The 72,089-nt window shown below is 37.5% G+C and overlaps 1 protein-coding gene and 2 long non-coding RNA genes across 4 annotated transcripts; 1 reads left to right on the forward strand and 2 right to left on the reverse strand.

Annotated features, from left to right (window-relative positions):
- Positions 1 to 11,991: 11,991 nt before the first annotated feature.
- LOC147506487 (uncharacterized) lies at positions 11,992 to 14,285 on the reverse strand. The gene is made up of 5 exons (XR_015193785.1): positions 13,963 to 14,285; positions 13,514 to 13,572; positions 13,279 to 13,373; positions 13,124 to 13,175; positions 11,992 to 12,365 (listed from the first exon to the last, which is right to left on the reverse strand). It is a non-coding gene; the product is annotated as an uncharacterized LOC147506487 (long non-coding RNA).
- Positions 14,286 to 19,990: 5,705 nt separating this feature from the next.
- LOC147506488 (wall-associated receptor kinase 1-like) lies at positions 19,991 to 27,898 on the reverse strand. Of its 2 annotated transcripts, XM_086558633.1 has the most exons (3): positions 26,960 to 27,898; positions 21,690 to 21,860; positions 19,991 to 21,361 (listed from the first exon to the last, which is right to left on the reverse strand). In XM_086558633.1, exons 1-3 carry the CDS (start codon positions 27,849 to 27,851, stop codon positions 20,160 to 20,162), a joined length of 2,265 nt encoding a protein of 754 aa, XP_086414759.1. In that variant the 5' UTR covers positions 27,852 to 27,898; the 3' UTR covers positions 19,991 to 20,159. The 2 variants fall into 2 exon arrangements, with proteins under 2 accessions (XP_086414759.1, XP_086414760.1); XM_086558634.1 differs by lacking the exon at positions 21,690 to 21,860.
- Positions 27,899 to 41,561: 13,663 nt separating this feature from the next.
- LOC147506489 (uncharacterized) lies at positions 41,562 to 42,367 on the forward strand. The gene is made up of 3 exons (XR_015220815.1): positions 41,562 to 41,617; positions 41,726 to 41,978; positions 42,081 to 42,367. It is a non-coding gene; the product is annotated as an uncharacterized LOC147506489 (long non-coding RNA).
- Positions 42,368 to 72,089: the final 29,722 nt, after the last annotated feature.

Below are 72,089 nucleotides of genomic sequence, written 5' to 3' on the forward strand. Positions count from 1 at the left end.
GGCATTGATCAGCTCCCAAATGTGCGTTTTATTACCTTTACAATACTGCATTACAACCCTTCTTACGTTTAATGAAAAGACAACTCATAACTTTTATTGCATTTTTCAGGTTACAGAGAAATTCATACCACTTATCAAAAAAGCTATGTCTTAGCACCAAAAGGAGCATTAATCACGCTTATTATGAAGACCAGAAGCTACTATGAAAAAGTGCTGAAAAAGTCAAAGTCAAAGATCAAAGCCCTCAACTCATAAGACCAGAGATGGAGGTCCTTAGCATAAAATATGGCATTCTCCAAAACCTATCTTGATCAAGAAGAAATCAAAAAGCAAAAGCATAAAGTAAAGGGTGAGGTGTCTCAAATGTAATGGAGAAGGGCAAATCAGTCAAAAGCATAAAGTAGGGGTATATAAACTAAAAGTTAGGGAGAGAGAATGCACTTAGACTTAATCTAGTGTCATGTAGGATTTATTTTTCTAGTCTTTTTTTCATTCAAGTCCTTTTACTTTCTTGTCTTCATTTTAATCTTATTATTTGCTTTCTTATTCAATCAATCAATCTTCTTTTTGTTGTTCTTTGTTCCAATCTTTCATTTCAATCCTTTCTTTCAATATTTGTCTTATTTCAATCTTTAAAACAACTTAAGCTTTCAATGTTCTTCATAACTAGCAAACCAATACAAGACCTAAACTAAGAGTCTACCTTCCTTTCTTCAACTCCCAACATTCAAACTCTAAACAATCTATGGTGAACAACATCAGGCACTGTTGGGGAAAATAATGCCAATCGATCCCCACTAAGATAGCTTGTATATGGACACTCTAAACTCCAATCAAAATCTAAGTTTTCACTACAACCAACAACCTCTATTCTAAACAATGGAATTAACTATCACAAAACAAATAATAGCAATGTAAAGTGAAAGCATAACACAATGAGACAAGATTTACCATGGTTCGGCCAATTATACCTATGTCCACAAGAGCCAAACTTTTTATAAGTATGGGAAGGAATATCACAATCACTCCTCATAAGTATCTCCAACTTACTAGATCTCTTTTCACTTATTTATCTCCTTACAAGTTTTTCCTATTTGCAAGGGTTTCATCTCAATTTTGGATGCACTCAAAATTGTTTTCTCTCAAAAACTTATGTTGCTAAAAAACCTAACTAATTTGGTTTTATAGTATTCTGAAATTTCGACGAGCTGCAAAATTCCGGTTCCATTCGACATGTCAATGTCGAGATATCGTCTTCCATTTGACGCGGTGGCGTTGAGCTACTTCTTTTCAGTTCAATGTGCTCAGATCGTTCGAACTCAATTCCAGAAGCATTAGCTTCAAACGATGGCATGGGGTCATCCAATAACACACCAGTTTGATGCCACTAGGTCGTACCAGCACAATGGTGAGGGACCCCAACAATCTCTCCCTCCCGAACCATGAGGGGGGTTACTCCACATATTCCTAAATCAACATGAGGACTGTGCCACCAATCCGGCGGTAGCACAACAAACATCAAACTTGCCTTTCGACAAAACTTTGGTCATCATATCCGACCCATTCTTGTTGGTATAGATCTTCTCAATGCACAATTGCTTCTTTTTGAGAACTTCTCTAATCTAATGATAATGCACATGTATATGTGCTTGGATCTAGAATGGAAACTCGGATTACTGCTCAAATGGATGGTGTTCTGACTGTCACAAAAAACTACGAACTGTTTCTGCTTTAACCCTAGTTCATTGAAGAACTTCTTCATCCATAGCATCTCTTTGCAGCACTCAATGGCTGCAATATACTCGGCTTATGTAGTAGAGAAAGCAACACATTTTTGCAACTTAGATTGCCAAGAAACTGCTCCCCCTGTAAATATAAACAGATAACCGAAAGTGGACTTCACCGAGTCAACATCACCTGCCATGTCTCCCACCAAAATACAAACATGCTTTAGAAGTGCCCTTTAGATATCTCAATATCCACTTAACACCTTCCCAATGCTTTTTACCAGGATTTGATAGAAATCGGCTTACAACACCAGTGATGAAAGCAATATCCGGTATTGTACATATCATTGCATACATCAAGCTGCCCACTGTGGATGCATAAGTAATCTTTTACATTTTTTCTTCTCATGCTCACCCTTTGGACACTTAGCTTTGGTCATGAGGAATTGGCCACCAAGCGGACAACTTACCAATTTCGTTTGGTCCATGTTAAATCTCTTCAACACCTTCTCAATATAGCTTTCTTGAGAAAGCCACAATTTCCCACTCTTTCTGTCATGAGTGATCCGCATACCAAGTATTTGCTTTGCTTGACTCAAATCTTTCATCTCAAAGGACTTACTCAAGTCTTTCTTCAACTTGGATATCTTGTTGATGTTTTGGCCAACAATCAATATATCATCCACAAAAAATAAGAACACTATGAAATCCCCATCTGGAAACTTCTGAACAAATACACAGTGATCAGAAGTAGACTTTTTGTAGCCATGTTTCACCATAAAGGACTCAAACTTCATGTACCACTGTCTCAGTGACTGCTTCAAACAATATAAACTCTTTCTCAGTTTAGATACCAAATGCTCCTTGTCTTTGACCTAAAAACCCTCTGTCTGGTCCATGTAGACATCTTCCTCAAGATCGATCACCATGAAGAAAAGTTATCTTGACATCCAGTTCCTCAACCTCTAAGTTCATATTTGTGACCAAACCCAATACCACCCTGATAGAAGTCATCTTAACAACAAGAGGGAAAATTTCATCAAAGTCAATACATTTCCTTTGACCAAATCCCTTCACAACAAGGCGAGCTTTGTGCCTTGGATGTAAATTGTTATCTTCATGCTTGACTTTCAAAACCTACTTGTTCTTGAGAACTTTTCTTCTTTTCGGTTTCTCAACTAAGTCATAAGTGTGATTCTTATAACAATAACCCATATTATCTTGCATATCCTTCAACCACTTCTCTTTGTTTGTACCTTCTAGGGATTCTTGATTGTATATAGGTTCTTCACCATCGGATAGTAAAACATACGTATGTGGTGGGTACCTGGTTGAAACTTGTCTTTCTCTCTCGTATCTTCTCACCTCATCTTCTTATTACTCAGGTGGATGCACTTCTTCTTGTTCGGGTGGTGGTTCATGCACATCTTCTGTATCTTCCATCTCAATAGGTTTAATCCCATCATGAATAATAGGATTATCATCATGAGCCTCAAACCCATGGTTTTCTGCATTATCAATTCCTTCTACAACTCGTTCCACAGTAAGAACTCTGGTTCTAAATCAACAAGATCATCAACGAAAGCTTCTAGCTTTTCACCATTCTCAAAGTCTTCTATTATTTGGTCTTCCAAGAAAGCCACATCTCAACTTCGAATTACCTTCTTATTAATCGGATCATAAAGTTTGTAACCAAACTTTTCATCCCCATAACCTAGAAAAATACATTGCTTGGCTTTTTCATCAAGCTTGGATCTCTCATTCTTGGGAATATGAATAAATGCTCTGCACCAAAATACCCTTAAGTATCCATAATCAACATCTCTGCCTGACCACACTCTCTCTGGATGATCACTATTTAGAGACTTCGAAGGTGATAGGTTGATCACATGTATGACTGTGCGCATTTCTTCTATCCAATAACTTCTTGGTAACTTAGAATAAGACAACATGCATCTCATCCTCTATACAATGGCATGGTTTATCCTCTTGGCTATACCATTGTGTTGCGGTATCTTGGGTACTGTTTGCTCATGACGAATCCCATTACTCTTGCAATATTCTTCAAATGGCCCAAAGTACTCTCCTCCATTATCTGAATGAATATACGTCAAAGGCTTCCCGATCTCTCTTTCCACCATGCTATGTAAATTTTTGAACACACCAAGAACCTCATCTTTGGTCTTCAAAATATATTCTAATATATTTCTTGACGTATCATTAATGAAAGTCAAAAAGTACAAAGCTCCCCTGTGGGACTTCACTTTTATGGGATCATAAATCCGAGTGTACTAGCTCAACAACATTCTCCGATCCTTTTAGTGAAAGGGGAATCTTTTTAAAGATACTCTATGTTGCTTTCCAACTAAATAATTAGTACATCTATTTAAATACTTACCTTTGATATTTGGCAAAACCTTTTGCTTAACAAGAACTTCCATGCCTTTCGCTCCTATATGATATAATATCTTATGCCACAGTTCGGTGGAAGCTTTTTCATGTGTTGTATTTAACTCTGTTTTACATAAACTAGCTTGTGTCTTGTAAAGTGAACAACATTTCTTTCCTTTGGCTACAACAAAGGAACATTTACTTAGTTTCCATACTCCATTACCAAACGAGCTCTCGAAATCATCATCATCTAACTTCCCAACGAAAATTATTATGCTTATTAGTCGAATATCCAGGACATGTCTTACATCCTTAAGTGTCAAGGTATAGCCAGCATTAGTTTCTACATGAATATCACCAATGTCTGTAATCTTCGAGACTCCAATGCTACCCATCTTTACCTCACAAAAATCACCACATTTGTAGGTAGTGAAAAAACTCATGTGTGGTGTGACGTGATAGGATGATCCGGTATATATCACCCACTTTGTATCCTGGCATGAGGTACTAATATAACGTACACTCACCACAATTTGACACAATTCCCACTAGATTATTGTCTACTAATACGGTAGTATCTCGGCTTGTGCATCCATTCCTCTTTACCATGTCTTCATGTACACAATTATTCTTCTCATCCCTCTTTAGTGTTCTACACTCATATTTGAAGTGACCCTTGGTGGCATAATAGTAATATTGTCTCTCTTTCTTAGGAGTTCTAGATTCACCGGCCCTTAGATTTGCTTCTGTCATCACCTCTAGAATGAGGTGGTTTTCTACTCCTGCCTCTCCCCGGCTTTTCTGTGACAAAGATCTTTGAGTGAGATGAGCTACTTCGTGAACCCCTTCTTGTCTCCTCATTCAACAATGCACCGGTAACCATTTCCATTGAAACAATTCCATTATTAGCAGCTCCGCCAAGAGAAACTGCCAAAGTCTCCCAACTATCGGGTAGAGTGTTCAATAGTAACAATGCATCAACTTCGTCACCCATATCAATCTTTATCAAATGCAACTGATTGATGGTATTTTGTACTTCATTAAAATGCTCAGACATTGAAGAACTTTCTTTATACTTCGAGTTAGCAAACTTCTTAATGAGTAACACTTTGTTTCCGGCAGTCTTCCTCTCATAGAGGTCTTCAAGTTTCTAAGATGAAAGTGGTAGTCTCTTGGGATACATAGTGGAATACACTATCGTCAATCCACTGCTGAATATACCCAATAGTTTTTCTATCAAGCTTACTCCACTCGGCCACAGATACTACATCCGGTTTTACTCATCCATTCTCAATGGGTTGTGCCAAGTCCTTGCAATAAAGCAAGTCTTCCATCTTGGCTTTCCAAATAATGTAGTTACTTCTATTTAGACTAGTCATGCAAGTGTTTATAGAATGGTCAATCTTCAACAAACTATTTCAACTCAAACCTCTTCTTAGGAATTTAATCAAACACCTTTCAAGCAAAGTTTGGAACAACAACCTTTGTGATTGATCTAACCATGACTCTGATACCACTTGTTTGGGGAAAACGATATCAATCGATCCCTACTAAGATAGCTTGTATATGGACACTCTAAACTCCAATCGAAATCTAAGATTTCACTACAACCAACAACCTCTATTCTAAGCAATGGAATTAATTATAACAAAACAATCAATAACAATGTAAAGTAAAAGCATAACGCAATGAGACAAGATTTATCGTGGTTCACTGGTTCGACCAATTATGCCTACGTCTGCAAGATCCAATCCTTTTATAAGTATGGGAAGGAAGATTACAATCACTCCTCATAAGTATGTCCAACTTACTATATCTCTCTTCACTTATCTCTCTCCTTACTAGTTTTTTTTTCTCTTTGCAAGGGTTTCCTCTCAATTTTAGTAGCACTAAAAATTGGATTCTCTCAAAAACTTATGTTGCTTCAAAACCTAACTTTGGTTTTATAGTATTATGAAATTTCGACGAGTTGTGAAATTCCGATTCCATTCGACATGCCAATGTTGAGATATCGGCTTCCATTCGACGCGAGGGGTCGACCTACTTCCTTTCAGTTTGATGTGCTCAGATCGTTCGAACTCAATTCCATAAGCATTAGCTTCAAACGATGTCATGGGGAACACACCAGTTCAATGCCACCAGGTCGTACCAGCACAATGGTGAGGGACCCCAACAGGCACTTGATTATAACTTGGACTCAACTACTTAAAATACTCTTAAAAACTAGGACCTAATTAACTGCTACAGATGACTTATTGTAGATAATAAAGAATAATTACAAAGTGATATAGATAGCCACATATCACTATGCTTCCTTCCATCTTGTTTATAACTAGTATATAGCTCATGCCCACGACACTATTTCAAATTAGGCCTAAAAGAACCCCAACCAACCAAATGATAAAAGCTCATCCCACAAAGCAACCATTGTTGACCAAATCAACAATGATCCAGTACTCTTTTAAATTAACATTTTAAATTGCACATACCCTATAAGACTTTGGATATGCCATGCATGTCATAATTTATAACTTATGAGAAGGATTTGTAGCTGCTGGATGGGGCCCTGCGGCCCCCACACCAAGCCTTTTTGTTAGATAGATCTTAACTTGGTCAAAGTTTAATAACATGATATATTCCTATTATTTAGAACTCTTAGTTTGCTAGCTAGTTGTATTGATCTCCTCCCATATTCTAGGAGATATACTTGTAAATTTGTAACAACCTTGCTTATATATATGAAACGTGAACACTCTCAACAATTCGTGAGTGTCAAAACTCAGTCTCTTAACCTTCTTATTATTTACATGGTATAAAAAGCCTAAAACATCCTAATCTTTCTATTTTTTTTCAACAATAATGATTTCACCAACACCAATAGATACTCTCTCAACTGTTATCTCCGAGACTCACTCTGATGATCTTTTTTTCACACATCATTCTGATAACCCAACTACTATTCTTGTTTCACCGCCTTTAACTGGTGATAACTATTCTTCATGACTACGAGCTATCACTATGGCCCTTCGTGCCAAAAACAAATTAGGGTTTGTTGATGACACCATCAAACAACCTCTTCCAACATCTCCAAAGGACCTGCATCAATGGGAACGCTGCAATGATCTCATTAGCTCGTGGATCTTTAACTCTGTTTCCGCTGAAATTCGTGGTAGCATCTTGTATGCCAATACTGCAAACGATACTGGGGTTGATCTTGCTGAACGGTTTTCTCAAACCAATGCACCTAAGATCTACCAATTAAAGTAGTCCATCTCTTCTCTCAAACAAGATGATTTGTCGGTTTCGACTTATTTTACGAAATTGAAATCTTTATGGGATGAATTAAACTCATTCACTATTTCGCAGCCACATAATGTACCTGCGGCAATGGTAAGGCTATGGCTGAAATTTTTCAACAAGATCGAGCTATGGAATTCCTACAAGCTTTACATGACCGGTATGCCGCTATTCGGAGCTAAATTTTGCTTATGGAACCATTTCCTACCGCAACAAAAATGTACTCTCTTGTCCACCAAGAAGAAAAGCAGCAAGAGATATATTCGTTTCAATCTTGCAGGACTGAAGTCGCAGCTCTATATACCAGCACTAAATCTAGTGGCTATGTTCGACCTACTCACCATGTACCTTGGGCTATCAATTCCAATAGTCAGCCGCGTTTTCATTGTGATCATTGTGGTCGTGATAATCATACCATTGATCGATGTTTACAAACTTCATGGATATCCTCCAAAGAAGTCAGATACTTCAGGTAGCAAACCGAACAATGGAGGACCTACACCATCTTCGCATATCACTCAAGAGTAATACCATAAGCTTCTTGTTATGATGGCAACAGGTAACATCCATTCAAGTGCTAACCTTGCAGGTATGGCTCTTTCTATTCTCCCAAATTCCATTTGGATTATTGACACTAGTGCCACCAATCACATTTGTTCTTCTTTGACATTATTTGCATCTTACAAATCATGTCCTAAGCCCTCCTTTGTTCAACTCCCTGATGGTTCAGATGCGCAGATTTCTCATATTGGCTCTATTCTTCTTTCACTAAATCTCACTTTACATAATGTGTTTCATATCCCATCTTTTAAATACAACTTATTATCTATCAGTCAACTCACCAAAACTGAAAATTGTGATGTCACTTTTTTTACCTAACTCTTGTTCATTTGACCTATCAACGAGGAAGATGATTGGACAGGGGAGCAACCATGATGGTCTTTATTTTTACAACGCGTCACCAGTGGCTCTAGTAGTTGTTGTGCCTCCTACTCTTGATCTTTGGCATTGGCGTTTAGGCCAAATTCCTTTTCGTTCCTTAGAACACCTAGTTAAGCAATTTCCTATAATTTCATGTTCAAATAATCATGTTTGTGATGTTTTTCCTCAAGCGAAACAAACACGTTTACCATTTTCTTCTAGTTCCATTACTACATTGCATGATTTTGAGTTAATACATTGTGATATTTGGGGTCTTTTTTCGCAACCTTCTTTAAATGGTTCTCGTTATTTTTTAACTATTGCGGATGATTATACTAGATGCACTTGGATTTATCTTATGCATGTTAAGTCTCAAACTCAAAGCTTGTTGAAATCTTTTTTTGCCATGGTCAAAACACAATTTTTATCCAAAGTACGTTCATTCTCTTCTTCATAGCCATGGCACACATTTTTTTAAAGCAATTCAAAAAGTTCAATCAGATAATGGTTAAGAATTTTTGTCTAAGGATATGCAATCTTTCTTTTCTTTAAATGGCATTATTCATCAAAGAAGTTGTGTTGGGACTCCCCAACAAAATGGTGTTGTAGAGCACAAACACCGTCATATTTTAGAAGTAGCTAGCGCTCGGGCATTACGCTTTCAAGCTCACTTACCTTTAACTTTTTGGGGTGAATGTGTTGTCACAACAGTTTACCTTATAAATAAAATGCCTACCCCTCTTCTATCGGGTAAATCCCTATATGAAATCTTACTTACATCACCACTGATTTATAGTCATTTACGTGTTTTTGGCAGCTTATATTATGCCCATAATGCTAATATTAAACACAAATTTGATCAACATGCTAAACCTGGTATTTTTGTTGGTTATCCTTATGCATGAAAAGGGTGCCGAGTTTATGATCTTGCAACTCAAACTGTATACGCTTCTCGTGATTTTATTTTTTATGAAGGCATTTTTCCTTTTAAAGATTTGTCTAAACTCTAGTCTACTTCTTCTTATGTTACACCATTTTTAGCTGATTTCATTATGAATCCATTATGAATGAACATGGCATCTTACCTTCTAGTCGTCCATCTTCTCAGGTTGATCACACTCACAGCCAATGCGCAAACTCTGACCCAATTGTTTCTTCGGCTACTCTAGGTTCCATATCTCATTCCGCCCATCCTCCACAAGTTATACCCGACACCCATGTTGTTGAATCCGTTTATTCCAATATTGATTCACTTCCTGCCACTCAATCAACTGATGCACCAGTCCTTTCCAAGCCTCAGAGAAACTGTCACCCACCTCCAAAGCCCCTAATTGAAGGCTATGTTTGGCCTAAAGCTTCTACTGTTACTCATGGATGTTCCACTTCTACATCACCTTCTGCGTTGTCAGGTACACCCTACCCTCTCCATCATTATCTTACATATTCTAATTTCTCTCCAGCACATAAATGTTTTCTTTCTACCATTACTTCTACAGAGGTGCCTCGGACATTTTCTGAGGTGGTACAAGTGCCCCATTGGCGGGAAGCTATGGAGAAAGAAATTATGGCACTTGAACAGAACCATACATGGAGTCTTGTATCTCTTCCTTCTCACAAGAAACCTATTAAGTGCAAATGGGTGTTCACAATCAAGTACAAATCTGATGGCACTATCGAACGCTACAAAGCACGCTTAGTTGCTAAAGGTTTTACCCAATTCAAGTTGAAGGTCTAGACTACCACGACACTTTTGCTCCGGTCGCCAAGCTTGTGACTGTTCGTACTCTTATTTCTCTTGCTGCTATCAAAGGGTGGTCTCTCCACCAAATGGATGTTAATAATGCTTTTTTACAAGGTGATTCAAATGAAGAGATTTAAATGACTCTTCCTTCAGGATTTGCTCGACAGGGGGAGAGGCGAGTCTGTCATCTTCATAAGTCTATTTATAGTTTAAAACAAGCCTCGCGTCAGTGGTTTGCTAAACTTTCTTCTGTTCTTTTGAGTGCTGGCTTCTCTCAGTCTAAAGCAGATTACTATTTATTCATTCTAAGGGAAGGTACTTCTATGACATTTGTCTTGATATATGTCGATGATATTATTGTTTCAGGCAACAATGATATGGCTATTATGCGTGTCAAGAAATTTTTAGCATCCAAAGTTTCTATCAAAGACCTTGGCAAGCTTAAATACTTCTTGGGGATTGAAGTGGCTCGCTCTAAAAGAGACATTTTTTTTATCACAACAGAAATATGTTCTTGATAGTCTACATGATACTGGTCTTATTGGTGGTCGTATCTCTCCCTTTCCCATGGAGCAACATCTTCGTTTATCTCCTGTTGATGGTACTTTGTTAACAGACACTACCTCTTATCGGCGTTTGGTGGGTCGCCTTGTCTATCTCACAGTGACAAGACCAGATATTAACTATGTAGTTCATGTCTTAAGCCAATTTATGCATTCTCTACGAAGTGCTCACTTAGATGTTGCTCATCGTTTGGTTCGTTATTTGAAGGGTTCCATTGGCAAAGGCATTTTTTTCTCATCTTCTAGCACATTGGATATGAGTGTTTTTTGTGATTTTGACTGGGCTGGTTGTCCTCAAATGCGCCGCTCGACGACTGGTTACTGTATTTTCTTGGGATCTAATTTGATCTCTTGGAAAACAAAGAAACAAAACACTATTTCAAGGTCTTCTGCTGAAGCTGAATATAAGGCCATGGCTACTTTAGCTTCTGAATTACAATGGATGCGTTTTTTATTTCAAGATTTTGGTATTCTGAGTAATACTCCCTATCTCTTCTATTATGACAATCAAGCTACTTTACATATTGCTAATAATCCAGTTTTTCATGAACAGACTAAGCATATAGAGATTGATTGTCATTTTTTTGTGAGAAGATCATGTCCAAGCTTCTTCTTCCACAATTTGTTTCTTCATCTTCTCAATTGGCTGATGTCTTCACTAAACCATTGGGAAAAGATGTTTTTCAAAATTTGATTTCCGAGCTGGGCGTTCTTCACATCCACGCTCCACCTTGAGGGGGAGTAATAACGAGATAGATTCCTATTATTCATAACTCTTAGTTTGCTAGCTAGTTGTATTGATCTCCTCCCATATTCTAGGAGATATACTTGTAAATCTGTAACAACCTTGCTTATATATATATATGAAACGTGAACACTCTCAACAATTGGTGAGAGTCAAAACTCAGTCTCTTAGCCTTCTTATTACTAGCAAATTTGCACACGCGTTGCGCTTGTAACATGGCCATTTGAGAGTAAAGATTGTGAAATGTATGACCCTTCATACCAACGTACTTGGCAAAATTGTAGTAGATAGTACCAACAGGTTTCCTGGAAAGTAAAAAAGATTTACACAGGTGCTTAGTAGAAGTTACCATATTTGCAATTTAGCCATTTGGATATTGTGTCTTCTTCTAGCTTAGGACGTTGTTAAAGCCTCAACTACTTTCTTTCTCAATATTATAGCATGGCATGGACTGTAAAGCCCAATTGAGGTAAAGTAGTTTAATACTCTGCATTACCTAACATTCTACCCATATTTAGATTATGGCTAGATGGGGCGTTGGTAATTAGTGTCCAATGTGTTGCAGACTCATCCTAAATTAATTTACAAACTAATTGTTCAAACTAATTTCGAAAAGGATAAATTAAATAAGAGCGTTAAACAAATGGAACAACATTTGCACTAATAGTCATGATTTCAATTTTGAAGGATTTAGGATACAGTCCAAATCCAAAGCCACACCAAAGAGAATACATGGGCCTTCTAATAGAAGTCGGAACACATGCACATAAAATCTGACAACAATGGTAGCTTAAGACTTTCATTTTTTTTAGGAAGGAGACAATTGTTCCATACTGCCATGTTGAACATGGATAATGGATCCCACTAATCATCATTGCCAAACAAATATAAAAAAAATGCTATTGGTTTTCTCTTGTTACCACTATCGCCATTCTTCACTAACCATATGTTTCTTCTATGAAATGTGTTGGCATGATCATCTATAACAACAAAAAACAATAACATATGTTAATTTCAAGAAAACCCAATAAAAGTATCTACAACAATAACATAAACAAAATAATGCAAAACAATATGTAACCGACAGAGGAACACCAATCAAAATGTTGAGTTGGACCATTGCAGCCTACATTCACTTTCATTACTCTTCAACCATTCGGGAGGATGAATTTGTTCCATTACCAAGTATGAAGCATTATAAGAAAGTAACAACAAACCAATACCTTTACACTCACCAACTTTTCTAAACAAAAACTTAATTTCCAACTACACTCTACACAATTATTCGTTTCTAACCTAAGCATTGCACTATTAATGGCTTACTATAAATATGACTTCTTTGCCAAATAAAACCCTCACTTTCTTTGCTAATCACTACATAAGAACTCGTAAATACTTAATATACAGTTATAATCTACCAATCTCATGGACTATAAGTTAGGTCCTTCATGTACCAACTGTATCAAGTATAACCAAACTTTAACACTTGGGATTGTAAGAAAAGTTGAGTTTATAGTGGTAAAACTAATAACAAGACGTGGTATTTTCACTAAAGGACTAAAATATGGGGAAAGAGGGATTTCTCCCTTCCTTCATCTTCTATATGTATGCCAAATTCTCCATTCCTAACTCCCCAGGACTCCAAAGTCGTGCATATTTTTGCAACCCCTTTCAATTGTTAGACGAAAAAAATATTACCATCAAGTAAGAAACATATCAATTTGGAAGTGGAACTTACGCGAACTACTCAAAGAATGAATGTGCCCGGAATCTCAAGCAAAATGGCTATCCTGCACATATATAGAAAACCCCTTCAGCTTTTGCAAGCCATAAACCATAACAAACTCAATTAGCCAAATAACCATAACAAACTCAATTAGCAAAATCACAAACCGCCATTGCTCGTGTTGTGATCGAACATGTCTATGCACTAGTCGCTCTACCCTCTTGCTTAGTATTTGTACAAGTTTTTTCAAAGAGCAAAAGTCCTGGCATGGAAACAAAAAAAAAACTTTAGAATTGCAAAATAGCTCGAATTGACAACTTGCTAAACACGTTAAAACTTTAAAAGTCCTAGAATAAGATAAAAATCCAATCAATTTTATGCCGCATTCAAGAGACTACTAACCTTTCATCACAAATTAGGGGAGTTATAGATAGTCTTGTTCATGGCGTTAACACTCTTCACTGAAATACATACACACACAAATGTTACAAAGAGTTTTTAAAACTAAATCGAAACCCAAAAACTCTTCAAATGAAAAGAAAAGAATGAGAATAGTAGTTGCATTGTTAATAAGAAATAATAAAAGGAATCAATGGAAAATGCATGCTATTTTCTTTAATTTTTACCTATACCCAAAAAATAATAAAAAAATGATGCCGAATCGAACTTGAATCCACCCATTCGCCTAAACAATCATTAATTGCTAATCATGAAACAACAGTCATGAAGAAGGATATACCATTATCGATGAAAAATGTAGACCCTTAATTGAACAATAAATTTAGAACAATATGAAATTTCGCAATTTTTATTTCAAAGTAAATGATTCAAAATCTAGATATGAAACTTACAATAAAGGGGTAGATATAAGAGAAATTGGAACAAACATCGTAGAGATCTCAAATATTGATTAAGAGAGTGTGAGAGAAAAAGCGCGCACTGTTTCAAGTGAATTTTAAGTTTTCTTTGTTTGTCTTTTGGGAATGCGCCCTGCGGAAAAGGTATTTTGTCTTTCCAGAGCCTTGCATTTTCGGGGCATATAATTTTTTATCCAAACTTGTTAAACCAAAAAACGGTTATTTTGGGGAGTTCGCTTTCTTATTAGAATAGATTTAGAAAGTTCTCGCTATTTTTGAGATTCATTCTTCCATCAAGGTCTCTCTGTCTCTCTCAACCAAAGAAATTTGGAAGTTGACAATCAGCATAGCTGAGGATGAAGTACAAGTAATAGTTGCAAAAGTATGAAATACAAGCAATAGTGTCATTGCAGGGCGTAAATTGATTATTGATATACTGTTGTGAATAAACAACTGCGGAAACAACGTTATCCACTACAAATAGATCAACCCTACACAAGATTTGATCTTTCTCTCTAAACAAGACTTCAACACCCTCCAAGTAATATCCCAACACTTCTCAATGTCAATTAAACAAGCATATAAAGTAAAACAATTAATGTAAAAGAGAACACACCACAAGACAAGAATATATCGTGGTTCAGCAATTTGCCTACGTCCACACTGGCGAGTTCCAAGCTTTACTAGATGTCCAGAGTATCAGAGTACAAGAGCTCTCAATTCACTCACAAAGAATGAACACTCAACTCACAAAGAATGTCTCTCTTACAATCTCTCTCTTTCTTGGTTTTGGTTAGGTTAAATTTTTACGGAAAAAACTTATATTTATACTATTTCCGAAAACTTCCAAAAATAAGCGTCTTTGTCGAATATTAGCCGGGCCGCGCTTTGGCCAGGCAAAAGTCGAGCGCGTGCGCACCTAACAACCTGGAAGTCGCCAAAGAGAGGAGCGCGTGCGCGCCCTTGTCCAGGCATACTAAGAGCGCTAACACCAAAGAGAGAAAAATGTCTTCTCCACCTCAGTGAGGTTTTAACACATAAAACCGAGCCGAACACATCCAACAAGAAGTACTAGTCCTGGAACTCGCTATCAACTACCCCGAAGGGCCATGCCCACAAAGGGCTCTTTCAAACATGTAGGATTTGGAGCAAGTCCAAACAGTGTTGGAACTTAACTTTGGTGACAACCTTCATCAGCATGCCAGCAGGATTGTCATGGGTGTCCACTTTCTCAAGTGCTACATCACCATCCTCAACGACATCCCGTACCAAGTGATAATGGACATCAATATGCTTGGTCCGAGCATGATGAACCTGGTTCTTCGCCAAATGAATAGCACTTTGACTATCACAATACAAAGCAACACTGTTCTGCTCAATACCCATATCATCCAGAAGACCTCGAAGCCATAGTTCCTCTTTCACTGCCATATACTCTGTCTCAATAGTAGATAGAGCAACTGTAGCCTGTAGCATAGACCTCCAACTAACCGGTGCACCATGCATCATAAACACATAACCAGTAGTCGATCGTCGTCTATCTAGATCACCTGCATAATCTGAATCCACATAACCACTAACATAACAAATGCCTCCATCATAAGCTAATCCCATATCCAAGGTACCCTTCAAGTACCTCAATACCCATTTCAATGCTTCCCAATGCTGCTTCCCAGGATTTGCCATATACCTGCTTACAACACTAACTTTATGAAATGTCTCATGTGTGCACACCACCATAGCATACATCAAACCGCCCATCTTCAGCAAGATAGCATAAGGAACATGAGCCATATGCTTTTGTTTCTCCAATCAACTAGGGAGAGAACTTAGTGAAAGCCTAAAAATACCCCCACCAAAGGAGTAGAAACCGACTTTGCATTCTCCATACCAAAACGAAATTACTTTTCTCAAGGTATTTCTTCCGAGATACAACTATCCGCCGTTCCTTCCTATCTCGTCAATCTCCATGCCCAATATCTTCTTGGCTCCACCTAAGTCTTTCATCTCAAACTCAGAGCTAAGTTGAGATTTCAACTTGTCTATCTCCACCATGCTTTTGGAAAAAATAAGCATGTCATCCACATAAAGCAAGAGATAGATGATGTCATTACCACGAAACCTACGAAAGTAAACACAACAGTCATACTTACTTCGGGTGTACTCATGTTGCATCATGAACGTGTCAAAGTGCTTATACCATTGCCTTGGCAATTGCTTTAAACTATACAGTGACCGATTCAACTTGCACACATGATCTTCTTTCTTAGCAACAACAAAATCCTCAAGTTGTCTCATATAGATCTCTTCCTCCAAGTCCCTATGCAAGAAAGCAGTTTTAACATCAAGTTGCTCTAACTCCAAGTCGAAGTGAGCAACTAAACTCAATAACACACGAATGGAAGTATGTTTGACCACCTGGGAAAATACCTCATTGTAGTCGACTCCTTCCTTCTGTGAGAAATCATTTGCTACCACTCTTGCCTTGTACCCAGTACTGTCAGAATCAGGAAGGACCTCTTTCTTTCTGAACACCCATTTACTGTCGATAGTCCTTTTGCCCTTTAGCAATAAAACTAGGTCCCATGTGTGATTTTTATCAAGAGATTCCATCTCTTCTTGCATAGCTACCAACCATTCTCTGTAATGAGCATCTCTAATAGCTTCCTTAAAACTATATGGCTCATTATATTCAATATTCAATGCATATGCCACTAAATCCACCTGACCATAGTGTTTCACCGGCTTGTCGTGCTCATACTTGTGCACTTCTTTAACTTGTCTCTTTGGCCTAGGGTCAGCCACTACAAGTTGTGGATGCTCATGCTCTTCTTCCTGTTGTTGCGTGGTTCCATGATCTCGTACCTCGTCATGAACCAATCAGTCATCTGCTGCATCAAACAACTCAAGCTCAGTAGCTTGAACTTCTATAGACTCACCATTCTCCCCAGCTTTTTCCAGCTTACTAAAAGATAATACGAAAGTCTCATCAAAGGTAACATCTCTGCTGACCAAGTCTTCTAAACACCACAATATGTATCCCTTTATCCCATTTGCGAAGCCTAAGAATATGGCCTTCTTAGCTCTAGTATCTAGCTTGTTTTCCCTCACATGGTAGTAAACAGTCGATCCAAACACTTGCAAAATACATACTATAATCAGCTGGGTTAGCTGACCACATCTCATAAGGCGTCTTGCAATCTATAGCTGGAACTAGTGACCTATTGTATAGGTAACACGCCATAGACACTGCATCTACCCAATACTCTTTGCCTGGGGACCGCATTAGACAACAAACATCTCGCTTATTTCAAACAAGGTTCTATTCATCCTCTCTCGCCATTCCATTTCACAGGCGCCCTCCCCGATGCCTAGTGTCGGCAATTTCGCATTGACACAAAACTCTTTGAAAAGGCCCATAGGTATACTCAGTACAATTGTTAGACCGTAGCGTCTTCACCTTCCTATCTGTGTGATTCTCAACCCTTGCCTTCCACTTCTTAAATATCTCAAACACTTTATCTTTCATTTTCATCATATACACCCACACATAGCGAGTATGATCATCAATGAATGAGACATAATAACGGTTACCTCCTTTTGAAGCCACTCAAGAGGGTCCCCACACATCCGTATGCGCATAATCAAGGATGCCTGCCATTTTGTGCTTGTTAGAATTGAACTTGACTTGACACTGCTTCCCATAGACACAGTGTTCACAGAATCCCATGCTTGGCTTATTCAAGTCCTTCAAGAACCCTCGCTTGCACAATTCAGCCAAACCCTTTTCACTCATATGCCATAAACGCATATGCCACATCTTAGTGCACTCTGAATCATCACTACATGCAACCACTGCTACATCGCCTATCACCGTACTACCTATCAAAGTATACAAGGTTCCATATTTTTCACCCTTCATAACAACTAAAGATCCATTAATAATCTTTAGGACTCCACCTTCCCCCACAAACTTGTGGCCTTTAGAATACAAAGTACCAAGAGAAATAAGGTTTTTCTTTAGCTAAGGAACATGCCTCACATCGGTTAAAGTCCTCACTACACCATCATGCATCTTGACTCGTATAGTTCCAATTCCTACCGTCTTACAAGCAACGTTATTACCCATCAAAACAGAACCACCATTAATGCTCTCATAAGAAGTAAACCACTTTCTATTTGGGCACATATGGTAGGAACATCCGGAATCAAGAATCCACCTTTCGGCCATATAGTCTTGTGTGGACACACAGAGACTCACATCGTCCTCTTCAGAGCCTGAAGCAAAATTTGCCTCAATTTTAGCCTTACCTTTCTTCTTACCATTGTACTTGTTATCTTTCTTCGGGTAAAAACAATTACTTGTGTAATGTCCCTTTTCATCGCAATTATAGCACTTCACATGTGTCAAAGGCTTCTTTGACTTGGACCTAGACTTCTCATTGCTTGTAGAAGTCTTTTCATACGACCTTCCTCTTGCCACTAGCCCCTGACCTGCATCAATGTTATTCTCAACTCGTGTCTTCTTCATCAAATCATAAGAAAGAAGCACACTTTGAACTTCATCAAGATCAACATCTTCTCTGTTCATAAATGTAGTCATTAGATGCTCATAGCTTTCAGGCAAAGAGAATATTAAACACGTCGCTTGATCCTCATCATCCATCTGCATACCAACATTCAAATAATCTGCTAGGCGTCGATGGAACTCACTAACGTGCTCTTGCATCGTTAAACCATCCACCATCATGTAATGATAAAGATGCTTCTTAAGGTATATTTTGTTCGTCATGCTCTTAGTCATATACATAGATTCTAGCTTGAGCCAAATATCGTCAGCGGTATTTTCTCCCATCACACTATACATGACCTCATTAGCAAGACACAACCGGATTGATGAGCAAGCCTGTAGATCGAACTCTTCCCAATTATCATCACTGATAGTCGCCGCCTTTGATGTAATCCCCTTTAAAGCCTTGTGCAAACCTCATTGGATGAGGATGTCCCTTACTTGGACTCTCCAAATCCCAAAGTTATTCTTCCCATTAAACTTCTCTACTTTAAACTTAGGATTTGACATCTTAGGAGCCATTTTTCAAGTCATACACAATAACCCAAAAAAACAATTTCACTTCGGAATTTTATCGAACACCTTGTCTACACAAACTTTGAGCACTATGGTTTTTTACCAAAACTCAAAATCCTAGGTCGTATACTTCGCTCTGATACCAATTGTTGTGAATAAACAACTGCGAAAACAACGTTATCCACTACAAATAGATCAATCCTACACAAGGTTTGATCTTTCTCTCTAGACAAGACTTCAACACCCTCCAAGTAATATCCCAACACTTCTCAATGTCAACTAAACAAACATATAAAGTAAAACAATTAATGTAAAAGAGAAAACACCACAAGACAAAGATATATCGTGGTTCGGCAATTTTCCTACGTCCACACTGGCGAGTTCCAAGCTTTACTAGATGTCCAGAGTATCAGATTACAAGAGCTCTCAATTCACTTACAAAGAATGAACACTCAACTCACAAAAAATTGCTCTCTTACAATCTCTCTCTTTCTTGGTTTTGGTTAAGTTAAGTTTTTACAGAAAAAACTTATATTTATATCTTGTTTCAAAACTTCCAAAACAAATAAGTCGTCTTGAAAATACGGTGGGCATGTGCACGCTTTGGCCGACAAAGTCGAGCGATGCTTGCGCTTAACAACCCGAAGTTGCCAAAGAGAAGAGCGTCGCGGCGCCGCCTTTGTCCAGCATACCGAGGCTGCGCGTGCCTAACACCAAATATAAAAAAACGTCTTTTTTCTCTACATATACAAACATAAATTCATGGAAGGCTTCTACTATCATATTATTATGGTTCGTGGCTTTGTGTATGGCAGCAGGGCCTCAAGTAGCAAATGCAGTATTACCCAAGGATCAAACAACTTTAGGTTAATAGTGCACTTAACACCATGTCGATAAAGACAAAATCTGAATGAATTTTAAGTAACATAATCATAGTTTTTTTGAAATTCCCAGAATAATCTTTATTCACAAGGAAAAAGGATCTCACATATTGATTCAATAACTGTGCCATTACAAAAATGTTTAAATACTTACAACTGCACATTATTAAATAAACACATTGCAGTGATGAGCTTGAATCAACAAATGAATGCACATTAAAACATCACCGAGGACCATCCAACATTGACATCGTCATTTCTTTCTCTATACTATAAACAAAAGCACTATCACTGTAAGACTCCAACGGAATATCATACAGGTCCCCTTCTTGAGATGCAAAGCCTATAATGTTTTCATTGCTTTGTCGCGCCCCCGAGTGTTTCTCAAAACCTCTTAACTTTTCTAGCTCTGCTGCCACTTCCTTCATTGAGGGCCTTTCTTCACCCTTCAGATTCAAGCATCTCTTGGCAAGTTCAGCTACTGCATGAACATGCTCTGTTTTACCTTCATTAACTATTCCAACTTCAAGAATTTGAAATAAATGGTTTTCTTTCATTGACGCAGTGAAATAAGTAGCTAAGTTTCTTTGTTCTTGCGGTCTTTCGAATGAAAGGGGCTTCTCTCCTGTTAAGAGTTCCGCAAGAACTACACCAAAACTGTAAACATCACTTTTTTCCGTCAGCTGACTTGTATGAAAATACTCGGGGTCCAGATATCCCATTGTCCCCTGGACTAATGTGCTTATTTGAGTTTGATCCAAAGGATTTAACCTCGAAGCTCCAAAATCAGCGACTTTTGATGTGTAACTGTTATCCAATAATATGTTTGTAGACTTCACATCTCTGTGTATGACAGGTATTGAAGTTGCAGAGTGCAGATATGCAAGTGCGCCTGCAGTTTCGGCTGCAACCCTTAAACGGACTTCCCACGAAATGGAGGTTCGGGTACTAATATTTTCATGTATATGATGGAAGAGGGTCCCATTAGGCACAAACTCATAAACTAATAACGGAACTTCAGTTTCTAAACAACATCCCAAAAGCTTCACAACATTTCTATGGTTAATCTGGGTAAGAATAACTACCTCATTGATAAACTGCCCAAGTTGGCTCTCATCAATTATCTTGGACTTTTTTATGGCCACTATTCTTTGATCAGGTAAAGTACCTTTATAAACTGTGCCAGAGCCTCCTTGCCCAAGGATTCTCTGTTCACTGTAGTTGTTCGTTGCCAATTTTAAATCTTCTGCTGTAAAGATCTTCCTTGATTCTACACCACCTTCATGTGAAAAAAGCTGTTGTTGTAAAAGTAAACCACCATTCTTCTGAAAGAACTTTTCTCTGAGTTTGAAGTTCTTTCTTTTATTTACGGTTAGGTGTAACCAAGAGCCACCGACAAGTACAAACAAGAACCCAAATCCAATGCCTGATTTCATAATCAAATTTGTGAGTCTATAAGAGTAAAAAACAACGAGTTTTAGCTAGAAGGATAGAGTTTGGCAATTAGGAGTGGTTTGTGTTTTAAAAGAAAACAACAGAGATTTCTGGGTTTTATTCAAACAAAGTGGTAAGTATATGTCAATTCTCTAAATGAGCTAACTGTTGCAACAATTAACGTGGTCTACGAACAGGAAAGTGCAATGAAGTTCGAATTGATCCCAAAAGAGTGATACCAAGAAAGTTTGTTGCTAAAGATAAAGTGACTCTTTGTATGGAAGTACACGCCAACAGACTAACAGATAGAAGATGATTACCTAGCATAACTGGTAGTACTGGAAATATCTTATTTTTCTTAGTGCAACCATTCCCATTTTTCCTCCCATCTCCGTTAAAGTCTTTTGGGCAAGAGCACTGGTAACCTCCTATTGTATTGGTGCACGTGTGGTTACAGGGGGGGTTGTTCAGATCTTCGCACTCATTCACATCTACACAACCACAATTATAAACACATAAGTTAGCAGTTTTTGGCTTTCAGCATGTATTATTGCCCTGTATCTAATCTTGAAAGCTTAGAACTTAACCACGCACTATAAAATATCCTGATTCACATCCAAACATAGCCATAATAAACACAGAGAAGAATCAGTTTGGAAGAGTATTAAATCGACAACATAGAAGGTCATGAGATACCCAAAATATATGGACTTAACGTAACATTAAACACAAAGACTTGGTGCGCCAAAGGCCAAAGTACTTAGATGTCTCAACAAATGCCTGAGGTAACATGAACTCCAAGAATATATGGAGCATTGAAAGTAGATAATATATAAAATATTGAAACTTTTGAAGAATACATTTAAGCTTAAATTAATATGTTATATACTAAACAAGAAAGAAATCTGCATTACAGACTCCATCTGATCACAGTAAAAGCAAAAAAAAAAAGTTTCCCCGATAGAATCTCTTTAAAAGAGCAAAAGTGGCTAGGATATTGTGCATTTGTCCGCTGTGCGTTATATTAGAATCATGTTTACCAAAACTAAGTTATATTAGAATTCTGTCTTTCTTTATGTTTTAGGTAGAGATTAGGTAAGCTGGGTTGGGCAGAAATCTACTAGTTTTATTTGGCCTATCTTCAGGAAATAAGATTTTATTGATGTCTAACTCTTTCGTACACCAGACCTTGTCTATGTATAGTAACTAAATGAGGACCGATTCCATCTAACACGTCTTGTACAGCAATTACAATGCACCTCTTCAAGATGATTTGAACATTTGTCTCAAATCATCTTGAAGAGTATGAAATTCATTATACCAAATGTTATCTATTTATTTGATCTGTTGAGATTTATATTTTCATATAGAGCATCTTAAAGCTTCACACCCTCCTATAATGGGGATGGTTAAAGTGTTAAACCAACTCCAAAACTGATGACTCCAATCTAACGCCATATCTTCACCGTCAGATCCCGTCTACTCCAACGAATACTATATAATCTATATACCCGTCACATAACAAAGGTCAATTTGGGTATATAATAAAAATTTATTAACAAGGACACAAATAGTGTTGTAGGAGTTGTTGTTAGGACCTGGGCACACCCGCCAGGCCTGGGCCTCCACGCCCATGGGATAACTAGTACCGATATTGTCCCCCACTTAACCACCCATTGGGCTTGGGCCACATCTTGGTCATGGGTGTGGGGTTTTATCTTAAAAGGCCTCGGTACTAGTTAGTGAGCTTCCCACTTTATCAACCCATGATGAACTCCTTTCTTGTTCAATGTGGGACTATTTCTTTTTTCGGTCCACACACTCTAACAGTTGTATAGTAGGGTTGTACATATATATGGATGTCGAAAAAACAGTGAGGGACTAAAACACTTATTTCGAAATTTAGTTATTTCTCATTTGATTCAGACCAGATTGTACTTGCAACGATCAAACTAAAAAAACCTTGCACAAATCAAAACTCAAAATCAAACACCAAGACTTCATCTATAAAGTATAATCAATTTTATGCAAAACACTTGGATTTTCTCACTTCAAAGTTTAGTCCAAAAATCCAGCATTCCCCTAAGATAAGGTGAGGCCATATCACATAAAAAATTTCCAATTTCTTAGGGAACTTCATCACTTTGAAAATTGAAATTTTGATTCAAAGAGAAGCAAAATAAATTTATAAAATTCATGCATATACTGAATTTCGAAAGAGAGAGAGCAGGATGAGAGAGAAGCCGTTCCGAGACTGGAGAAGACAAATGAAGAGAAGAGGATGAGTCGTGGGTTTTCATTTTTGTTTTGTTAAAAGAATATTTCGTTTGACAGAAATGCCCCCACCTCTTGTTAAGCAAGAAGATGGAACAGATCTCATTGGTTGGATTGTGTAAGATCCGACGTTTTATAAATGGCGTTAGATTGGAGTTGCTAGTTTTGGAGTTCGTTTAACTAATAGATTGTGTACTAAACTACTAATAGATTTAGATACTACATAAGTAAATCATCCTATGGAGTATGCCAAATTAGTATAGGTTTAATCATACTACATTTTTCTTTTTCGATAATGTATCATACTTCAAACGCATCAATTTTTTAAAGTCTTGAAATCTGTCTCTTGAGATCGATAGTTAGTATGGCTTCTTTCAGATTCTAATTGTAAATGATAATTGTAATTATATAGGAGAGACTCATCTATTTATTTTTTTTAAACAAAATAGGAGATAATTATGTTATTTAAGTGATATTAGGGAGGTTCTTTTAAATTATCAATAATAAAATAGGGCTTGTTTTAATTTCAATGTGGGAAATGAGAGTAATTATTTAATTTAAGTGACATTAGAGAGGTATTTCTAAATTATTAATAAAAAAAAGGATCTTATTCAAATTATATTAATAAAAGTAGGGCTTATTCTAAATTTAATGAGGGAGGTGTTTCTAAATTAAGTAAATAAGGAGATCTTAAATTGCCTATTCGATATTAGGAAGGATATTCCAAAAGACTCGGCTATCATACAGTGTAAATATTAGTATAGGCATAAACTGGCTTGATTTATTGTGAAATATCTCAAAATATATCGTTTTTTAAGCTAACCGGCAATCCAGCATCATTCTTTTACGATTTATGCCAGGAGGAACTCATACCGGTTAAAAATTACTAATTTTTTTTTATAAAATTGATATTTTGTCGAAAACCAAACGGTGAATTGCTTGATCAGACGTTGAATAAATAATCATTCCATTATATCCCGTTGAAAGTGTAGAGATGTTTTAATCCCATTTTGGACGTGGTCTCTACACAAAAAAGTAGTTTTGACAAAAACACAGTTATGTTTATACCCTTCGTCCTCTTTCTCCTTATTTTCTCTCATGAACCCGCTTTCTTTATCTATCATATTTTGGACGTGGTCTCCACATAAAAAGTAGTTTTGACAAAAACACAGTTACGTTTATACCCTTCGTCCTCTCTCTCCTTATTTTCTCTCACGAACCCTTTTTCTCACCGCTTTCTCTATGCGTGTTATTGTTTTAAGGCAAAGAAGATGACTGATAAGAACATCCAGACCCCTAGCCCCAGCCCTTTGATAATAAATATAGATTTGTAGTGTGGGCTAATACATTTCTAATGGTAATCTAGATGAGATTGGTTACTATGAACTTGATTTGTAGATTATTTGTCATTTAATATTTGTGTTTGGCGTGATGATAAGTATTTATGTGTTTCGATGAGCTATTCCTCCACCTATACATTATTATTCAATATAATGTCTTAATTCTTTATTATGTTGTTTCTATGTTCATTTTCAAAATAAATTTCTACAACAGTAATGAATATTAAAAAGACTAAGGAAAGGGAGCCCTCAAATAGTTAGAATGAGACGAATTTAACAGCACCACACACATAATGTCGTACAAGTGAGATACAATGTCTTACTATGATCATATTTAGTTCAATTAATTGTATCATTTTAATAACACCATATAATGTCGTACATGTGAGATACAATGTCTTACTATGATCATATTTAGTTCAGTTAAACATGTCATTTAACAGCACCATATAATGTCGTACATGTGATATACAATGTCTTAGTATGATCATATTTAGTTCGGTTAAACGTGTATTTTCAGGTTATCAAAATACGAATTATTCGAGAATTAAAACCAACTTTTGGTGGAAAAGTCATGTAGATATGAGAACATTTGATGAGTACTGAATTATTGGAAAGAGACCTGAAACAGTAGTTGTAATAGAGATGAAAACCATATTAAGCGTGTATTTTTAGGTTATCCAAATACGAATTTAACAGCACTACGTACATAATATCATACAAGTGAGCTACAATGTCTTACTATGATCATATTTAGTTCAGTTAAACGTGTATTTTCAGGTTATCCAAATACGAATGTTACAACACTACATAATGTTGTACATATGAGATACAATGTCTTCATATTATATATAAATATTGTGGAAGTGTATTAGGGGTATTTCATACTATCATCAAGTGGAAGCCACGTCCGAAAGTGGAATAATTAAATCTTCTCTGACACATCCAAATACTAATGTTACAACACTACATAATGTCGTACATATGAGATACAATGTCTTCATATATAAATATTGTGAAAGAATATTATCAGTATTTCATACTATCATCAAGTAGGGCCACGTTCAAAAATAGAATAAATCTTCTCTGACACATTTAACTGCCTATTTTTTCATACTCTTTAAGTCAAATGTCCCATTCAAGAATTTACCCAAAGCCAAAGGTAGCCCAAATATTCAATCATATAAAAATCTCGAAGGGATTTGGTAATTTCTTACTCTTATTCTCAGCCACATGATGAACAAATCTAGTGGTCCCTATTTTGCTTAGGTGGCAATCTGAGTAAGACAAAAGAATGTTGCTTGGCTTGAGGCCAGGATAACAGATTTTTTTTGCTCACAGCTCTAACTCCTACAGTACTCACTGGGTCAACACGTGTCCAACAAAAATTAAAAGCAGTAAACTAAACAAAACAAAACAAAAAAGAGTCTCTCCTCTCTTTCTCTCTCATCCCAACGTTTCTCCCTCCTCTCTCCACTGTTTATCTACCCACCAGTCCACCACAAGTCTTACTTCACAATTGTTCTTTCCCCCCAACTGCTCATTGTTTCTTCTGAAAAGTTCGGATTAAAATCAGTCTTTTTAGCCCAAGACAAAGATATTAAATATTAATTCCAATCATATACCATTTGATTTCCTTTATCATTAAAATTTAACAATCCTAAGAGCGCAAAATCACCTAATTAACTTGATTCTGAAAACTGGTGGTAATAAACTTGCTGAAAAGATGTCGTTGTCGTTGTAGAAATAGCATTGTTGGGTCCTCGTCATTTCTTGTAGATTTAACTCTTCTATATCGAAAAATCAAAGTTACAACTTACAACACCCATCTCTATCAAACCTAACCTTGGAAGACCAAGGTACAACATTTTGAATACGCATATACTCTAAATTCATCACCGTAGAAGGTTAAATTATTGTGAAATCTAGCTAGTTCTAAAAAGTAATGTTTGACATTTGTTATATTATTCACATACCTTGACAGCCTTGTTCGAGATAAGGGTTTCCGTCATTACCGTTGTTGCAGCTGCAAATATATCCAGTACCATCAACAGAATCATTGCAGTGGCTGTTGTCTTTGCAAGCAAAAGTTGTGGGGTCCTTTTTAGCGTCAGTGCATGTTCGATTTCCTACAGCATAATTAAGTACTATGGGAACATCCACAAGGGAAGAAATGTTCGAAAAATCTGATTTCTTGAATTTGTACGCTTCTTGCTCTGCCAAGAAGGTAAAGCTACAAGGATCAAACGACCAGACTTGAGTGTGATTTTTCAAGGATGTTGTGGCTGCTGTGAACTTGTTTAATCCCTTAGGAATGGTTGTCTCGCAACATCCAATGCCAGAACATACCCCTTCCGTTACATCCTCTGTTCTTCTACAAAGTGATATACACCCACCCGAGTAGTTAAAATCTGCACTCCCTCCATGTCCCATCGTGCCGTCAACTAACCCCAACGTGTCGCATCCGATGACAATGATCTTGTTTTTGATAGAGGAAAAGGTGTATGGTGTATTGAGCAAAGTAAGAGAAGAAGTCGCTGGTGGTCTGGCAACATCCAAAGCACCAGATTGAAGATAACAACGACTAGCTATGAACGGAGACTTAACACGAATTTCAGTTTGTGAGAATTGCACTACCTCAAGATTACTATAAAAAGGTCTGGGCGGATTGAATGTGGTATTGCACGTTATGTTGGCCCATTTAGCTATAGAACACTTTTCTCCTATGCCGAATGGGTAGGGAATGGTTATGTTCCCACAGGTAGGTTGGCATCCAGGCTTCGATTCACTCCTATCAAGTGCCGTAGCACAGGTGAACATGAGCAAGAAGAGGAAGGAGAGGAAGAAACCTGTAGGCATGGTTTTCATTTAAGCAATGGTTCCTATTGTTGTTGCTACTACTCTAGCCTGGGTTCTTAAAGAGTACCAATAAAGCGTACTGGACTGAGATACAATTCGTCCTCTAGGTTAGGAGTGTAAAAAAAAAACCGTTTATCCAAAAACAGACCTGTCTTGCCCCGCTGCCGTTTTTACACGGACGCAACTAGTTGACCCGCGCTGTTTCAAAACTCTAACTCTAATATTTTTGTATATATATATATTAACATTTGTAGAAATTTAAGAGATATGAATACAAATTTATGAGTTCAACATCAATTTCAAATGTTCAAGTTTGAACATTAGGCAAATATTAAGAGTTCAGATTCAACTTTCGAATTTTAGAGAAGATATTTTAGAGAAGATGAGTCATTCATCTTTGTATTAATTTCGAATTATTTTACTTTATATTTTATTGTTTTGTATTATAGATCATACTATCTTCATTTTATCATGTTATGGAAGATAATCAATTTACAAATAGTAAATCACAATAAAAAAGTTTCAAATTTTCAGATATGATTTTCGGTTCAAGTTCTAGTTTTTCACTTTTGTTTATTTTCCATTGATTGTTTCCATTTTTTTTTCTCTATATTGTCAATTGGAAAAATACTAGTTGCTGTTATGAAATCCGTGGGCTTATATGGATGCCCACCATTAATCTGTGTTTATCCTGATAACTCTCTATCTGGTGTTTATCCTGATAACTCTCTATTTAGGTTTTATCCTGATAATCCTTTATCTTGGAAAGGAAGTTATCTAGTTGTATATAAAGGTAACCTCCTCCCATTTAGACTCACCTCAATAAATAAGAATTCTCTCTATCTCATTATCTCAATAATTTAATACATGTTAAGTTAGTGTGGTGTTTTCTCCAAGTCGGTTTAATTCTAACAGTTGCAAAATTATAAAGTTTGTTTTTTTTTTGGTGTGAAATTGGATTAAAATGGTAGTTTCCACCCGACCCGAATGACTTGCCCCTTAAGTTGACCCAACAGGTCGAATGACAACCCATCCCGCCCTTTGAGAACCAATAGATTTGTATCCCCTAGACCCGCTCCAATCTGACCCATCACTGTTTGACCTGTGGTTGACCCGATCCGCCCTTTATTGGGCCCATATTACTCTAGGTACACGATTAAAATTAAACAAAAAAAGTATGCATTTATTTCTTTGTTAGAAACAGGGGCAGCTCTGACCCATAGTAAATATAGGCAATGGCCTAGGCCCCCCCACTTGTGGGCAAAAATAAGGGTCCGAACTGGACCATGCCCACTCCTACGAATAAAGTAACGCATTTATTTCTTTGTTAGAAATTGTCCCATAGTCAATATAGGCAATGGCCTAGGCCCCCCACTTGTGGCCAAAATATAAGGGCCCGAACTGGACCATGCCCACTCCCACGAAGAAAGTAACGCATTTATTTCTTTGGCCTAGACAGAGGTAACTTGTGCCTAGACTAATTCAACTAGACATTGTGATTGTTTATACTCGTTCGATACGACTAGACCTTTCTCCATAGTGTATATATAGATATGCAACTAAATTTCGTTAATTCTTTTTATGTTTTTATATGGGATAATTCTTTTTCAAGAAATTGGTCCCAAGACTCATTTTCGAGTGAAAATAACTCTCACAACCAATTTTTTTTTTTATCACTCTCTGTCTCTCTAAGACAATTTTTGGGTAAAAATAACTTTAAAAACCAATTTTCGAGTCTGAGAGATGATTATGAGAAAGATATCACAGATTGGGTCAATAAGGACACACTGGTGATCATAGTACAAAATATTAGGATATGTCAACATGTCGATCCCTGATTTATGGATATGTATGTATCGTGGATATATCATTCTCTTTGGAGATATTTGACATTGTTTCATATGCAAATATCGTGAATATATCTGAAATATCAATAAATATCGTGGATATTGTGGATCTTTATTGATATATCATGATATATATTTTATATTTATTTGAAATATAATAGTAAATATTAAATAAAATTGTTACCTACACAATATATCGCCAAATATCCCAAAATATTGCTAAATATCTCTAAATATCGCAAATATCATCGAAATATCATGGATATTTGCAGCCTTATATATCTCTAAACATATCGTGATATTAATATATCTTTTGTTGAAATCTCGATATTTATCGCAATATATCATGATATTTTGTACTATGCCGGTGATTACCAGTGAGGAAACAACACAAATTGAGCCTAGTGAATTGATAAGGGATACCAATACTAAAGAACAACCTGTGGGTGTCGCTGAAATCACTAGCTAGTATGGCTTCTCCTACATCTCAAGTTAATTAGTGAGGTTCATGATGGTTCTCTTATATATATATGGTTGTTATTCCAACTTAAGTTGAAGTGGTTGCTAGCACCAATGTTGATACTGCTAGAGCTTTAGTTGTTGAGGTTGTAGTTGGTACACATATAGATGTGACATCAGCTAAAGATACTCATAAAGATGTTGACTTGGATGTTGTGGTTCAAGTGGATACTACTTTAGTACAAGTGGATGTTGTTGTAGTTACAAATGCTTCCCAGAACCTCTTGATTGGTGAGCAAGGCTTGTGCTCCCATGAACCAGCAGATGAGATATAAAGTACAACCTATCTCTCCACCTGGTACAAGGTCGAGAGTTCAGAGGGAAACTCAAGCTGATGAGGAATGGACTACGGTTAGGTCTAAGAAAACTAGAAAAGAACCCTCTCCAAGTGTGGTCAAGGGCACTTAGCCAGTGAAATTAGTCCTACCTTAGCTATGATTAAGCAAGCTTCCAAGGCAAGATGTAAAGGTAAAAATCTTGATGGATACATTAAGGAGATTTCGGACGATACTCTTGGTTTAACATACGTTTGCAGTGAATGTGAGACTTTTTTCTATAACTTTGAGTATGCACAGAGACATCTAAGGAATGATCATCCGGTCTTAAGATATAAACTTTTGTTTGGTGGCAGACATTAGATGATTTTATATTGTTAATTCTTTGTATGTGCACCCGAGTGGGCTATGTTCATGAGTTTCTCATGACTGTAAGCCTTATAGCTTAGTATTGTTGTAGTGATGATTCTCCCTCTAGTGATCATACTCTTAGGGAGGTATGTATGTAACACTTTGAAGTTTAATCAACAGGTAGGGGGTCTGCCTCAACCCCATAACTTTTTTTAAAAAAAACCCCATAAGGATAAATAACTCGAATTTTAAATAAATATTTTTTGATTTTACCCTTTATGTCGTTTTATTATGAACAGTGAGTGTTCATACCTTATGTTGATGTATGAACAATGATTGCTCATATCCAAATAGGTGAACGTGCCTCATACAATATATTAATGTATGAACAATAATTGTTCATAGCTCATGTTGAGGTATAAACAATGATTGTTCATACTTCAATAGGTGTTCTTACTGATCATACATTTTGTTAAGGTATGAACATTGATTGTTCATAGCTCATGTTGAGGTATAAATAATGATTGCTCATAGTCCAATAGGTGTTCTTACTGGTCATACATTATGTTAAGGTATGAACATTGATTGTTCATACCCCATATTCATACCTCAAATAAGTATGAACAATGAGTGTTCATAGCTCATGTTAAGGTATGAACAATAATTGTTCATACTCCAATAAGTGTTATTATTGATCATACATATGTTGAAGTATTGTTCATACTCCAATAGGTGTTCTTACTGATCATACATTATGTTGAGGTATGAACATTGATTGTTTATACCCCAAATAAGTATGAACAATGATTGTCTATATGAGCAATGAGTGCTAATAACTCATGTTAAGGTATGAACAACCCAAATAGGTATGAACAATGATTGTTTACACTCCAATAAGTGTTATTACTGATCATATATTATGTTGAGATATAAACAATGATTGTTTGTATGAATAGTGATTGTTTATAACTTATGTTGAGGTAGGTAAAACCCCATATTTTTGGGCCGTGGGCTTAAGGGGGTTTGTGGGATGAAAAATAGAAGACGAGAGAAGTCTCGGGCAATGCCGGCTCATCTATTAGTCGACTTAGGCGGCTGCCTAAGGCCTCAAATTTAGAAGGCCTCCGAATTTTCTTATTTCTCCTTACATGCATTTGATATTACCCTATTTTTTGAAGAAAAAAAAAATACAAAAAAGGACACTAGGAGTCAATTTGGTTTCTCCCCCACCCACTAAAGTTCGGGAGTGAATTGGTTTTAAGAAAATTTATTTCAATAGTACACTACAACATTTGCATCTCGAAGTCACATGACAAATCCAATGGTTACAAGTGCGTACTTATCTTAATTTTTGTGTGATAGTCCTCACATAGTTAGATATCTAAATTGGAAAGAATCAAAGAGAATAGAAAACCCCACATTATATGCTAGAATCTCCATATTCTATGGCGCCTCTCCCACTTCTTCTCCACTTAATTAAAGACATATTAGCCGATTTTCTCAAGGTCTCTCTCTCTCTCTCACATACTACCCTTTCATGTTTCACCCATTTTCATTATTTTACTCATTAAGTTCTTAACTATTTGTCCATTAATCATCTCTTATTCGCAAATTGGTATATATTATTTATTTATTTCGAAGGAAATCAATCTATTCTTCACTTTTGTATGTGAAATTGAGGTTTCATTTTTAATATGAATCTTATATTATAATCTATTATTTGTTTTTTTTTTCGTTAATTTTGTAATGAGTTTAGAAGAAAAAAAAAAGTCCTCACTTGGCTCACCGCCTAAGGCCACATCTAGGCTTGAGCCGGCCCTGGTCTCGGGAGCTCCCTCTCTCTCTCTTTCTCCCTCTTTGGGGGTTTCGCTGTCTCTCTCTCTAAAAGATGTGGGCAACAAGAAAAAGGAGAGACAGTAAAGATATTGCAAAGGAAATAACTATTTCAATTGGATTCTCGATCGACAAATTTCAATTTTAACGTGGAGTATTGGTGGGATTTTTCTAAACTAGAACATGCATACTTTATAGAAGCTTGAGGAATGTGGGTTTTTATTGGAGGACGAAATTTGCTTGGGAGCTTGCTTACTTGGGAATTTATTTGCAAATTCCAAGGCAAGTGACCTACCCTCTCCTTTTTATGTCCAATTACGATATTGTGATTCCTTTGGCATACATATCCTATTGTTTTATCATGCATGTTCTAAAACTTTGTTATTAGATTTTTTGACAAGGAGCTTGGCATATATATATATGGATACATGTAATCTACAGAACAAATTCTATGGAGTACGACTGAGGCTTGATCTTGTGGGTGTTTGATGGTTTAATGTGTAGGTGCTATTTCATGTGATAGTGGAGTTGAGTATGCATGGTTAATTACTTTGCTCCTGTTTTTCTTAGGAGAGTGTATGTGTTGCTGTTAGACAACATTATGGCTATGGGATTCATTTTATAAGTATGTATAAATGTTTACGGTATCACGGTGTCCACCATTACACCCTTTATGCTCCGACATTGATAGACTGGCATATAAGTAAGTTTAAAGATGCATTGCGTGCTACTTATCAACTTCGTTGTGCCTGTCCGCCAATTTTATTACTTGATATCGTTTGATTTTAGATTTTTGCTAACTATTTTGTGGGTTTGAGATGAGTACACCTACTTCCTCCTTTTTTTTTTTTTGAAATAATTAGGGGTTCAGATACCCCAAACTTTTATTTATATCAGGTTCTCAAATACAACTTTCATTTCTTATCCCTCGTGATCAATACATGCATTTTTTGATCCATAGGGGGAATAAAGAGCAAAAAACCATTACACTCTTCTCTGTTCATTTTCGATAGGTAATCAACTACTTGGTTACCCTCCTGGAAGACATGGACAATGGATAATTGATCAAACTTCAAACTCTCAGCTTGAATTTGGACAACCAGGTTCCTACAGTACCACGATGGCTTCCCTTTTTTGGTTAAGATCTTGACCCCCTGCATAGAGTCTGATTGCACTTGAAGATGTTTAATGTTCAGCTGTGCCGCACCTTCCCACCCTTTTAAAACAGCGAGTAGCTCCTGATAGATCACTGACAACCTCTTAGTTATTCCACTGTACGCCATTATCACTTCCCTATAACTATCCCTCAAGAATCCTCCATAGCTTGCCACCCCTTCTTGCACCGACTCATCAGCGTTCAGAACCACTGTACCCACCTCTGGCTTTTCCTATTTAACCCATCTTCCTCTTTGTCTTTGACTCTTACCTCGATTCCCAACTTTGCCAACAACAATTTGGTTCCCACATCTTCCTAGACTAATTCCAGTGTTTTCCCCATGTAAATCTTCATACTATTTAGGACCTTTTGACTTACCTCGTCAGCTGCTTTAACTCGGTCTTTCTTTAACCTCCAATTTTGCTCAGTCCAAATGGCTTGCACTGCTGCACAAATGAATGCTCTAATCACTTCTGACACCATAGTATTCGATCTGCTTAATCGCATTAAGTAATACCATTCATCATGGGATGCTCTAACAGTGACTGGTAGTCCCATAGCCCTCTTGAACTCTTCCCAGACTAATTTAGAGTAGGAACAATCGAAAAACAGATGGGAAGAACTTTCCTCATGGTTGCCACACAAACAACATTTTGTAGTTCTTATGACCTTCTTCGCCATCAGTCGATTCTGTGTTGGAAGAGCTCCGAAAAACAATTGCCAAACTGTGAATGAATGCTTTGGAACTGAGTACTTCCCCCATACTATCTTGAACCATTTGACTTTACTCCTCACATTCTTTAGGACCGAATATGCTGATGATGTAGAGAATTCTCCTGAGCTGCTAGGTGTCCATGTAACCTGGTCCTCTGTGATGTAGGCATTAATCTCCATTTTCATAATCCATTCCTTTACCTCACACTCCTGTAGATCAGTGATAATCCTTGACCAGCCACCATCAGCTATCACTACTGACACCTTTGCATCTTCTGGGACTGCATGTGCTAGTAGTGCTCTGGCTTGACCATTGAGAATAAGTGGGCCTGAACACCATGGGTCATGCCAGAAGCTAGTACCATTGCCATTTGCAATACAATATCTAATGAACTTCCATGATATTTCTCTGTGTTTCATTATACCTCTCCACACCCATGAACAGTCCCTCGGGGCTTTCATGGTCCAAAAATGTTTTTGCTTGATATGATGTTGCCATGACCATTTAACCCATAGACAGTCTGATTTCTGCGCAAGTTTAAAAACTAGGCCACAGTATGCTGCTTTATTCCAAACTCTAGGGTCAACGAGGTCAAGCCCTCCGTGTTCTTTATCTAGTCAGAGGGTCGCACTACTTGTATGATGCATCTTCTTTTCCATGCTTGGCCCTGCCCATATAAACGTGTTGCATAACTTAGCCACCTTTTCTATCACATTCTTAGGAAGGACAAAAATTTGAGCCCAATAGGTTTGAAAAGAAGATAGGACTGATTTCACCAATTGCACTCTTCCAGCTCTGTTGAGATCTTTATTCTTCTAGTTAGATATTCTAGCAGAAATCTTCTCTATCAGCGGCAAACATTCTCTGATGCCAAGTCTGCGTTGCGGTGGGGGGACCTAAAAATAGGTAATAGGTGGAGTGACCACTGAGATATTCAAAACTGCTGCCAACTCTAACCTTTCTGCTTCATTCATGCTGCCTGTGAGAAGTGTAGTCTTATCATTGCTGAATTGAAGCCCTGTTGCATCTGAGAAGATTTCAGAGTATCTCTTATGGCATTCATAGATTCAATATTGCCTTTACAAAAGAGTAGCACATCATTCGCAAAACAGAGGTGTGATATGGCTAGCTTCCTGCACTTTGAGTGAGCACTAATTCTGTTCATCTGCAAATCTTGGTGGAGAAGTGAACTCAAGATCTCCATGACAAGTACAAACAAATACGGAGAGACTGGATCACCCTACCGAAGTCCTCTTTTTCCTTCAAAATAGCCTTCAGGCATCCCATTCACCATAACTGAATATGTAGGAAACTTGAATCTGCACAAAATGGCTTCAACAGCTTGCCAAGAAACATAATCGTACGCCTTCTTAATATCAAGTTTGATTGCACATCTCTTCTGGCCATGCTTTCTCGAATACCCCCTTAATAGCTCATGAGCTAAGAGAAGATTGTCTTGAATAGACCTCCCTGGTATAAAATCTGATTGGGAACTTGAGATTAGCTCAGAGATGCAAGTCTTCATCCTGTTGGTTATTACTTTCGACACACAAGCTATGGGTCGAAAAGAGCCAACTGAAGATGCATTTTTCATTTATGGGATGAGACAGATTTTTTCCTCCAATAATTTTCCTGTGTATGAATATATATTGGATAGCTTTGATAAAATATGTTCCAATAGTATCCCGACTTTCTTTAAAAAAACAAGCATTATAACCGTCAGGGCCTGGTGATTTATTATCCTCCATATCGAATAAGGCTTCCTTGATTTCTAATAGAGTAATAGGGGAGATAAGAGAGATGCTTGTATTTTGATCAATCTCCTTTACTATGAGATTATTTAGAAACCTAGAGTCACAATATGCTTCGAAGGACACCCCCAAAAGTTCATAATAGAATTGGAGAAAAGCAGCAGCTACTTGATCCTTCCCTTCTCTTTTTGTGCCTTGTGCATATGTTATAACCCCTACAAAGTTTCGAGTTTTTTTCTCCTTCAGCGCATTGAAACAATATGCACTACACTTATCTCCGAAGCATAACCAATCGATATCCATTTTATGAAAAATATCTGCTTCCTCCATTTTAATCAAGCTACATAGCTTTTCTCGCAACTCAAACTCTTGAGCACTAAGGAAACAATCCAACGGATTCCGATGTAACAAATCTTGCACTGACTGGAGTTACATTCTTGCTTCTTCAACCATCATCTGAATGTCATTACTCAAGGATCTTGCCCAACCTTTCAACACTGGCATTAGACTTTTCAGCTTTCTTGTCAACATGAATGGTGGGCTACCATGGTCTGGTATATCCCAACACTCCTTGAGAGAAGCCTGGAAATCTTTGTGAAGCAACCAAAAATTACAAAACCTGAAAGGTGGGTGGCTTTTACCAGAACAAATGAAAGACATAACCAATGGGCAGTGATCTGATATTCCCTGGGTTAAAACTTCCACACTTGTGGCCAAGGTTAGAGATGTCCAGGCAGCATTGACTAAGCATCTATCCAACTTTGACCATTTTCTCATCCTCCTTTTATATTAAATAAAGTATGCAATAATTGGTTAATTGATATATACTAATGAATTTTGTGAGATATGATACTATTCTAAATTAAATACATGTTAGCTATATGAGGTGGTACGGTCCTTATACTTGTAGTGCTTGATATAGTGTGGTTACTGCATTTGCTTGTCCATATTTGCATTCTTTTATTCAATGGTGGATGAGCTTAGTGATTCACGGTATTTTTACGCCATCCTTCGTATGTTCTTTTAAGTGATTAGTTGGATGGTGGGAACTTGGTTTTGAAACCAAGCTAGCTAATCTTTCTTGCTCTGATATGTGACTAGTACTATTGAACTGTTGAGTTCTAGTGTTGAACTGTCGTGTTCTAGTATTGAATTTTCGAGTTCTAGTGATGAAGTGATGAACTGTCGAGTTTTACTATTGAACTGTCAAGCTCTAAAGAAAGAACTACGTATGGCTTGATCCCTGAAAGAGTAGGCAGCCACCTGGCACAACCGCTTCCATAGGTAGATACCCACCCAGTAAAGTTCTTTGTTTTTGATGTTTGATCATTGTTTTATTTCGTAACTATATATATATATACTAGCTTGTAGGCCCGTGCATACGCACTGGCTCTTTTGAAAACATTCGCGCATACTCACCAGCTCTTTTGAAAACATTTAGATTTTTTTTAGAAAATTGGGACTACCATTTTAGTCATTAACCCGTTTTAATTTTCTAACAAATTATTTTTAATGAAGTTTTAATGAAGTTTTAAAAACCCATTTTTTCAATTGGGAGAGAGATTATGTTTTAATAGGAGAAGGATTCACGCTTTAATTAGAAGTGCTAGAATTTGTTTTAATAGGAGAATAATTTATATTATAATAGGATAGGAATTCCTGTTGTAAAAAAAGATTTTCGTTTTGCAAATAGGAGAGAAATTTCTATTTTAATAGGAGATGACGTGGAATTTTAATATGCACTGGCTCTTTTGAAAATATTTAGATATTTTTTAGAAAATTGGGACTACCGTTTTAGTCGCTAACCCGTTTTAATTTTCTAACAAATTGTTTTAAATGAAATTTTAATTAAGTCTTAAAAACCCGTTTTTTCAATTGGGAGAGAGATCATGTTTTAATAGGAGAATAAATTCCCGTTTTAATTAGATATGCTAAATTTTTCATTTTTAATAGGGGAGGAATTCCCATTTTAATAGGAGAATGATTCCTGCTTTAATTAGAAGTGCTATAATTTGTTTTAATAGAAGAGGAATTCACGTTTTAATAGGAGTTGACGTGGAATTTTAATAGAGCTTGAAAAATACCCTTTGTGGGAGCTTTAATATTAAAAAGATATAGATATACGGTGATAATTAGGCTACAGTGCCACCCTTATCTCACACCCCTCCTGGTCCCTCAGATCTCTTCTCAAGATCATCAGATCTAATTCACTCAAAAATCGCAAAATTTCAAAATTTCAAAATTTCAAAGTATTTCAAAAACAAAAAAACGAAAAAAAGGAAAAAACGTGAAATTGGGTTATCCTCCACGCGAAATTGGGTTCTTCTTTTCCCAAAATTCATAACCCAAAATCAACAACAATAGCTATAATTCATAACCCAAAATTTTGAAACCCACAAATTGATTCACGAATTGATTTTGAGTTTGATTCACATTTTGATTTCGAGTTTGATTCAAAAATTTGCCTCTTCAAAGATTCCAGTGCTCATACTGTGCAACAAAATCGATAAAGTGATCAAGCAACACCAAGGAGTTCATCAGAAAACAATTTGGAAAAGGAACGATAAAAGTACATAACCGCCATGGTTTTTAACTGGTTTGGCAAAAATTGGTTTTTCAGTTGTCCACAGATCATTGATAATATACAAAAGTAGAAGCCATAAATATTGGCAAAATCAATTTGTTTAAAAACATAAGCTTGTTTTGAGTAATTACCTTGAATATGATATGCTCAAATATTGTTTAAACATTACTTAATATTGTTTGAATATATGACATACACAAATATTGTCTATAATATTGTTTTAACTAGCATTTTCGGTGAAGTCTGTCAGAGTTTTAACTAGCATTTTCGGTGAACTCTGTCAGAGTTTAACTAACATATTCGGTGAACTCTGTCAGAGTTTTAACTAGTATTTTCGGTGAACTCTGTCAGAGTTTTAACTAGCATTTTCGGTGAACTCTGTTAGAGTTCAGTGAACTCTGTCAGAGTTTTAACTAGCATTTTCGGTGAACTCTGTCTGAGTTTTAACTAGGATTTTCGGTGAATTCTGTCAGAGTTCGGTGATACATCTACCAAGTCCAAGCAATTGAAGATGAAGAGATGAACAAAAGAGGAGATCAAAGATGAAAGGACAAATTTTTATGTTTTTTTGCCCCTATCTCTATTTGCATTTAGAAGAGACCCTCAAAATTCCCTAAAGCTGAGAAAGGCTTGTACATACTACTTTTAGCATATGAATGGTTTGATGGTGAATGTCTGCCCAGAAATAAAACTCTGCTGGTCTTAAATGCACCTTTTTCTTATTTTATAATTTTAATAAAAATTATATTCTGCATTTTAATGCACCTATAGTTTAATTATTTCTTCGTGGAATTTGCATCACACAGGAACTGCTTAGTAGTTTAGTTCTTTAGCATAAACCTATATATGGTTATACCAAGTTTGATAACTTGTATTCCAACACAATTCTGATCTAGGTCTGCCCTTTTCTTTTTTTGAAGTTATTGCAAAGTGCTGATCTAGGTTGTGTTTATGGATGTGTAATTTGATTTGGTTTTTGTAGGTTTGTTTCAGTCGGAGAAACCAAAGGTGGTGTGTAAATTAGATAGTAATTTTTTGTCGTATTTCTGAACTAAAAGTATTGTTTATGTAGTGGTGTTGTTTTGTTTTGGCGAGTGTTTCAGGCTGCATCTACAAGTTTGGTCCAAAGGTACTTGGATTTGGAATCAATACCTGAAGTTCAGGTCTCTGGAAAAAGTGTCGGGTGTCCTTCAAAACATCTCTTTCTCTGTCATGTCTTATAGAGAATTGTTCGAGGCGTTTGTTCTGTTAATTTGCAAGAGCAAGATTCTTTGTTTAATTTGCCTTGTAACATATTTAATTTAAGTGAAATTGAATGTGGGTAAAATGTTAATTGGAAGTAGAATTGGTGAACTTTAAGGGTGACCAGGGGCGGATCCAGCATTTCAACTATCTCCGGGCTAAACAATAATAGCAAGAGTCTTGAACAAAAAAAAAAAATAGATACATTCCAAAGAAACAATTGAAACACCAGAATTCACAAGTAGCCAAATATATACTAATTCATCAAAATATCTAATCAAGTTCGACTACAAATCTATTTAAAAAGTAAAACTATTTAAACGGTATTTTACGAGTCTTGCGGGCGTCAAAATCATTTCTTTCCACAATTTCGATTCTAACAAGCACCAAAATTCAAATCCAAAGAAGAAAAACAGTACATCTCGACACGACGACATATTAACACATAACATACAAAATTTCATAACCAACGAACCATATTAACATTTCAATTTTCAAACAACAATTTTCACATATCTAAAGTCTACATTCCACCAAATCAAGTAATGCAATTTCAGGACCCGACTTGTCTGCATCTCATCGATAACTGTCATTCAAGTGAAATAAATTTAGGAGTCACTGAAATGCTATTGTAATTGAATGTGGTGTAGCTCAATCCATGGCCAAAAGCAAAGATGGCATTTCCGTTGTAGAACTAACTTATATGTTCATCCAAGATAACTTTTTGCAGTATCTGGTCTGAGTTGCATTGAAGTTATGGGGAGCTTGGTTACGTATTCTTGTAATCTTGTGGAAACCATGTGACTGGAAATCGGCCAGCTAAAAGAACGATGAGAGAATACATAGTAAATATTATCTATCAGTATTGTCAGACCATAGCTAACTAGTTATGAAATAGTCTAGAAACAACCAAGTTTTATTTTCTCACCTGGGTTATATTTAGGTGGTATAGTATTTTCTTTTTTCAGTAAAAAGACCCCGGGTTGAAGCCTGGTCTAGCCCTCTCCTAGGTCCGCCCCTGAGGGTGATGACTTTGCGTATCGACACATAATTTTCGTTATTTGGATATTTTTGGTACTGTGTGTTATTTTCTTTATGGAATTTAGCTCAAACGGTAGAGCGCTTGAGAATGCTAGTGGATCTCCACTACATCTTAAGAGATGGTGGTTTGAATCCACCAATATCCATTTAAGGTACATTTATTAGTGCATACTAGCTTCTGCACGTTGGTGGTACTAAGACTCTAAGAGAGTCTTCATGTGTACGCTGCAAGCTAGCAACCACATTCAGTAATGGCTATAAGTTTCTATTGAGATTTGGAAGAACATGTTTGACGTTTATTAACAAGAACCTGTTGTTATTGTGATCATGCAATCTTATACTACTTACTAGTTCACACTCGTAGGTGATCCCTTGCAATTTGGGCTATCTTCTTAACTTCTTTGCAGGGTCCTGTCTGTGAAAAAGAGAAGCGGGAAAAGGAGAGCGAGCTCAGGGATCTGGTATTATCAGTAGTCTGAATTGGATCAGATCATTTTACTGAATTTTTTTAATCTCCTACTCTAATATTAGTTTATAAGTATTCTGATTGCCTTCTATGTACTTATTAGGTTGGGAAAAATTTACATGCCCTCAGTCAAATAGAGGGTGTCGACCTTGAATTTGTTTTAAGATGATTGAGTTTTGTGAAGTAGTGATGCCAAGACCATGTCCAGGGAAGCAGCTGCTATGATCAATGTGACAAATGGTAGCTAAGACTTCCTTCTTTTTTGTTTCTCAGCCAACTGTCAACATCAAGACAGTGCTGTCTCAACTGATGGATAGACTCATAGACTATCAAACTATGCTGCTTCAAGCGCAGAAGTGAGTAATACCCATATTTTCTTTTTAGGGTCAAGAAGTTATTCTCTTTCCCTCTTCATTTTTATATTTCTTCCTGCCTCTCCTTATAATTTTCTGTTGCAGGTTCTGCCTGAGTTCTTGCAAGTAGAGGCTTTTGCCAAATTGAGTAATGCTATTGGGAAGGTGAACACAACGGATTTTGCTCCCCTCATCTTGATAGATTCATTAGTTTTTTTTTTGTCTTTTTAGGAGTTAAGTTGTCTTGTCTCCACAGTGGCTTCATTGTACGTAACAGTTTCTTTGATTTATTTTCTTTTTTGTTTTACATGGTAAGAGTGCTTCTCTTATCAGTATGAATGATCTGAGATAACAAAAATAATAGGAAATACCGAAATACCAGTTTTGTTGTATGAACTTTTGTTATTAGAGGATCTCGGTGGATTCAAACCACCATCATTTTTGGATATCTCCAAACTGCTCTGCCCTTTGAGCTAAAGATCCACTATCGTAGATTTGGATGTTTGCTCAACATATTATTTAAAAAACAACTTATCCCAACTTAGCAAATTAGTAAAAACTCAACAAAAATCACTTGAAGACATTTTATCGAATACCAGAGTTCACCGAAAATGCTAGTTAAAACTCTGACCAGAGTTCACCGAAAATGCTAGTTAAAACTCTAATAGAGTTCACCGAAAATGCTAGTTAAAACTCTAACAGAGTTCACCAAACTCTGACAGAGTTCACCAAAAATGCTAGTTAAAACTCTGACAGAGTTAAAAAATAATACAAGATATCCTCACTGTAAAGGTGTGATGTGGTTTTCCTTTACATACAGTCACTGGGGGACTGAAATAGGTTTTTGGATGAGACCGAGTTCGACTTGAGAGCGAACTGCCTACATATCTTACTCTAGGTTTTGTGTGGGAGAGTAGAATCAGGTCTGGCGTAGTTCATAGGAGAGGTATTTATAGAGATTGAGAGTGTATCCTTGCTCTCCACGTGTAAAGGATGTCCTAAACGAGGGGTGGAGATTAGGATAGCACGGAGAACTGATTCTCATAGGTCCTGGCTGTGAATGATGTGGAGTGGCGGTCGTACAAGTAGCTTGGCGGCGTGACCCGATGGATGACGATCAATATATGTACAAGTACACCTTTAGTCATGATTGCTTATGGATAGGGGGTCTGTGTCACTTCCTAGCGTAGTTCGCATGATATTGCGATCTGTCTGTAGCGTTCTACTGGCTCATGGATGCGACCTGTGTCCATAGGTCGATGTGTTATTTCCACCATGTTAGGCGCGTGCTGGATAGAAAATATCACTACCCTACACAGCCCCCTCTCAGTAGGTTGTGAGAACGACCTGCTGAGAGAGATCGGTAGCGCGCGTGGAGTATGTGAGAGGTGGAAATCTCCAACGACCTGTGAGGAATGGCTCGTGTTAACCATGTGAGCTGGTGGGTGCAAACGTTTGACGAGTTTTCAGCATGTGACAGGATCTGATCAGTTGCAGAGAAGAAAACGTGCTGCCCCATTTTTTCGGGATGTGAAAAGACAGGACAGTTGGTTGGAAGAGCTGTGTTTTCAGGCTTGCCTGAGCAGTTCGTTTTTGTTGATACAGAGAACTGGTGTCCACGAAAGTGGCAGTTCGTTAATTTTTCTCCCTTCGTTCACCGGTCCGATCTGGATTTTCTGGGTAAACCCAGCAGATCGGTGGTTTAGAACTGATTATCTGAAACTGGTCGTGTAGCTTCATGGTAAACGTATGCTTAATGGTATCTTTTGCTTGACTGCTTGTAGCTATTACTCTGTTTACTGGGCTTGTTTCTGAGATGTGCTCTCGTAAAGCGTTATGTTTGTGTAGTATTGCTCGGGAGAGCGATCTAGGAGAAGTAAGTGTTTGATTAGCTTAGGCTTAGGGGGAACGTGATCCTGCGAGTTCCTGAGGTCGTGTTGTTCGCTGAGAGCGTTCTTACGTAGTTGATCTTAGGAGTATAGGTCCTCAACTAGCGAGGCTCGGAGAGGCTATGAGCTGGTAAGCTCCTGAGAGCGTTCTGCTTGCTTGAAAGCGTGCGTAGCCCCTGAGGGCGTGCTTCTCCTGAGTTGATCCTAGGAGTGTAGGTCCTCAACTTAGCAAGATTCGGAGAGGCGATAAGCCTGGAAGCTCCTGAGAGCGTCCTGCTCGCTTGAGAGCGTGTGTAGCCCCGGAGGCGTCTTTGCTCTGAGCGTTCTCATTTGAAGTTGATCCTATGAGCATAGGTCCTCAACTAGCGAGACTTCGGAGAGGCTCGGAGCCTATGAGCTCAAAGAAGGCGTTTTGTGCTTGAACACGTTTGAACTCTGAGTGTTTTGTTGCAGTAGAGACCGAGCTGTAAGTGGTTTCCTCATCTTTGAACTCTTTGTAGAAGATGAAGCGACCTCAGCCGGAGCCTGTCTCGGTGATTGTTTCTCGGCCAGGAGGAATGGAGATCTTGGCGGCGGAGTTGAGTGCGACCTCTGGGGTCTTGACAACAAGAGCGGAGGCGACCTCTGGGGTCTTGCCGACAGGAGCTGGGACGACCTCTGGGGTCTCTTCAACGGGAGCTTGAGAGCGTGCGTAGCCCCTGAGGGCGTGCTGCTCCTGAGAGCGTTCTCGCTGAGTTGATCCTAGGAGTGTAGGTCCTCAACTTAACGAGATTCGGAGAGGCGATAAACTGTAAGCTCCGAGGCGCGCCGCCGCCGCTGAGAGGCGTGTGTAGCCCCCGGCGCTGCTGCTCCCGAGGCGTTCTCGAGTTGATCCTATGAGCATAGGTCCTCAACTAGCGAGACTTCGGAGAAATGTGTGAGCTGTAAGCTCACGAGAGGCGTCTGCGCCAGCTTGAGAGCATGTAGCCCCCGGGGCGTCTTGCCTCTGAGGCGTTCTCGCTGAGTTGATCCTATGAGTATAGGTCCTCAACTAGCGAGACTTCGGGAGCTCTCGGAGCTATGAGCTCAAGCGTTTTGTTTGTTCACCGGGTGTTATGACCCGAGTGAGTATGTGGGCATCCTGCTTTGGAGATCGTCGTCAATAGCTAGCCTTGAATTGGCGTGACTATAGTTAGCCCCAGTTTTGGAGCTTCATTGACTAGCCCCAGTTCGGAGATGGTTGTGGCTAGCCCCTAGTTTGGAGCTTGAAGAACCTGTACAAAATGCGAGCTAACACCAAAGAGTTAGTACGACCTATCAGTAGTAATTTTGGAGATGCATGGATCATAATAACAGAATTGAACTTGTTTAGATGGCAACAATGAGTCCCAGTCTGGAGATGGTTGTGGCTAACCCCCAGTGTGCATCGGAGCTTGATTGACCTGCACTAGATTGAACTAATATCCAAAAGAAATTAGAACAAAAGCCTGTTAACTTGGAGACTTTTCCCGCTAGTATAGAGCAAGGTAATGTGCCCGTTCATTGTGCCTAGGTGACCGACTAAACTCTGGACTTGAGCTTCGAGGCTTGCCATGCTTCGTGGGCTTGAGAGGTTTGGTTACTGATTTGTTTGGAAATGGTATGGTTTCTCAAGTAATCGAGACCACAGACGGCGCCAATGTAAAGGTGTGATGTGGTTTCCTTTACATACAGTCACTGGGGGACTGAAATAGGTTTTTGGATGAGACCGAGTTCGACTTGAGAGCGAACTGCCTACGTATCTTACTCTAGGTTTTGTGTGGGAGAGTAGAATCAGGTCTGGCGTAGTTCATAGGAGAGGTATTTATAGAGATTGAGAGTGTATCCTTGCTCTCCACGTGTAAAGGATGTCCTAAATGATGGGTGGAGATTAGGATAGCACGTGAGAATTGTTCTCATAGGTCTGCTGTAATATAATGATGTGGAGTGGCAGTCTGTACAAGTAGCTTACGGCCGTGACCAGTGGCTGACGGTCAAGATATGTACAAGTACACCTTTAGTCATGATTGCTTATGGATAGGGGGTCTGTGTCACTTCCTAGCGTAGTTCGCATGATATTGCGAGGACCGGTGCGTAGCGTTTCATCGGCTCATGGATGCGACCTGTGTCCATAGGTCGATGTGTTATTTCCACCATGTTAGGCGCGTGCTGGATAGAGAATATCACTCCCCTACACTCACCAAATACACACACATAAATTGAATATCCAAATGTAATGCAATCATCGATTTGAATTACTGTATTTACAGTAAACAAACCAAAGACTTCTTTGTTTAATATGATAATCGGTATAACACCAAAATGCCCTCCCATAATCACCATCATCAAAAAAAAAAAACCCCCCACCCTTAAATTGCACTAACAAAAATTCTATATCAACACACAAGATGAACTGAAAAGGCAAACACACTGACGTGGCCAAGTCACAACACGTGCTTTACTATTTTTATCATATTACTTTTAATTTAGTTTAGTATTTCAATTTTCAAAGCTGTGATTATTATTTCTGGACCATATCTGTCTATTTTAACTATTATTTGCAAATGGACAAATATTTCAAAGTTGTAATTTTCAATTGTCAATGTGTATGCATTGATTATTATTATCATTTTTAGTTAAAAGGCTGAAAAAGTATATATACATATATATATATATATATATATATATATATATATATATATATATATATATATATATATATTATGGAGTGAGTATAACACCCGTGTTTTATTTTTTTTATTTTTTCTAATAATAATAATAATGGATAATAGATAAAATAAAATACACTACTAAAAGAAGGGTTTTTTGTGTCACTTTTTAAGTGACACAAGAAGTCACTTGTGTCACTTTCGAAACTAATTTTGAAGTGACCTATAAGCCCCCAACACATAAAGTTCTACCAAAAGTGACACAAAAGCATTACTAAATGTGTCACTTTTTGTTAATAAAAGTGACACTTAAGAATAGCCTCTTGTGTCACTTTTAAGAAAGAGTGTCACAGTGCTTGTCAAAAGTGACACTAGTTGTATTCGTTTAGGACCAGAATGGGACATAATTTCATTAAAAGTGACACATTAAGTGTCACTTTTGGACCAGAGTGAGACATAAGTACGTCAAAAGTGACACATTAATTATCTTAGTTGTGGCCACTTTTTAGACCAGTGAGACATAAAAATGCGTCAAAAGTGACACATTAAGTATACTAGTTGTGTCACTTTTGGGATAGAATCGTCAAAAGTGACACATTAAATTATCTTAGTTGTGTCACTTTTGGACCAGAAGATGAGACATAAGTACATCAAAAGTGACACATTAGGTATACTTAGTTGTGTCACTTTTTGGACGAAGAGTGAGACATAAGCACGTCCAAAAGTGACACATTAAGTATACTAGTTGTGTCTTTTTTGGATTGAGATGAGACACAGAAATGCGTCAAAAGTGACACAAAAGCCCCTTACTTCTTGTGTCACTTTTGGGAATCAACTCCATATAACTCGTATGAAAAAGAAAGCGACACATAAGAGTGGTTAGTTGTGTCACTTTTAATAGATATTATGTCACTTTTTCCAAAAGTGAGACAAATGAAAATAATTTTTTTAAAATACATTTTCTCATTTTTGTATTCGATCGTATTCATTTCTCAACCTGCATCCTATACGTCATAACCATAATCCCATTAACATGTTTTATGACATAAACAACATCCACATACATTTATGAAAACATCACAACCAAAATCACTTTAACCTGCTTTATGATACGGAAACAACATCCACTCGAGAAGAAAGAAACAACATTCAAAACAATTAACTTCTATTGATTTCATCGATCAAATCAAGTATATATTATCTAGTTTGACTCCCAACAAAAGAAGTCATTCCAATACCAAAAGAATCACAATTAAAAAAAAAAAAAATAATAAAAAAAAAAAAAAAAAAAAAACCTACATAGCGCCAATACTATCCTAGTAATATCTTAGCTTGTCATACAAGACAACAACACCAAAACCTAGCTGCCATCTATTCATTTGTTAATCGATCCATGGCACCTACATCATATCATGAAGTCGTCATTCCACTAGTATATAAAATTAAAAAGCAAGTGAATCAAGAAGGGTATATTGCACAAGTAAGAAAAAAAAATCGATAAGAAAAGTAAATATACATAAAGAAAGGGAAAATATAGAAGCCCACTTATCCAAATTAACTACTCAGATAAATTGTTGGATAAAGTTGATGAATTCAAAATATACAGTCTTGGTCCTATAACAAATAAGCAAAACAAAGACAACATTATCTAGTAACAAATTTGACGCAAACATTTAATCAACCTTTGAGTTTAATTAAGAAATTTTTTTTTTACCTTCCCATCTTTAGCTTTAAGTTTTTCGGAATCCACAATGCTCTTTCCGTAGTCTATTTTTGACTATACGACGAAGTGTACATCAAGTTAGTATATGTGAAGCACTTGGAATAAATGAATGAAAAAAATTTGCATATCATTCCCGCATTTACTATACCACATTGAGTATAATATGGTTAAGGCAACTATAGAATGAACTTACCTGTACATTTTTCGACTTAAGTTTTACTGAAGTCACACCTTTTTTTTGTTGACCACCATCTTTTCTCTATACATTAAATATGAGTTTAGTTAAAAAGAACACTTGAAATGTGTAGAAAATAATAAATACAAATTTAAAAGCCAAAAAACTTACCTGCTTAGACTTGGCAATCGCCTGCTGCTTATTATCACTTTTGGCACTATTGAATTCCACATTTTCTAATGGCAGTGAGTTGACGAGTTTTGGTCCTTGCTTGATCAACTCGCTCAACATATCTGTCATCGCTGGTGAATTAGTCACACCTTGTTCTTTAAGCACATGTAACACCAAAATTTTCAACTTCTCGTTTTGAGCTTCTTTCTCTTTCAACTTTGCTTCCAAATCCTCGTGATATATCTTTGATCTTTTATTAGGAAGATTGAAGTACATAGTGGGAGTGGTATATTGTCCACCTGCCCTGACTCGACCACTAGGCTCTGGAGTTCCCAATGCCATAGTAAGTATGTCATTCTTTCCTTCCTTTGCCGAAACCCCCTCCTCTACCTTATTTTTCAGCTCCTCCTGCAAAAATAAATAAGAATCCAATATTTCTATCAGTACAAAGGCAGTACAAAGGAACCCAATGGGAAACTGCAGTAGATATGGCTTTGAATATGATGGAAGGATCAAAAAGCAACACGGACAAAGGCAATACAAAGGAACCCACTATTTTTGTCGTAGGTAGCAGCAACATGCATGGGAGATTCACTACAAAATAGGTTATGGTGATCACAAAAAAATCATGCCAGGCAGTAAAATAGAAGCATTGATAGCTTAACTCAAGAACTAATCTCCTATATTTTACTCCGTTCTCCTGTTAAAGAACTTGTTCGGTTCAAGTGTGTAAGCAAGTTATGGCACAGCATGATCACTAATCCTATTCTTGCCAAGGAGATTCTTTGAAACCGAAACCTTGATCTTCTTTGAAACTACTCGCTTTTGATCTTGATTTCAAACCATCTTTGAAACTACTTTCGGTTCAAAAAGCACATAGTAGTTTCACGTATGAAGCTTGACCAAGGCAGGGGAGTTGCAGATTCTCGAGATTTTGCCTAGTGCCTAGTCTGCAGAGCAGTAAAAAGCATGCCGTATCAAGATTGGAGTCACCTAAGCAAGAATTTCCAGACATATATAGCATGCTCGTTCAGCAGTCAAGTAGATTTGGAAACTAACAAAAAGAAAGCAACAAATCGGGTACGTATTATGTTTTGTTTCAGGACCCACTGACCCTATCAAGATTATCCAAATTGAATGGGTTTTTGCTGTTTTTGCAGCCAACTTCACCAAAAGCTTGATGACCTGGTGTGGCAGCGAGGGTTGTCCGGGGCAAATGTCGGGTCAAAAGCGACCTCGAGCCTTCTGGGCTGCCCCTCTAGAGAAGTTGCTTTAAACCCCATCCCCCTATAAGAGGTCGAATTGCTTCTACAGCTAACCCGCTACCTCTCTAAGAAATCTGAGTACTTCTCTAGAGGAAGTGAGCCAAAATGAGCCATCAATTCCTAGCACAAGCCCAAAGGCAATAGCTGACCAGGCTCTACATGTGTAAGGAGATGCTTACACAACGAACAGAACCTAACTCTACTTTTGTTTTTCTTTCTCCTGCTGCTATTCTCTCAACAGGTCAGTTAATATTAGTAGTGGATAAAACCGGAGTAGTCCCTGGTCATCAGTTAGTAGTTGAATAATCCTCTTGCTTAGCGAGTCAACACTTAATGGACCAAAGTGTGCACCAAAGATTTCACATCGCAGATCTAAGCATATTATTGGCGACAAACTAGTTTGCAATCTTCATGCTCACTGGTCCAGATTGTCAAAGACACGGGGAAGTATTAACATCAAGAGAACAACCGAAAGGATAGCTAATTGACTAGTAAAGCTTTACGTAGGGTTGACCTTGTTTATGGACTCAAATATCGACAAAAATTCTTAAAGCCGGACCACTGTTGGCCTCACTGTAGAAGTCGAAATATATGATTAAATGCGATAAACAATTTTAACACAACGGCTTAAGAGCAGGATTTTTTAAGTCAGCGACCAATACTCACATATATAGACATCGTTCCAACATTCAACCCAATGGTGTGCACAGAAAAGAAAATGAAAGAATGGGAATGAAGGTATCAAGGGAAATACAAAGGAGGTGTAAGAGTAAGCATCTTTCACATGCATCATGCCTGTCAAAAGAACTATTGTTTGCAAATTAGAAAAAGATTTAAGTACCGAAACGTAGACTCAAAAACAAAACTTTGATCAGATTAATTTTGAATAGCATCCAAAACATCACACAATTTCTCAAACTAAGTTATCGCAAGAGATAAACTAAAATTAAATAAAAACGAAAAACAATATTACCTTTATTTTCTTGCTTGCGAGAGAGAGACAGTTGGAAAGGGAACTGGGACGGAGAACGAGAGACCGTTGGGTGGGAGAGCGCGCATGGTGTTAGAACGCCGGTGAGAATTAGTTGGGACTTGGGAGGAAGAATGGTGAGGTCTCTTCAGCGTACCTCACCGTTCTTGCGAGACAAAGTTTTTTTTTTTTTTTTTTTTTTTTTTTTTTCATTTTTAACCCCAAGTGTTCTTTTCTTTTTAGGTTTAATAAGTTAATTCTTTTTGGGAGAGAACTAAAAATATACTCGCACGCCCGACTTTCAATTTCGTGACATAAGGCAATTACTAGTGTCGCTTATTTATTTCGATAATTTGTTAATTTTGTTTTTGATTTTTTTACACCCAGAAGTGACACAACAAGTCAAGCCACTAGTGTCATGTTCAAATAATGGGACACATAAAATAAAATTATTTGTGTCACTTTTCCTAGAAGCAACACATTAGCCCTCATTCCATAAAAAAGTGACACATCAAAACTCTGTGTGTCACTTTGTTTTAATAAGTGACACTAGACAAAAAAAATAAGTGACACAAAAAGCCCTTCTTTTAGTAGTGATAGGATAAGTGTTAGTGGAAATAGGAGACGTGGGTTTATGGGATAATCCTTCTTCCTTATTTCGGGGGTTTTTTTTTACAGAAAAGAAACAAAATAGGGTTGGTAAAAAACAGAGAGTTTTACAGAAAAGAGGGTTTCACATAAAGGAAAGGGAGGAGAGAAGTTTTTCTGGAAATCTACGAATAGCTAGCTGACAGTCGGAGCTAATCACGGGTGAGTAGATATTTTACCTTTTACTAAACTATTGGATTTTCTGGTGGCTTCCAACCTATCCTACACTATATTAGATTTCTGTCGAGAATACAAGTTTTATAGTGTCGTGTTTTGTTATTCTCGAACCATGCTGGATATTGTTATACTGTCGAAATGATACGCAAAAACTTTAGTGATAAAAGATTTCGAATCTGATTAATTAAACTAACCATTGTAGTTATTAGTATATATTGTCAAGGTCCTTATTATCAGTAGAATTGTTGATTCTCTGTTTAGTGTTGGTGTGTTAAAGAATTTTGTTTTGATCGGACTGTCGTTGTTTGTTTTTGGGTTCTGGTTGAACTGTGGTTGGTGTTTGTTGGGTTAAAATTGTGTGGAGGTTTGAATGGGTACTGTGGAGGTGTGGAATGGTTATTACTGGAGTCGGATCGGCTTGTATGATATGAGTGGGAAATCTTGTTTTGTTGGTATAGTTGGGTTGGGGTTTTGCTAGGGAGCGAAATCGAACTGTTGGGAGGTGATTGGTGGTCCGGCGAGCTCTGCGGTGGTGGAGGAAGTGTGGAAGAGACGGCCTAGCATTTGATGGGAAATCTTGTTTTGCTGGTATCATTGGGTAGGGGTTTTCACAAGGGATCAAACCGCTAGGTTAAAAAATGGTGGCGAGCGGTGGCTGATGGTGGTTGACTGGTGGGAGAGGCGCTGTGAGGAGGAAGATGAACAGTGCGATTTTAGTTTTGGTTTGGGCTTGGGCCAAACAAAAAACGTGGGCTTGAATGTTTTATTTTTTTAAATTTCAAATTTGGATTTTAGTTTTAGACTCTGGGCTTTTGGGTTAGAAGAGTTTGGGACTGGTTGACTGCTGTTGACCCTTGGCAGGTTGACTTTGACCAGGGTTGACTTTGACCAGTTGACCAAATTTGACCTTTGACTTGACTAAGATTAGGTCTATTAGGATAGTTATAGGGCTATTAGCATGCTTGTCTTTAGGCTAAGACCCTTCTATATACGTGTGTACGTGTATTAACTACTATGTGATATTTCAGCTTTTATGATATACGACGTTATGACACTTAGACATCGATATATTAATAACGCGTAAACAATAATACAAGAAACAAGATACTCCTTCGTTCTCTGAAATAATGTATGCAATAAAGTTCAATAATGCGTAAACAAATTTACCGCAACTTTTTAAAACTCTCCACGCCTCAAGTTTTGGATTTGAGTTTTATGACTGATGATGTCATATGTTAGGTGGGCATTTATTGAATGTGCCATAAATGGCCCGATAGCGTTATATATGGGTATTCATTGAATGTGCAATGAATGACCCGGGTATTCATTGAATGTGCCATGAATGACCAGATTGTTTGGACTGCCCTAGAGAGGAACTAAGGTATTCGCCTTGCAGGTTAGTTGTATTCCTTGATTGTACGGGTGTGCTTGGACTTACATTTGCATATTGATAGGATATTTATATATGTTTATTTAGAATTTCTAACTTTCGTTTACAGGGTAGGACTTAATAATAATTTGTGCAGGGACACGGTCCTACCCTTATACAGCAGTGGATATTGGTAAGTTTTAATTCAATTAATTAGTTATTAAAACAAGTTATTATAACGAGTTAATAAGATGGGAGTCTTGCTTGGGAAGAAACTATGCTGGTTGAAATGATGAAACTACCTGTCTTCCAAGCTGAGAATGATTATATTATGATATATTTAAAGTGTTAGTTGGATAAGTAAATATTGGAAATGTTTATATGTGGTTAGTCTACTCATACCAGCAAATTCCATTTTGCTGACCCATGTTTGCTTTGTTTTGGCAACGTGGGTGTGTTCTTGGGAAGATAGGTGGAAGGCAGTGGAACCGCGGCGTGTGATTTGGATTCTTGCCTAGAGCAGTCCATTAGTTCTTTTATTAGGTTTGATTCTTATTGGAAGGATGTAATAACGTAGTTTACTTTTTAGCATGACATGAGAACATGGTAGTGATGAATTTTATTCAGAGAGTTTGTTTGATGTTTTATTTGGACGGAAGATAGTTTAATAAAGTGATGGTGGAAAAATTATGGGGATTATGCAGTTTAAGTTGATTCTTTTATGATATGGTTGTTAGGGTTTTGTATGTGTTGTATCCACCCCGTCATAGTCTGGGTTTTTAAACAAGTGAACATAGTGATGTTTGAGATATTTATATTTCAAATATTCACTTTGTTATTGTTTAGAAATTCGGGCTGTGACAGTGACTCTCAATGAAAAAACGGCCGAAGAAACAACTCTCGACGCCACCGTTTTTTTTTTTAATCACACAAAAAGACAGGGTAGAAATAAAGCTCTAATGCACGGACGCACCTATCAAAGAGCTATGCTCGCGTCGGACGCGGACGCGGCTCAGACGCGGTCAACAGAGTCAAGACACGTTTTGGAGGTGCTATTAATTTCACTTTCTCGAACAATCAGTCACAACCAGTGTTCGTGATTCCGAATGAAATTTTGGAATTCTGCCCAATATTTCGGTTTTTCAAAAAACTGGAATTTCGAATTTGGAGTCGAAATATCCGAAATCATCCGAAATTCCGAATATGGAGTCGAAATCATCCGAAATTCCGAATGTGATAGGGGTCGAAATTTAATGAATTTCGGTTTTTGGATTTTTCGAAATTCTGAAATCCCGAACTATGGTCACAACAGAGTAAGGACGCGTTTTGGAGGCGCTCTCAATTTCACTCTCTCGAACAATCAATCACAACTAGTGTTCGTGATTCCAAACGAAATTTTGGAATTCGGTCCAATATTTTGGTTTTTAAAAAAACTGGAATTCCGAATATAAAGTCGAAATATCCGAAATTCTGAAATCATCTGAAATTCCGAATGTGATAGGAGTCGAAATTTAATGGATTTTGGATTTTGGATTTGTCTTCGAGAATGCCGAAATCCCGAACTATAGTCACAACACAAAAAGAAAAAAAGAAATGCAGGTTTTATTTTAAGGAAATAAACTCAAAAAAATAAAAAAAAAATAAGGAAAAGAGATAGCAAAAAGACTAGGGCACGTGAACTCAAGTGCCACGTCAGTGTGCTCACAAGTTTCGGTTCATTTTTTGCGTTGCTGTAGAAAGATTGTTGCACTAATAAAGCTTGGCCAATTTGGGCAACAAAGTCGAAGACCACTTTATACACACAATGTCAAATTAGAACAAAAAAAAATGTCAACTCATTCCTATCTAAGAAAATTACACCAAGAAATTAATAAATAACAGTAGATAAATTGAGGAGAGAGGATAGTAAAGTTACCTTTTTTAAAATCACGAAACTTAGAAGCAGAAGGCAAAGACACGTGGAGAAGAAGAACCAATTTCGCGTGGAGAAGAAGAACCCAATTTCGCGTGGAGAAGAACCCAATTTCGCGTTTTTTTTCCTTTTATTTTATTTTTTATTTTTTTTGTTTTTGAAATACTTTGAAATTTTGAAATTTCATGATTTTTGAGTGAATTAGATTTGATGATCTTGAGAAGAGATCTGAGGGACCAGGAGGGGTGTGAGATAAGAGTGGCACTATAAGGGTGACACTATAGCCTATATACGGCCCGGCTAGGGAGACATAAGTTTCGGAGACAACAAAAAAATAGCAACATTTCAGCCATTGGATCAAAACAAATCCAGATCAAGATTAAAAAATGAAATTTCAAAATTGACTTCACAAAATACAAAATTTCGGTTTGAAAGCTTAAAAAATATGAAATTTCAAAATTTGGTAAGCTCACAGAAACTCAACAAACAACAAACTCACGAGGGTTTTGAATTCTTTCCTCTCTACCTCCAAATTAAACATAGGTAAACACGAAATCAAACCACCAAAAATTCAAACCCAATACGAGGGACAGTTAGTGGATTGGTTGTGAGAGTTGGGTAGGTTTTATTTGAATTGGGGGTTTGGCACCACAAGTGGCAAGGTTCATTTGAATTGGGGCGTTTTCATATCAACTGAAATTGATAAATTCATTTTTTTTTGTGGGTTTCATGTGCGAAGCAGTTAGTGGGTATCAATTTTTTTTGTATATGGTATGTTGAATTTCAGTTGTATGATAGTTTTGTGTGTGATTTTCCTTTTCCCTTGCTAGCTAGCATTTGAACTCGAACCCAAAGTTTAGAAATGGAGTCAATAGGAGATAATATAACAATCAGTATCGACAAGGGCGTAGTTGTTGGGTCTTCATCGAATAAATCCCCGGATAGAGGAACGCATAAACTAGTTGCTCTGTTTGTAGGTATGGTTTTTAGTAGTGTTGACGACGACGCAAAAACTTACTACAAACAATATGGTCAACAAGAGGGATTTGAGACTCGTGTTCGGTCGACAGATCGGGAAAAAGGCGGTGTGGATTTTTTAAAAACAAATAAGCTAGGGTTAGGTAGACCCCCACCTGTATTAAACTCAATGTTTCCTTACATAAATTTTTCCATTTGCATCCTCATTTACAATGGTTTGTAATTCATAATCTAAGGGACTAGCAAAATGGACCGTAGACAACTCATGATTATGAACAAGTCCTGCAAGATAGTCAGCTACTCTATTCACTTCTCTAAAGACATGTGAAAAAGTAATATATCTAAACCTATCTTTTTTTTTTCTCGATAGCCGCCACCACATCTCTATAGTACCAGGGAGGTTTCTCTAACTTGTTAATGGCATTTATGGCTCTCATGGAATAAGACTCCACTTCTACCTCAGCAAAACCTTCTAATATGCATCTCTCCAGACAAACCTCAATAGCCTTGAGTTCTTGGAACATAATTGATTGATGACCTCTAGTCCCACTAAAAGCTGCAACAACTCTACCTTCCTTGTCCCTCATCACACCTCTGTGACTTGGACCATTCTTGTTTAGAGTCCCATCTGCGTTAGCTTTAATCCTGTTGTCCATTAGATGATTCCATGAACAATTAATATTCACCTGTTGCTTGAACTGGGTGGTGATGTTTAACCTGAGGAAGAGATTTCGAACCTTGACAGTATCTTGGACATCAGGATTCAAGACTTGTATATAATTCCTCAAATCTCGTACTAGCTTGTTGAACAGTGTCTCTGAAGGTTTAGAGGTATGCTGGAACCTTCTTTCATTCCTTTCTTTCCAAATACTATTCACCGATGCACAAAAGAATATTTTTTAAATCTCCCCTACTTCTGCGTCTTTACTCAATCTCATTAAAGAAGCCCATTCTCGATTTGCATTACTAGTATCGGTAGAAATTCCCAACAACCTCTTTACTCTTGAGAAGAAATCCCTCGAGTAATGACACTAAAAAAACAGATGGGCGGAGAATTCTCTACTATGCGAACAGAGACAGTAGGAAGACTGATTAATAATTTTCTTGTGAACTAACCTGTCTTGTGTGGGGATGCTGTTGGAAAAGAGCTGCCAAGTAGTGAATGAATGCCGTGGCATCACCCACCTGCCCCAGACCATTCGACTCCATCTTTTCTTATCTCGAACAGGAGACAAAGCTGCATAGGCGCTGCTGGAAGAGAACATCCCACTATGATGTGGTGCCCACACTATGAAGTCCGAGTCCAGATGCTTGTTTATGTCCACTGCCAAAATGCTTCCTTTCAAATTTTGAGATTGTAAGGTATGTACTTCTGCATTCCAGCTTCCAGAAGTCATGATAACACTCACTTTAGCGTTCATAGGAAAATCCCAAGCAGCCACCGCCTCTTCATCTTGGATTAGGGGGGAACGAGCACACCACAAGTCATGCCATAGTAGAGTGTTTTCCCCATTTGCAATCTCATATTTGATGAATTTCTTTGCAATCTCTCTGGTACTCAAAATATTCCGCCAAGTCCATGAGCAATCTTTTGGGATACTCATGGTCTAGAAGAACTTCTCCTTAATGTGCTGCTTCCAAGTCCAATCCACCCATATAGTGTCCTCTCTTGTCACCAGCTTGAAAATTAGACCATAATAGGCGCCTGAGTTCCATCTTTGTAAATTCATAACTCCCAAGCCACCCTATTCTTTAGTGAGACAGACTGTACTCCAACGTGCCTGGTGGTGCCCTTTCTTCATGGTTGTACCCGTCCATAAGAATTGTGCACATAACTTTTCCACTTGTTCCAGAACAGTAATTGGGAGAATAAAGGTTCTCAACCAATAAGCTAAGTGTGGAAAGAAATAAGAACTGAGTTTATCAGTTGTAATCTACCTAAATGCGAGAGCAACTTTGATTTCCAATTTGTAATTTTCTTAGTGATCTTCTCAACAAGGGGTTGACATTCCCTTATCCCCAATCTGGCCGAGATGAGAGGAAGGCCTAAGTATCTCACATGAGGTTTAACCAGCTCCACTCCCAGTAAAGGTGGTGTGGATTTGGTTAGGGTTGTTTAATAGTTTGTTCACGTGAAGGGGTCCATAACAAGAGAGAAGTGGGAGAAGTGGGTGTTTCTAGAAATACTAGCACTGTCAAGTGTAGTTGCCCCGCTAGAATGCATGTTACAAAAAGAAAACACGAAGATATATACTATGTAAGTTGCGCTGAAAATGACCATAGCCACGGTTTGGTTAGCCCAGCAAAGAAAAATTGCATGAGATCGAACAAAAATATGCCTGAAGCGGAGAAGAAGTTGACTGAGATTTTTGGGGAAAATGGTTTACCTGTCGGTAAATTAAAGTTGCAGCTGTTTTTAGTGGGGGAAGAAGTTGGGTTTACAAATAAGGATTGCTGGAACTATAAACATGGTTTGACTAGAAAAATGCCTAAAGAAGGTGATGCAATTGCTGTGCTTAAATATTTTATGCAGAAGAGTGCCGAGAATCCCCAGTTTTACTACGCTATTGATCTAGATCAAAATGGGACTACAATAAACCTTTTCTGGGTTGATGGGAGGTCTCGAGTGCAGTATGAGTATTAACGGAATGTTGTCTCATTTGAGACCACATATCGTATGAATGCATACTCTATGCCTTTTGCCCCTTTTACTAGAGTCAATCATCATATGTAGTCGATTCATTTTGGTTATGCGCTGTTACTTGATGAGACAGAAGATACATTCATATGGTTGTTTAAGGCCTAGCTTGCAGCCATGGGTGGTCGTGCGCCAACTGCAATCATCACTGACCATGATAGAGTGATGACTGCAGCTATTGCAAAAGTGTTCCCTGATACTTGTCATCGTTACTGTCTTTGGCATATTATGTAGAAATTTCAAGAGAAGCTGTCCTTTACTAAAATTGAGACACTGGTAACTGACCTGAAAAATACTATTTCTTACTCGTATAAGATTTTTGATTTTGAAAGAAGATGGTGTACAATAATAGAGAAGAATGAGTTGTCTGCACATCCTTGGTTGACAGAAATGTATAATATGCGGGAGAAATGGGTTCCTTGTTATCTCAGTGACACATTTTTTGCTGGTATGCATACGACTGGGAGGAGTGAATCGATGAATTCTCATTATGACCAATTCGTAAATTCGAGCACTATACTGATAGAGTTTATACATGGTAATGAGAGATCTTTGGTTTTGATTGCTAGGAATGAAAGAGATGCTGATTACCGCATTGAGCATAGTTCACGAATTGTGGCTAAAGATGCTTTCCTCCTTATGCATGTTGCCAAGGTCTATACGATTAATGCATTCAATAAATTTAAGGAGCAATTAGAGAAGGCAAATATGGAGTACAAAATTAATGGGGACGAGATTGTCAACAATGGAACCGGAAGCGACATGGTGAAATTCAGAGACCCGCAGAAGAAGTCCGTTTGGAAAGTGAGTTTCAATAGAGCAACCTTAGAGAGAGACTGTGAATGTAAGTATTTTCAGTTTATGGGGGTTACTTTGTGGTCACATATTAAAGATTTTTCAGCGTTACGAAATCGAAGAGATTCCAAGACATTTTCTTTTGAAGTGGTGGATGCAAAAGGCAAACATGTATAGAGCGGAGTTTCATACTGGATTAGTGGCCAACCATGAAAACCATGAACTTTTGAGAGTGGCTCATTATATCAAGGTTGCTTCTCAAGTGGCTTACGATGTGGGGAATAGTGTTGAGGCTTATTCATATTTTATAGAAAAAATGGATGAAATGGCTAAGCATGTCTCAACGTTGAATATAACTTCGAACGAAGGAGGCGAAGATAATGAAGATGATCTAGTTGAAGAGCCTTTCGTTTATAACTCACATGTTATGATTGTGATATTAATGTTTAATTTGATATAGGTTAGTGTTTAATGTTATTTGATTTATTTTAATTTTTAATTTGATATAAAAATTTATTTGATTTTGACTTCTAAATCTTTATTTCAGATATTGATTTTGAATCCCAATATTTCTCAAACAAAAGGGAGGAAGAAGAAAGCGGAGAGATGGAAATTCCCCAGAGAGATAGCCCTAAACAATCCAGGAAGAATGTGTAGAAACTGTGGAAAGATTGCTAACCATGACTCGAGAAATTGTCCGGAGAAAAATAAGATGTAATTTGTAAAATGTAAGTATTTTTGGTTGCTAGTTTACTTGGTTTGTTGGTTAATACGTAATCTATGATATGTTAGAGGGGTGCATATGTTTTGTGCATTTTGGTATTTTTCTGACCCTCTACTTGATATATGAAAGTGATTATGTTTTGGTTGTGATCCTTAGATGCTTCTGAAGAATTTATTCTTTGCCAGTTTGTGTAAACTGATCCGTTGTTTATGAATTATTTAGGTTTTAACTTACTCAAAGAGTATCAGGGCTTCTAGTTTGTTAGGGGTTCTAGTTTGTTAGAGATTGCATTACTTGCATACCTACAGTTTTGCAGTAGCTTTGGATTGAATCTTGTGGTGTTTTTACTTGTTGGGAAGACTTCGGCACTTACGAGGAATGTAGCTGGTGTTGTGAATGATTGGTTATTGATGCAAGCTGAGTTCTATCAGAATTAAGGGTGTGTTCTGTCAGAGTTTTCAGTTTCATTTCTGTCAGAGTTAAGGGTGTGTAATAGCAAATCTAATTTCAAATTTTGTATTAATGACCATACTATTGCATGTGTTTCATCTAAGAATTAATAAGAATTTCCAAACTTCATTGTAACATACTTCTTGTCAGAGTTTTGGGCTGGGCTGTCAGAGTTTTGGTGCAAGTTTTGGCTTAGTTAGTTCTAAATCGGCATAGGTAGTTCTAGCTCCACAATGAACATGGCCTGACGTTTTAATTTTTGTCTGGCCTTACATTTCATCTACACAATGAACACGGCCCTATGTATCGCCATATTTGCCGAAGTTTGAAGAATTAATTAATAGTCCATACACTGATACACTCTGTAAGATCAAAATAATCGGCAGATATTTTAATTTTTGTACTTTGAGCAATCGGCACATTTCAAGACTTGACAATTGGCACTTCTGTTGGCATTGTTACTTTGAACTCTGAAATGTGCTATTGCTAATGTATAAGAAGATTTGGACTGATAAATTTGACGCCAAGGATTTAGTTGGCGTATAAAAATAGAGAAGTATTTCTACATGTTTTCAGTAGCAAATGCCAAGTGGCTGCAAGATGTGTTGAGGCAAATATCAGAACTTTACTCTTTGTCCAATACTCTGCAGCGAATGCTTGATTACATAGTTACTTGAATATACACTTTCTTTAAACATAAACTTCCTAGCAAACAATCAAGCACACCATAAACTTCTCGAATCGTTAGAACTTAAAAAAATCATTCATTCCCAAATCCCAAATGTTGTATAAAGTATAAACTTAATACAAATACAGTAACGTAACTAAACATATCAAAGACTAAAAAGGTGTATAAACTTAAAAGATATGAAGCAAATGGTTTTAGATGGATCTGCAGCGAATGCCAAGTGGCTGCAAGATGTGTTGAGGCAAATGTCAGAACTTTACTCCTTGTCCAATACTCTGTAGCGAATGTCCCTTGTCCAATATGTGTTCTGTTGTGAATATATAAGTGCGGAAACAACGTTACCCACAACAAACGGATCAATCCTACACAAAGATCGATCCTTAACACTAGACAAGACTTCAACACCCTCCAAGCAATATCCCAACACTTCTCAATATCAAATAACAAGCATATAAAGTAAAACAATTAATGTAAAGGAAGAACAAACCACAAGACGAGATATATCGTGGTTCGGCAATTTGCCTACTTCCACACTGCGAGTTCCAAGCTTTACTGGATGTCCTAAGTAACAGATTACAAGCCTCTCAATTCACTCACAAAGAATGAACACTCAACTCACAAAGATGTTTAATCAATGCATAATCAAATAGATTCCATGGCAGCTTAAAGATAGAATCAAATAGATTCCATGGCAACTATGTCCCAATCGAAATTCAATTCTGTTACTATTGAGACATCTGCACAGCCTAAGCCATGAAAATCCATGAAAACATATAATCAATCAATCAATTAGTATATGACATTTACGTTAACTTAATGCGAAATCCGCGGCAATCAATCCTCCCTACATCAATTGTACTAGTCATTTACCAAAAAGCCAAACCCAACAGAGACTCGATCGACTGTACAGAAATGAAAAGAAGCCTTGATTGCATACATCCATTGAGGGATTCAAGCCATCATCCACACATTTTCGTTTAACTACGTACATGGGATTACAAGCCTGCCTAATACATCTGACCTAGTCAATTAGGATAACACCCTCCCAGCCACCACTACCATCACATCAAAGCCATACAATTCACTTTAATCTTCTTAGCTTACATGAACTCATACTTCCACCAAATCTTAGTCTCATGTCTATCAAAGACTCATTTTAACACCACAATGATTCATTACATTTCAAAATCTTCATAGCCATCTTTGCATGATGTTTCAACATTTTCTGTGGAGTGAAGCTACTCTCATTGAGCTCTTTACAATTGGCAATTTTTCGCATAATCCTGCACACAAATACGCCATAGTCCACCCTATTACATGGAAGATATTATTAGTATCCGAACTTTATCTGTTGCGATGAAATGAACTAGTTCTTAAACATCTCTAACAACGACAGTATAATCCATATAAAGCTAAGATGACTATCACCATCCATTCCTTCTAGCTTGCTTGACCAAATCACCATGAATTATACGTATGCGTGTATTAACTTGCATTTCAAATCGAACATGTGTACATTATCTACTCAGAAATTCTCTAAAGATACCAGAAAGAAACCAGAAAAAAACTATCTGGTAAAGGATATTTTACTCGGGATGGTTATATTCTGAGGAAGTTACCCGTTCCCCCAAATTGCCTATCGATACCTGAAATGCAACCTGATGGAATTAGCATTATGTCATCTATAAGTTCATACTTAATGTCACTGACTATTATTTCTCAAGTTATGCAACGGTGCTTTCAAGTCTTGGTGGTTCTTAATTCTTGTCGACCAACTCATGTAGGTGAACCTTATTTCGTTTAATTACCTTCTATTCAAATGTAATCCGTTCAGCAATTTTGAGTGGCATACCAATTTTATTCACTTCAACCTGATGAGACTTGAAATTTGGATGACCTGATCCTGAGCTCTTTATAATTTCCACTTGTTTAAGAAATTTCCTGAGTATTGATAAAGCTCCTGGAAATTGGTTTGCCACTCGAAATTGCCCAAAGGATTACATTTGAAGAGAAGGTAACTGAGCGAAATAAGGTTCACCTACAAGAGTTGGTCGACAAGAAATAGTTTACCACCAAGACCTGGAAGCACCATTCCATAACTTGTGAAATTATAGTCAGTGACATTAAGTAAGAACTTACAGATGACATCATGCAAATTCCATAAGAAATTTCGGGTATCGACATGCAATTTGGGGGAACGGGTAACTTCTGAAGAATATAGTCATCCTGAGCAAAATATCCTTGACTAGAAAGCGTCTTTCTAATATCTTCTGAGAATTTTTGAGTAGAAGATACTTTGTCATACTATGACGTATTCTCAGAATAAATTTTTGATACTATGATGTATACTCTGTGATACTATGACGTATTTCTCAGAAGATACTCTGTGATACTCAGTATTTCTCAGAATATTAGAAGATACTCTCAGAATATATGACATGTGTATGTACATACACACGTTTGATTTGAAATGCAAGTTAATACACGCGTACGTATAATATAAAGGATATAAGAATTCCCACCTAAAGCCAACTGAAACACGAAGAATATATATACTATCACCATTCAGGTTTCCTTCTATCTTGCATGACCAAGCCACCATGGATGAAGCTAAAGTTTCAATAGTCCAAATCGATAACCAAAAAAACTAATATACAGCCACAGTGACTCATCAAATGATATATTCTTCTAAAATATGAAAAGAGCTCTTACTTTGGACTCAGAAGAATAATCAAAATCATCTTAAGCAATTTGGGCCCCTAAACTGTCGAGCATCTCAAAAGCAATGAATTCAACTCTACCATGTCAACTTTTGATCTACAACTTTGGTGAGCCCATGACATGCCATTTAGGCCCCTAAACTTCAATGGTTTGATCATAAAGTTACCTAGTAGCCCATTTTCGTGAGAAACTCCACCAACCCTTGAGCAATGGTGTCATTTCACATAGCAGAAGTGAAGAACACTTCAACTAAGTTAAATAAGGTAATTGAATGGGAGAGGGGCACAAAAAATACTATTAATGATCAACAAATTGTGTACGTTTTCAAAGCTTAGTCTCCTTTTAATGTGTTGTCTAAGACTTGAATTCAACTAGGTAAACTGGTAGAAAACAACTTCCTACCAATAGTAGAACTCAAAATAATCATTAATTTTCTTTTCTAAATAATTAAATATAAACTATTGAGGGCATAAACTATTAACTACTGAACTACATGACAACTTTAATTGGTAAGAAATTAAAATAAACTAATACTAGAAAAACTAAGGGCGTTGTCAGATTTTGACGGTGTCAGTGACACTTAGTTACATGATCCTTATATACCACACGTGTTGCACCCACTTCGGAACCTCAATTCTGCGCTCCCCAATAGGATCCTCCTTTGAACCTTGCTCCTAACTAGGTTACAAAATATGTTCAATAACTTGCATGATATAACTCGTTATTGAATATTCGCTTATTTACCTTTTTCATTTACGTAGTAATAAGTTAATGAATTCAAACTGATGTATGTCACACTTTATAGCAGTATAAATTTGAATTTCTCTATTATAATTATGAGGCTAAGAAATTTAAGAATGGAAAACGATATATGATACGATATACGATTTGATAACTATGAATCTTAATATCTTGTAAGTCCTTACCACAGTACTATTAGAGTATGCCACTGTTGGTGACATATGTTTGAATCTGTTCGGTATTACAGAGCTGAACAGATCCAAATGAAAAATATGACACTGTTGGCAACATACAAGCAGAATTATGTTTGTTCGGTGTTTCAGTTCCGAATGAGAAAAGTGACCTGCTGAAGTGACATAACATTGAAGTATGGCTTTTATAATGTCATGGTTGACAAAACTTAGACCTGCACATGTACCCACACTATATAAGAGAACATTGTTTTTAGTACAACAAGTACCACTAGACTTTCGTTGCACAACAAGTACCACTAGACTAAAACACAAACAAACCAAATACTAGTAGTATTCAGCACAAAACTTTATATCTTGGGATGAAATGAAATAGTTCTTAGTACTTACGAATCCGAAGGTTGTTGTGGCAATCAACAATCGATATGGCTTTTCGTGGATTCTGATCATGATGTGGAGGTTCCAACTGAGTGCTTGCAACTTCTTCCTGAACCTTTGCCTTCTGTTAATGAGAAAATACAGGTCTAAATATTAAGCTTAATATTAGATTGAAGGAGCTAACTAATAAATTTGGTTATGGAAGACATATTACACGTGTTATTCTATTTTCATTGTTTACCATTTGCGGCAGCGGCTTTGTAGTGTGGGCAATTATTTGAATTTCCTCTTGCTTTGATGGAGTTGTAGAATTTCCAATTCATTGCTAGACTCAAATCTAGCTCCAATAGTGTGAAGTGGCTGTCCACAACGATAGGGAAAAACACATGATGCACCTCGCTATAGTCTTTGGCCATCATTTCCAACCTTCTCGTCACCAAGCGCTTAAAACACTTTTCTCTTAACTTCTGATCTTTCATCTCAGGTGATATGTATCTCTATGGGGAACTGTAATATTAGATGTCAGGTGTTATAGACTATATATTGCCCTCATAAACTATAAGTATGTGGAATTGAGTTTGATGTTCTTATGTATGCCCAAGAACTAAACACGAGCGATTTGATTTTGGTTCTTGGGTTATTTTCAACATAACTTCCGTACCAGTTGACTAACTGTAAAAAAAATAAAATAAACAGAAAAAGATGTGTAGTTAGTAAAATGTTGAATTGCAGTAGTGTATGATTGAGAATTTAGGTAATAACTTACGTTGCCTGAGAGCATATTACTACGCAGCAGCCGTTCAATCTCCACTCCTGCCAAACAACTTTCTCCTTCTTTGTCCTCTTGAAAATGTTTTTATAGCATTGCGTTAATTTTTCTGTCATCGTCCCTGATATATCTCAAGCATTTTGATCGTTTTAGCTCTTTCAACCTCACTTCCTGTCGACTAACAGAAGTGAAATCATCGAGATCAATAACATTGACCTCTTTCTTATTCTTCTCAGTAGAAATCCTTTTCTTCTTGTTTTTCTCCCCTGCCGCCGTTTGCCTCCCTGTTTCACCCGGATACATGAAGAAACCCTTATTTGATCTGGTTATTCTGCCAACAGTTGGTGAAGAAGTAGACTGTGTTTCTTCTAAAGCAACAATACAACACCACTTTTTACAACTACTTACTCCGGCTACTGGTGGCTTCAATGTGGGTCCAATTTCAATCTGTAGGTCTGATGGTTGTTGCTCTTGCACTAGTTCTTGTGAGGATTCTGCAATAGATAGACTTCCGTGAGAAAAACTAATGAAATAAGCCATGAAACGACATACAAAAAAAAATCACAATGACACAATTCCTTATGAGCGAGACTTATAAGAAATTTAACTAACTACATTCTTACTGCATTCAAAGTAAATAGTTCGCCATTCGCTCAATGAGTTGGATCGCCATGCCAAAGAATGGATTGAACATGGTCATAATTCATAACAGCTATCCTAACCCCACATGACTCAACATGGTCTGTATGCCCACTTCTTTCAGAGTGGGGGGTTTAAGAATTTCGACTTGAGCAATATGGGTTCAACTTGAAGTCAGCACACACAACCAACAATAACAAACAAGAGTATGACAGTTTTCCCAAGTATATACATTGCAAAACTGCAAGAAATAAAACCTCAGGAGTCAGGAGTCGAAACAAAATTGTCGCCGTCAAAACAATCTTTTAAGACATTATCTATATATATGATAAGACTATCTATATGACAATCACTCCTTGAAACAATTTCAGACGATCAGACCTCATCGTGTATGACTCCCTATACCGGTGACCAAACCCGACACTCGTACCCATACGCATACAACAAAAGAGTAAACAATATGCAATTGACAAAGTAAGAATTAGGTAAAAAAAAACTTACCTTTAGTACAAGCAGCCGAACTTTGCTCACCGAGCCTTTCATTTCCCTCGACGGTGGAAATCTTTCCTGGATCACCTCTACTTTGGGTTTTTGTAGTTCCTTTCTTCAATGGAACATCTATATAAGAAAAGGAATTGTTATAGATAGACATGTTATATACACAATGGGGACCATATTAGATGCGACTGGGTGTGATATTACAAAAGCTGCGCTTATGATCCTATACACCTCTCTTTTTTGCCGCTTTTAGCAAAAACAAAAGATAAGAGACTCTTCTCTATCTCCTCAACTCTCTATTCATAGCTATTTCGGGTAAAATCCTACACTGGACAGCAGTGTTAGTTCCAGAAAATTCTTCTCTCCTTGCCTTTTGGGTCAAATCCTTCACTGCTTATAGTGAAAGTTCTAAAAAGGCTAGTTTCTATTCTCTCTATGGTCGGTTTCTTCTAGGGTAAAATCCATCGCGGAGCGATCTGGAGTTCAAAAGAAACGGGACAAACATGGATATCTATGAGTTCGAAAGCTCCTTTAATGAGAAAAGAAGCATACAAAAGGAGATGAGAAACACTCAGGGCATCGACATTGGTAAGGAACCAAATAAGCAAAGTCAGAATATGGTACAGGAAACAACGCCAAAAATCTCTTATGCTGAGGCAGCAAAGAAAGCCACACAACAACAAGCAGAACTTCAAGAGCTTCCAAACCCTGAGAAAATGGGGAACTACCTAGCCATCACCATTCCAGAAAAGGCATATGAAAAGGGGTTGCTCTATTGTAAGTTCTGTTTAGTGGGTAGAATTGATTTACAGAAAGTTCCAATCGAAAAAGTGCGTGAAATAGCAAGGAAAATCTAGCAGCCCTCAGGTGAGTGGATTATTACTCCCATTAGTAAAGGATATCTATTTCTGCGATTTTCAAATGCTGAGGATCTGAATAGGGTGTGGGGGAAAGGAGTCTGGGACTTTGATAAAAGTCCAATGATAATAAGTCAGTGGACAACGAACTTTTGTCCGGATAGTCAGAGGCAGCCCCACGCTTTAGTATGGTTTCGGTTTCCAGGACTTGGTCAAGAATTCTGGGAACCATAAATCCTTATGTCCATTGCAAGAGGGGTGGGCTATCCGATGCAGATTGATGAGAAGACGCTGAGCTGAGAATACGGATATTATGCGAAAATTCTGGTAGATGTGGACCTTTCAGAACCCATACCTGACCAGATTTATGTGCAAACAAAGTCGGTGAAGTTTTGGCAGACAGTGGAGATAGGGAAGTTACCAAAGATGTGTACCCACTGCAAAATTGTCGGGCATCTGGTTACTGAATGTAGGAAACTAAAAGGTGATATGCAAACTTCTCGAGGGAAAGAAAATAAAGGCAAAGATGTTGTGATTGACCTTACCCCTGATGCCGATTTTCGAGGAGGGAAGACGAGAAGGAAACGAAGTCGAAAACAGACGCAAGCTGAACCTAGTAAACAAGGAGAGACAATTTGGAGACCAAAATCTAATGAGCAACCGGTGGAAACACAGACTCAGAATAGGTTTGAAAATCTTGAGATTGAGGAAATACAAACCATAGAGGTGCAGGAGCTAGCTGCCGAACAAGGACAAGAAGTAAATGGGGGGACATGCAAAGATAGAGAATCATTTCAGGAAGCAGACCAAGAGCAGAGTACACATACTCCACAACAAAAAAAAATGCAGAGTCAGTCAGGGAGGAGGAAGTAATTTCTTTGGAGAGAAACAAGGAGACTGACGGTGCTGGAAACGAGGGGACTGAGCATGAGCATAATCCCAACTCAGTAGGCAGCAGTGACGCATCACTGTCTCGAATCCATGAAGTTTACGCTGAAAAAACTTTGGTCGAGACTGAAGCGGAGAAAGTTCTTCAAATGATGGTATGCAAACAGCATTCTGGAGTGGATGATAAAGAACCTCCTGACCTAGAAACCCCTACTTCTAGATGGGGAGACATGGCGGAGGATGATGAACAAGAGGAACAAGATCCTACTGTGGGCTTGATGGGCTTGATGGTGAATGACACTCAAGAATCCGATGTAATCTTCAGGAGTCGAAATAGACCTCAGTGGTAGATGCAACAAACATATCCCCCAGTTACCAGGTCTAGATCACGATCTCGGACTGGGCAAAAGGGATAATTAAAGGTGGTTTACACCTTCACTCACAATAAAAAAACCTCAATCTCAATGAGGTGCATATTTTGGAACATCAGAGGAATTGCGAACGACAAGTCGCAAAATAGGTTTTCGAAGCTCATCAATAAATGGGATCCTGACATAGTAGGTATTGCCGAACCTATGATCAGCCCTGATGATTTCTCCAAGTTTTATCTCCAATCACTGGGAATGAGTTCTTGCTTCTTCTACAATACTAGTCCAAATAGAGTTCCTAACATTTGGCTTTTCTGGAAGACAACAGTTGCTACTCCGAATCTGATACATTGCTCCAATCAACAGTTAACAGTGGAGATAGATGGAGTGCTTTTGTCTATTATTCATGCTCATTGCATCTATGTGAATCGGAGGCAACTATGGATGGATCTTCATCAGCTAAGCCTCATGAACCTTCCATGGTTAATTCTTGGTGATTTTAATGCTTATCTGAGTTACTCAGACAAACAGGGAGGCCATCGACCATCTACAGCAGCGATGTCTGATTTCAGAGATTTTGTTGGTTCCAATCATTTGATGGAAGCTCCTTGCAATGGGTTTCACTTCTCTTGGTGGAATAAGCAAGTCGGGCAACTTAAAATTCTGGGTAAACTGGACAGGATGTTCTTCAATATTCTATGGAGCTCCAAATACCCGGGATGGAACTATAAGGTATGCAACAGGCTATGCTCGGATCACTCTTCTATAGTGGGTCGAAGCGTAGATATTCCTCGACCAAAAAATATTCCCTTCAAAATTTTCAACATGTGGTGTTCACACTCAACTTTTAGAGATACGGTTCAAGCAAATTGGGATGTTCCTGTGTCAGGACATTCAATCTATATTCTGACACAAAAACTTAAGCAACTAAAAAGTGCTTTGAAAGTTTGGAACAGGGAGATATTCAGTAACATCAAATTTCAAGTTGAAGAAGAATCCAAGAGTCTAGAGTAGATGCAAAAACATTTTGAACAAGGGAACATGAATGAGGAGTTCACTATGCAAATGGTGAATCAAGAGAACAAGGTTGAGCAATTGCTAGAACAAGAACAGATGTTCTGGAGGCAGAAAGCAGGAGCCAGCATGGATAATGATAATGATCGAAGCACCAAGTTCTTTCACGTAATGGCGAATAGCAATAGAAGCAAATCTATGATATTAGAACTGAAAAACAATGAGGGGAACGCACTCAGCACTCAGGAGGATATTGGAGAGTTCTTGGTCAAGCACTATGAGGATAAATTCAAAAAATCGGAGCATGAGATTGATTGGAGTCTAATTCAAAATATGCCTCAGGCAATTTCAGATGAAGACAATGAAAAGATATCTTCCATCCCATCAGCACAAGAAGTGAGGGCAGCGGTTTTTCACCTTAAAGCGGACAGCTCCCCAGACCCTGATGGTTTTACGGGCTTTTTCTTTCAACAATGCTGGGACATTGTGGAATATGATTTGGTCAGAGCTATAAGATATTTCTTCATCAAATCTCGGCTGCCTATGGGAGTTAACTCGAACTTCATTGTGTTAATCCCTAAAGAAAAGAATGCCAACCAGGTTAACAAATTCAGGCCTATTTGTCTTTCTAATTTTGTGTTCAAGATCATCACCAAGATTCTCGCCATAAGATTGAGCCCAATTGCAGAAAGGATCATTAGCAAGGAGCAATATGGTTTCATCCCAAATAGAAACTCTCAGCAAGCCATTGGGTTAGCCTCCGAGTTAATCAATGAGCTGCAAACACCTCGGCATGGGGGAAGTTTAGCAATCAAGATCGACATTTCTCAAGCTTTTGATACAATGGATTGGGAATTTCTATGGGCAGTCCTACGGCATGTGGGATTCTGTGATATATGGATTCAATGGCTACAAGGAGCTTTCTCTAGTAACTCAATGTCTATAATGCTCAATGGTGGACCGAAAGGTCATTTTTCTGCTGAGAGAGGGCTGAAACAGGGTACGTGATCCACTATCTCCAATGCTTTTTGCAATAGCAGAGGACTGTTTAAGCAGAAACATCAACAAGCTTGTCCACGAGAAGAAGATTCGGCATATGGTGGTTAATGGTAAATACTGCAGTCCATCACACCTAATGTTTGCCGATTATATTTTCTTGTTCAGTAATGCTAACATGAGATGCACCAGACAGATTGTCAAGATTCTTAATAGATATCAAGACTCGTCTGGACAAATCATTAACAAGGACAAATGCAAGATTTTTCTCAGCCCAATGACAAACAGACCGAAACAGCTAATACAGGAGAGTTTGAATATCAAGGAAGGAAAACTGCCTGAAAAGTACCTAGGGGTACCTCTAGTCATGGGGAGAGTAACGAAAGTAGCACTTGCTCCTTTGGTGGATAAGATCAGAAGAAAAGCTTCGGGATGGGCCGGCAAATTACTATCTTTCCAAGGAAGGGTAGTCCTTGCACGACATGTTCTAAACAGCATCCCAGTGCATAATATGGCTATATACAAGTGGCTGAAATCAGTGATAAAGGAATGTGAAGCTATTATCAGAAATTTCATTTGGAGCGGAAACCCGGCAGAATGGAAATCTATCACGGTATCATGGGAGAAAGCATGCAAGCCTACAGAGGAAGGGGGACTGGGGTTAAGGAGACTGCAAGATATAAATCTCTCAATGCTTATGAAACAAGCGTGGAGTCTTCTAACAGAGGATTGTGATTGGGCGTCCTTCATGAAAGG

Source organism: Coptis chinensis, chromosome 4, assembly GCF_015680905.1.
Source record: "Coptis chinensis isolate HL-2020 chromosome 4, ASM1568090v1, whole genome shotgun sequence".
NCBI classification, from domain to species: domain Eukaryota; kingdom Viridiplantae; phylum Streptophyta; class Magnoliopsida; order Ranunculales; family Ranunculaceae; genus Coptis; species Coptis chinensis.

What these genes read in the sequence shown, in the direction of transcription:
- LOC147506488 (XM_086558633.1), bottom strand. Translation starts at nt 27,851, where the DNA reads ATGAAAACCATGCCTACAGGTTTCTTCCTCTCCTTCCTCTTCTTGCTC. An exon ending in TCTCGAACAAGGCTGTCAAG is followed by an intron (nt 21,861 to 26,959) that starts GTATGTGAATAA and finishes GTGGTTGTGTAG; the next exon opens with ATGTGAATGAGTGCGAAGAT. An exon ending in AGTACTACCAGTTATGCTAG is followed by an intron (nt 21,362 to 21,689) that starts GTAATCATCTTC and finishes TTATGAAATCAG; the next exon opens with GCATTGGATTTGGGTTCTTG.